Source organism: Salminus brasiliensis, chromosome 1, assembly GCF_030463535.1.
Source record: "Salminus brasiliensis chromosome 1, fSalBra1.hap2, whole genome shotgun sequence".
Lineage (NCBI taxonomy): Eukaryota > Metazoa > Chordata > Actinopteri > Characiformes > Bryconidae > Salminus > Salminus brasiliensis.
This window is the reverse complement of record NC_132878.1, coordinates 94,994,110-95,066,198: the sequence shown is the minus strand read 5'-3', so window position 1 is coordinate 95,066,198 and position 72,089 is coordinate 94,994,110. Positions and strand designations below refer to the sequence as shown.

The 72,089-nt window shown below is 42.9% G+C and overlaps 1 protein-coding gene across 1 annotated transcript; it reads right to left on the bottom strand.

The window, feature by feature from the left end:
• Nucleotides 1–25,872: 25,872 nt before the first annotated feature.
• Nucleotides 25,873–53,603, bottom strand: LOC140537308 (uncharacterized protein C1orf232). The gene is made up of 5 exons (XM_072659670.1): nt 53,473–53,603; nt 33,920–34,019; nt 28,146–28,223; nt 27,296–27,405; nt 25,873–26,614 (listed from the first exon to the last, which is right to left on the bottom strand). Exons 2-5 carry the CDS (start codon nt 33,998–34,000, stop codon nt 26,254–26,256), a joined length of 630 nt encoding a protein of 209 aa, XP_072515771.1. The 5' UTR covers nt 34,001–34,019; nt 53,473–53,603; the 3' UTR covers nt 25,873–26,253.
• Nucleotides 53,604–72,089: the final 18,486 nt, after the last annotated feature.

Genomic DNA, 72,089 nt, shown 5'->3' with positions numbered 1-72,089 from the left:
AGGCCCGGAGAGCAGAGAGCTGCTGGATTTATCCTGTATTCTAAAAACGTTCGAGGACCGTCAGTATCCTGAGGTTGCCCGGCCTCCTCAAAGCTACATAGACATCCCCCTGCCCATAGCCACAAGAACACACAGGCTCTGATGCTATGACACTTCTAACCTATGTATCCAGTATCTGTGGAAATGGAAACCACGGTGCCCGTCAGCCCAGTCAGATCCAGTTCTGTGAGCACAGAACCTCCAGTAGAGCTAATCCAGCTCCAACACACGTCCAGCCCCTGTCCACAACAGGCTGCAGCTTGTCATAGACGCATGCTCGTATAGCCCAGCATGGAAAACCCTGTGTGTGGTGTGTAGATGCCAGGGTGTGTGTGTGTTTACGTGTGTGTGGGTGCATGTGTGTGTTTGTGTGTGCGTGCAGCAGAGGAAGGCACAGGCAGTCTGGCCGGGTTTGTGGAGTGTGGCAAATCTGGCCTAATTCTTCTGGGCCAGCAGCTCCAACATGCCAATGCCATCCATGCCTGAGAGGAGAGATATGCGTGAGTCAGAGAGCGAGAGCGAGAGTGTGCGCGAAAGAGAGCTGAGAGCTGAGAGCTGAGCCAGTAGAAGATCAACAGAGCACTTTTGACTGAATGTGAAAAATAAAATTCAGAATATAAAAATTATATAAATAATATTAAGAAATATGAGATGCTGCATTGAGCTGAATGTTCAAAACTCAGGAACTAGACTCATACACCCACAGCACTGTGTAACACTGTGTAACTCCACCCATCATTTACAGAGGCAGATTTACAGAACTCAGATAATTACAGGTTCATTGAACAGAAAATCACACAAAAGCATAAACACCTGAATATGACGTCAAAAAGCACCTCTTACCCAAACAACAGACTGACCCCCAGTGTAAAATCACTGTGTGGTCATCAGTCTAACAAAACTGCGCTCATTACAGTCCACTAAAGAAAATCGCTCACTGAGCAAAGCCTGTTCCCACCAGCTAGAGAATTGTTCAGTTTCTGCCAGCAGATAAATTCATCTTTTTATCTTTTTTTAAAAAAAGAATTATCATGAGTTACTGTCTTCAGATTTTGACATATTTATTTTTATTTATTTTTATTTTTGAGATTATTGCTTACATACAAACATATTTTCAAAAGTACTTACTTTGACTTACATTGTAAAAAATAACTTTTTTGATTTTATTTGATTTTGCTTTAATGTGTCAAAAATAACAATTTACACTTGTCACTTATTATACACTTATTTTGTCAGAAAAAAACATTTTCTTAAGATTCATAACTTAGTTTTGAATTATTTTGTCAGAAATAACTTACAATTGCTTATTTTGTCAAAACATATCCTTCTTTTTATGATTTTTACATATTTATTTTCTTGGGATTATTGCCTACATACACACATATTTTCATAAAATTCTTAAAACCAGTAAAAGAATAACTTCTTGATATTTTGACTTATTTTGTTAAAAAAAACATTTTTCTAAGATTTATAACTTAGTTAGAACTTATAATTGCTTTATTTAGCCAAATAACCTACTTTTTTATCATTTTGATTAAATTTGCTAAAAAAAATGTTTATAAAAATATGTATATAAATATATAATATGTATAAATTATGTATTACATTGAGATGTCAGCTTGCTTTTATTTAATACTCAATAACTGTTTATTTAACACATTTAACTTAAATTTTAATGTAATGTGTCAAAATAATAACTTCATATTTTTAGTTCTTTTCTTTATTTGGTCAAAAAAACTATTATCTTAAGACTGAGATATCTCAAGAACTTAGAGTTTAAGATAAGTAAAAAATAAGATTTGACTTTTTCAGAAAGAACTGCTATGAATGTTTATTTTGTCCAAAATAGGCCTTGAGATTTCACCTTACTTTGTCCAAACATAGCCAACTGTTTATTAAGCACATTTAACATATACATAATATATATCTTTTTTATTTCGACTTAATGTGTCAACATTATAACTTCATATTTACAAAGTTTTTGTTTATTTGGTCAACTATTATCTTAAGATTTCAGCTTACTTCAGCTTATAATTTCAATTTCATAACTTAGATTTGACTTATTGCATCACAATAAACTGCTATGACTGTTTATTTTGTCAAAAAAGAAAAATCTTTCATCTTTAAATCTTTAATCTTTAAATGTTGATTTATTTAATAAATAATATCTCAAAATTTCAGCTTATTTTGTCTAAAAATAACTTCATTTCATAACTTAAATTTGAATTATTGCATCACAAATAACTGCTATGACTGTCAAAAAACTGCTTTTTGTCAAAAAAGAAAACTCTTAAAATTTTGACTTATTTAATCAAAATAAGGAAAATGTTTGAGCTGGATTTTTCACCCCAATCAGAAAAAAAATTCTTATTGAGAATTAAAATTAGATTAAAATTAGCTAGATATTTAAAATATCAATCATATGTATTTGTGTTAATCAGCACGCGGCCTTCTGAACTGTCCAGATTTGACTAACTTTACTTTCAGTGATTCTTTGGTAGTAGTCTGCAGTGTGGCCTACAGTCCCAGCATGCACTGCAGCTTCACGGGCCAAAAGGAAACAGACGTACGGCGCGAGCTGTGATAGAAGGAGCAACATCACCTGTCTGAGAGGATGAGCCTCATTCATTCTCATTCTGCACCAGCATGAAGAACAGGGCGGGCGTATGTGTGTATGTGTGTGAGCCCGAGAGTGTGTGAGGGGGCGAGGAGGCAGCGCCATACAAGCATAGAATTAGAGCAGGAAGCGATACAGACGAGCACAGATGCACACCTGTGAGCAATCTTTCTTTTTTTGAGACAGTCTGAAAATAACAGCTTCATTCCTGCAGAGCCGCGCCGAGCCAAACATCCTCAGGAACTGTAGCTCACACTTAACCTCAGCTCCGAGCCAAACACCAGGCCCCGCGAGCTGGAGGGCCACGCTGATCCGCACCGGCACGTGTGTTGAAGTGACAATTTAGAAAGAAATATTTAGAATTAGCCATTATTCCCCTCCCACTTCCATACAGTAGAAGGTAAAGCTTGCTAACGGCACGCTGCGCTGAGAGGACACAGAGAGGGGACAGCGGCACTATCCCGTACGACTCGGACTGCGCTTAAAAACAATGCTGTAGTATGGTGCGCAATGCTAAGCTATGCTAAGCTATGCTAAGCTATGCTATGTAGCGTCTGTGAGCTGCATGGTGATGTAAACCAGCGTACAGTTTTTTATCCTGAGTCCTCCGTAACAAGGAAAATCAGCATGCCTCATTCTAAAGTAAAATAACAGGGTGGTAAAAATAACAGGGTGGTAAAAAATAACAGGGTGGTAAAAAAGCTTCTACTATCTGAGCATTTTCACCCCAACCAAGCACACACACATGCTATGTACACATCAAGCAACCATTTAAATACATTTGTTTTGCTCCCTTTCACAAAAACAAACGGACAAAAGTATTTGGACACTCATTCAGCTCACTTCTGAAATCATTCAGGGTATTACAGGGATCCTGCTTTTGTTGGAGTAATGGTCTCTACTGTGCAGGGAAGAAGAAGGCTACATTCTACTACATTTTGGAGGAACATTGCTGTGAGGATTTGATTGCATTCAACGACAAGAGCAAGAGTTAGTGAGGTCAGGATGTTGGATGATGATCACCACCCCACCTCATCATCCCCAGTTCCTCCTCAACTCATCCCAAAAGTACTGGATGGAGCTCCACCATCCATCACTACAGAGAAGCTCTGCAGCTCTTCCACAGCTCCTCAATGCTGGGGGGCTTTATGTATACCCCTCTGTCAAAAATCAGACCTGTTAGCTACATTAGCATTGTAGCTGTGGCTAAAACCCAGCTGAACTGCGGTCAGGCTAAGAGCACAAACAGTATAAATATAGTTCAGGTGAAGCATCGCGCTTTACCATTGACCTCTCCTCTGGACGTCAGTGAACTTTAGATATGTGACCCTCTTCAAGGGGGACTGATAGGGGGTCTTTTTCAGAGCTATCGAAACTAGCTGAAAATGGAAAGGGATCACTTCTCTCTCTCTCTCTCTCTCTCTCTCTCTCTCTCTCAGGGATCGGATGGCACCAAAAGGCCATAAATCAGAGACCAGGCCTTTTAATGTGCTCTCGCTCTTTCATGCATGACCTCACAGTCAGGGGTCATGGGGGGAATGGGGAGGGGTTCTCGTTCTCCTGTGAGGGAACCAGCCCTCTTTTTAACCTGCTTAGGTCCACCGTTGGTGTTTAGGCCGTGAACCCTCTCACAACTCATTGTGTTTAATGATCATTTCTTGCTGAAATTGCAGAATCTAAACCGTTCAGTCCAAGATTCGAGGGTTTTAATGTCATGTGCTCAGGAAACAGGAAGTTACAGTGTACAATAAAAGCTCCCTTTGCAAATCCTCCACCAACACACACGCCATTAAGACATTAGACTGACGGAATTACGTGAAAACTAACGTTATAAGTAGGTAAAAGAACATTTAATAAATATAATAATAAGTAAAATATATAATAAGTGAATAAATACAATATATATATATACACACATATATAGGGGCTTCTGTGTGTGTATATATATATATATATATAGTATTTATTCACTTATTATATATTTAATAATAATATTATTATTATTATATTTATTACATATATATTACATTTTATATATATATATATATATATATATATATATATATATATATATATATAGAAATTTACAGGCATAAATAGATGAGTAGTACTAGTACTGTTAACATGTACTGCGGTAGGTATTCTGCAATGAGCATTAGCATGAAGTGCACCGTGCCTCCAGACCACACATCAGTGTTTGTAAGAAGAAGGGAAGATTTTTGTAGGATTTAAAACCACTTAAAGGGCCAGAGGTCCGGCGGGCCGAACGTGTTGTTACATAGTTCTATGAAGCCCCTAAAGGTACTGAATAATACGCCTCAGAGTGTAATAAGCCCTGGAGTGTTAAGGGGTCAACCACTTAAATGGGCCTGTGGCCCGCCGGCGGGTCGAACGCTTATTGCATACTTCCAGTACCATGGGATAGCCCCACCAGGGTGCACAGAAGCCCCTATAGTTACTAAATAATACACCTTAATAGGCCTTTCTGCATTAAAGTGTTGAAATTGATGAAAAGTTACTGTTGTGTACATACATATATATACACACAAATATGTTGTACAAAAATATAAAATACATAATATATAAAATAGTTCATAATATTAACTATTTAATAATATATATAAAATTAAATTATATATTTTAAATAAAATACAGTACAATATGGCCAATATATATATATATATATATATATATATACATACATACAAATATGTTGTACATAAAATATAAAATAGTTCATAATATTAACTAATTAATACTATATATAATACAATTATACATTTTAAATAAAATATATAAAATAATGATATATGTACTACATATTTGTGTATGTAATATTATATATATAATTGGCATTGGAGCATAATGTAAGCATTGCAATTTGGTATTATTTGTGTTGTAAAGTATGTCCTGGTGTGGTTAGGTGGGTTGGTGCTTTTGGTGAGTTTTGAGTGGTCACCACAATGCGCAGCCCATTGCCCACCTGGGACCCACCTAGCCTACGTTCTTCCCACACGAGCCCCTCTGATTAGCACATCCTTCTACTGGACTTTATTGGGTGTTTATTAACACAGATATTAGAGTTAGGTGTCAACTGGGGTTAAAACACATGTTGTACAGCTTTGGTCCCCCAGTGTAACCAGAGTTAACCTCTGACACAGGCCTCAACCACACACACACACACTTACACACACACACAGACACATAGTTTGACCTCACACAAGTCAAAAATAAATGTCCCGTCTTTGAAAATGGTAAAATATCTGTTGGACATGAGGGAATTTCATAAATTCTTATATATTTCAAGCAGTGAAATCTACAAATTGACATATATCAGATTTCCATATGAGCAATCCTGTTGCCATGTAGATCAGCGTTCATGAGGCTACATGAGCCCACCATAAGCCTACATAGACATTTATAGACATAGACATATGTCTTCTAACAACTGATGCCTCTTGGACTGAGCCTCTGCAAATCTTTATGGAAATCAGACCTCTGGGTTTCTTTCTGATGGTAGATGCTGCACTTTGACATCAACTGTGGCCTTAAGCGCTACCTGCTACTGTAAAGCCAATTGCTGGAGACTTCTTTACCCATCCTGTGGTTCTGCTCCTGGCCTATATGTTGGTCAGCTGTTCCTCTTGTAAATGATTGAGCGGCTGATTTCTAACAGTTCTGAGATCTTCTTAAACCTCTTCTCAGACTCCTCTGCATCTCCACCCTTCTTTCTGAAGGCCTCAGAGAGCTCTCTGGCCATGGTGGTGATCTTCTTCATCACTCACTTCAACCTTCAATCAAGAGCAGACCAGACTAAACGTCTGAGGTTTAAATCTAGAATAATCCTCTGAATGTGAATCTCTCTGTTGTTTTTCTCATTGTATTGGAATTTCATTATGAATGGACCAATAGAAATGCTCCAAAAAGACTATGGATTATAGAATTTAATACTTTTAATATTTTTGGACTTCCATTGAAAGTTAAGGTTTTTGCCTTATCCTGGAACGGAGATCCTGTATTAGGAGATACAAGGTTTTTGACTAACAGCAAAAATGTAATTTATAACATTAGCTTCACTAAAAACTGAATGAATGCATCTGCTGACACAGCCAAGTATTGCCAATAGAATAGGACTCTCTGGAGCAGATAAACATCGTGACCCTATTGGCACCATGCTGCCTAATGCCAGGTGTGGGCTAGAGGGGTATAAAGCCCCCCAGCAGCAGCATTGAGGAGCTGTGGAGCAGAGGAAGAACAGTGTTCTCTGGAATGATGGATAGTGGAGCTCCATCCAGTACTTTCGGGATGAGCTGGGTGGAGTCCTGACCTCTCTAATGCTCTTGTTGCTGAATGCAATCAAATACTCACAGCAATGCTCCTCCAAAATCTAGTAGAAAGCCTTCTTCTTTTCTGGACAGTAGAGACCAGTAGAGAGAGTTACTCCTAACTATTTTTAATACCCTTGACTTCAGAAGAAACAAAGTAATAAGCAGGTGTCCCAATACTTTTGGCCATATAGTGTGTGTACATATATATATATATAAATAATGAAGTCTTTATGAGTAAAACTGGGGGTTCTGAGAGTTCAAGGTTCCTTAAGAAGCCTTGCCACCCTTTTTGCCACCTTGGTCCACTACATGGTGATGTCCTGCAAGTCAGGACGACCAGGTTTGGACAAAAGCAAAGGTCAGGGATTAGCGGCCTCCTGCCGACCGACCTCTGGAGTGTGTGATGCAGACACCCACAACACCGCCACTGTGCCCTAATGATGTTAACATATGTCCAGCCATAGAAAGAGCGTAAAATGAGCAGAGGTATGCTGGTGGATCCACTGTCCAGGCTGTTTTGGGTTGGGGCAGGCATGGTGGGGGGGCGGTGTGAATGGCACGTAGCGAGGCTCCCACCGTTTTGATGGTGGTGGAGGTAAATGGAGGCTGGGAGGTAACGTGATACCAGCTCTTGCAGAAGCTTATCCAGCTTCTTTAAGGTCCCCATATGCTCAGGCATGCTGACGCTAATGAGCCCAAATCTGTGCAGGGCCTCTCTGCTCAATATGTGAACAGTCTCACACGCCTCACAGAGTTCTGAGTCTGGTGGGCTTTGCTGCTCAGTGTGGTCAGGACCCTTCTAGTTTGACGGGACGGGGCTGTTTGACTGACAGACAGGACAACCAATCAGAGGGCACTGCTTAGGGAAAGACAGTGGTTAAACTGGTGCTAATGGAAAAACACTATGCTGCACTGCGTGTCCAAATGTTAGTGGACACCCCATCTCAAGGACACATTCAGACACTTTTAAGCTGTATCCACAGACACACACAGCTCGTCTAGTCCTTGTGTTGAGAAGTACTGCCAATAGAATAGGACTATAAACTTGATGAACCTGTTGGCACCATGCCACCTAATGTCAGGTGTGGGCTAAAGGGGTATAAAGCCCCCCAGCAACAGCATTGAGCTGTGGAGCAGTAGAAAACAGTGTTCTGTGGAATAATGGTGGTGGTGGTGCTCCATCCAGTACTTTTGGGATGAGTTGGGGAGTGGTAATGATGATGATTATGTGGGGTGCTGAATGCAATCAAATCCTCACAGCAATGCTTCTTCAAAATCCAGTAGAAGGCCGACTTCCCCAGACAGTGGGGACCTTCCCTGGACCTTTGATTTCAGAAGAAATAATGAATGAGCAGGTGTCCAAATACTTTTGTCAACTAACACAACGAACCATGAGTTTAGAAGTTGGAGTTTTTGTGGTTGCAGTGAAGGTCAGGGTGGGGTTAGGTGGAGCACGGCAGCATTTACACACTCTGCAGAATCCCAGTTAACCCCACTCTGATGAGCTTAATTAGAAAGCTCAGAGTGGAGACAGACAGACAGACAGACAGACGGATGGACGGACGGATTCTGGCTGATTTTCTGTGGTTTCTCTCATGCTCTCTGTAATTGCAGAGCCTTCATCTGCAAGCCATGGTCCACACAGCCATTCCCACAGTCTGAGCGGACAGGCCGGGTGTGTGTGTGTGTGTGTTGGTGGGGGGTTGGGGCTCTCTGTCCAGCCCTGGATCCCACCACAGGCCAACACTACAGTACCATCAAGTGAAGGTTCCTCAGACAGGTTCTTCTATGGCATCGTTCAAAACGGCCTATGGGAAAGAAGAGTAGTGTGTATCTGGGGGGCGGGGGGGGGGGGGGTGTTTGTTTTTAGCAGTTTGTGAGGACCAAATGTCTTCATGGTGATAGGAAAACATGAGATAAGGAGGACATGTTGTTCAGGCTCCCAAGAAAACATGCTCTTTTCAACACAAATGCAGCTGTGTGTGTGTGTGTGTGTGTGTGTGTGTGTGTGTGTGTGTGTGCGCCTCCTTCCCTGCTCTCCATGTGCATCTCCGACCCATCAAAGCTGATTTGAGGGTGTGTCCTTACCCAGAGTTGCGCCATTTTTAACCCAGAGCGTCTCCGTCAGGCCTGCCTTGAAAACCCCCCCATAATAACAGCTGAAGAACATCAGTGTCATCTGAAGGGTGGGCTCACGCTCACATGTGGACTCAAACGTCCAGATGTTCCACGTCAGTGCAGAAGGGGAGTGTTTTCTAGGAGTGTCACTGGTGCTCTTAAAGGTGTGAGATTATGGGAATTCTGTATTTCCTTGTGTTTTATTAATGAAAAAGGTGTCCTATAGACGCTCACCTGACATTTCATTGACCTTCAACTGAATCAACTGTATTAAATGCAACTAAACTCTAAGATAAACCCTGTACCTAACTCTAATCCTAATCCTAGCCCTAACCTAAATCTTTAGTCTAACCAAAATCTAACACTAAATCTAACCCTAATCCTAACCCTTACCCTAATCCTAACCTAAACATTTTGTCTAACCCTAAATCTAACACCAAATCTAACCCTAATCCTAACCCCAACCTAAATATTTAGTCTAATCCTAGCCCTAACCAAAAATCTAACAGTAAACCTAACCCTAATCCTAACCCTAACCTAAATATTAAATCTAACACTAAATCTTGCCTTAATCCTAATCCTAACCTAAATCTTTAGTCTAACCCTAATCCTAATCCTAGCCCTAACCAAAATCTTAATTCTAACACTAAATCCAACCCTAACCCTAAATCTAACCCTAATCCCAATCCCAACCTAAATCATTAGTCTAACCCTAGCCTTAACCCTAATCCTAACCCTATTCTAAAACTTTAGTCTAACCCTAAATCTAACCCTAATCCCAACCCCAACCTAAATCATTAGTCTAACCCTAGCCTTAACCCTAATCCTAACCCTATTCTAAAACTTTAGTCTAACCCTAAATCTAACCCTATCCCTGACCAACATCTCTTAAATCAACCCTAACCATAACCTGTACCTTAAATCTAAACCTAACCTAACCCTTAAATCAGCCCTAAACCCTAACCTTCATTTAAACCTTAAACCTAATCCTAAACCTAACCTTACCCCTACCTTTAAATCTAAACCTAACCCCAAACCTTACCCAAAACCTGACCTTATACCTCAGAGTAACCCTAATCCTAACCTTAACCTTATCCTTAAAACCAACCCTAAACTCAAACCTTTACCATAACTTTATCCCTAACCATAAATCTAAACCTAAACCTAACAAATCTAAACAGAACCATAACCCTAATCCTAATCCCAACCTGTACCTTAAATCTAAACCTAACCCTAACTTTAACCCTAACCGTATATCTAAACCTAAACGTAACCATAATCCTAATCCTAATCCTAACCTGTACCTTAAATCTAAACCTTAAATCTAACCCTAAACCTAACCCTAACTTTAACCCTAGCCTTAAATCTAACCCTAACCCTAACCCAAACTTTAACCCTAACCTTAAATCTAACCCTAAACCTAACCCTAACTTTAACCCTAACCGTAAATCTAAACCTAAACGTAACCATAATCCTAATCCTAACCTGTACCTTAAATCTAAACCTAAATCTAACCCTAAACCTAACCCTAACTTTAACCCTAACCCTAAATCTAACCCTAAACCTAACCTTAAATCTAACCCTAAACCTAACCCTAACTTTAACCCTAACCTTAAACCACAACCCTAAAACTAACCCTAACTTTAACCCTAACCTTAAACCACAACCCTAAACCTAATCCTAACTTTAAACCTAACCTTAAACCACAACCCTAAACCTAATCCTAACTTTAACCCTAAACTATAAACCTAACCCTGAGAGCCAGAATGCTAAAACTGGCTCTGATCCGTCCACATTTTCCTGCGTTCCTGAATGGGTCTAGTGCTCGGCTAGTCCAGCCCTGTAGAGAAGCACAGCCGTCGCAGTCGGACTCTCTGGCTCTCCCACGCCTGAGCGGAACTGTCTGTTAGAGAGCCGCTCACAACCGTCCTGTTTCAGACAGAGAATGAAAGCAACTGTAACTCAGTCCAGTATTTCATTCATTTATTAAAAGCTGTGCTTCCCCCAGCTGCCCAGTACTCTAATAAAGGTGGAGGTGTCCTGTAAGGTGGACCTGTCTGACATGGAGCCTGAAAGTAGGAGAAATCCATCCCCTCTCAGAGATGGAGTTACACACACTCTCTCATTACACCGCCCTCGCGGATCACAGCAAGCTTTCATTACGGCCTGGGCTAATTTCCTGATTAGTCTACAGCGTCCTAGATGGCCTGTGTGTGGGTGTGGTGTGTGTGGGGGTGTGTGATGGGGATGAAATGTGAAGAATGGCTCATAGGAAAACACGGTGGATCTACTATACAACGTTCTCCATCTATTGACTTCATCCACAGCGGCTCCTGACTGGATATATTAGGGTGAGCGGTCAGTTCTTGGTCACTTTGACAGGAACCAAACTGTGATGTTCTAGATAATGACCGGGTCAGAACATCTCCAAAACTCTACTAAACTGGCAACAGACAGGGTCATGGGCCCCTTAGGCTCATTAATGCTCATGGAGGCCCCACCTCACAACTTATCGGACTCGAAAGGATCTGCTGCTAACGCAGGATGCCTTCAGAGGTCTTGTGGAATCCATGGCTTGATGGGTCAGAGCCGTTTTGGAGGCACACAGGGCACCTGCGCAAATATTGGGCTGTGGTTTTAATGTTATGGCTAATTGGTGTAATTGAAGCTTTACAGTTGATACTGGATCAACGGATAATTGATATATAGAAATGCTGGGACGCAGTACGAGCAATGCTAATGCTAACGCCGCGCTAGCGAGCTGAATGAGCCAGGTAGCCATGTTGGACGAGCATGGTAGCCAGGCCATGCTAATGCCACAGTAGCTTTGTTGTACACGTCCAGTACCCAGGCCATGCAAACATCGAGAGCAGTAGCTGGGCCATGCTAATGCCATGCTAGCGATGTTGGACAAGCCAGGCAGCCATGTTGGATGATTACGGTAGCTGGGCCATGCTAATGCCACCCTAGCAATGTTGGACTAGCCAGGTAGCCATGTTGGACAAGTCCAATAGGCAGGCCATGCAAACATCGAGAGCGTTAGCTGGGCCATGCTAATGCCGTGCTAGCGATGTTGGACAAGCCAGGCAGCCATGTTGGACAATCACGGTAGCTGGGCCATGTTGGACTAGCCAGGTAGCCATGTTGGATGAGCACAGTAGTAGGGACATGCTAATGTCGTGCTAGCGATGTTGGACGAGCATGGTAGCTAGGCCATGCTAATGCCACAGTAGCTTTGTTGTACACGTCCAGTACCCAGGCCATGCAAACATCGAGAGCGGTAGCTGGGCCATGCTAATGCCGTGCTAGCCATGTTGGACGAGCATGGTAGCCATGTTGGACGATTGCGGTAGCTGGGCCATGCTAACGCCACAGTAGCTTTGTTGTGCAAGTCCAGTAGCCAGGCTGAGAGCGAGAGCGGTAGCTGGGTAGCTGGGCCCGGAAAGGGGATGCAAACATGGAGCCAATCACCATATCCCTACATCATTAAGCCCTCCCACTCAACTGCTCAGTGGCCCCAAGTATGGCTAGCTAACAGTGCTGAGGAAACCACAGGCTCGGCCCACCCTCGTTGGCAAGCGCTCGGTCCGTACCGCGTCCACCGGAATGGTTACCCTCCATGCTCAAGTCATAAGAATCACTGCAGACCGCGCTAAACCTCATCGTCGGCTACGCTCTCGTTTTTTCACGCCCACTGACCCACCGGGGTGGAGAAAACAGGCAAAATCAACACCACTTATGGGCTTAGAGGAAGATAAAAAGACCCAAATCCCTTCAGCTATCCACAAAGCCCCATTCCCTCAGTCTCAGCTATCTAGAACCACAACAACAGCCAGGCCTGAACTGGCCTGAACTGGCCTGGGGCTTTAATCGGCCTGCGGAGGAGTTTCCCCTCCTCTAACACAGCCAATACACTCCTAATTAACCCCTTAAACTACAGGCTTTTTATACTATCATTAAAGGCACATTCCTGTACGTTCAGCCTCTATTCCATCTGTCGCAGACGGTGATTACTGTCAGCGGTCATTTCAGGGCAGGTCTTTGTAAACTATATAGAAACGACCAGCAAAACCTTTTCAATTGGATCTCAGTTATAATAAGAGCCAATGAGGAGGTGCCTCAGCGGCTGCCCACCGGGGTCCCTTATATGTGGGTTTTTGGGCTTTAATTATAAGTCTGTGTAATGTGCCTACTTTACATACATATTATGGACAAAAGTATTGGGACAAGGCTATTTTTTTTTTAAGTCTATCCTGCTTTTGTTGGAGTAACTGTCTCTACTGTCCAGGTAGGAAGGATTTGATTGCATTACCCCATCCATTAGTATTGCAGAGATCACAGTTCCTCCACTGCTCCACAGCTCAATGCTGCTGCTGGGGGGCTTTATAGCCCTCTACTAGCCCACGCCTGGCATTAGCCAGCATTGGTACCAATAGGGTCATCATGTTTATCTGCTCCAGAGAGTCCTATTCTATTGGCAGTACTTCCTCTCTACAGGGACTAGATAAGCTGTGTGTATGTGTGCATTTGCACATCTGTGTCAGCAATGGGTGCAACTTAAAGTAGATGAATGGATTTAGCAGAAAGGTTGTCCACAAATATTTGGACACATAGCGTAGCAGTTCGTTCGAACGAAGGAAGTTACAGTCAACCAGTCTTCATGTCTTTAATAATAATAATAATAACAACAATAGTAATAATAATAATAATAATAATAATAATAATAATAATAATGAGGTCCAAAGTAGGTCCAAACAGACCTGAGACACCGAACCTGTCTCAACCACATTTGGGTAAAATGATTGGCCCAAAACGAACAGAAATCACAGCCTGATTCAATCCAATCCGCTGACCTCAGAAATTCAGAGCGGTAGCAAACTAGCTCCAGCTCCACACAAACACTAGCGCCTTCATCTGAAGGAAGTTCATGCAGGAGTCCAGAAACAGCTCTGAGAATCTGAGGCCAGGATTTTAATGGCATCTTGCTGACAGGTTGGATGGGGGAAAGCCTGGCCGAGAGCAGGAGGACAGGAAGGGTGAAAAAATAGAGGCACAGCGCTGAGATTCAGCTCCTGATAGGGGCCTTATCACAAGAAGGAATGGGTGCCCATTACCTGCCGATAGGGCTTTTTCCTTCCTGCAGGAGTTTCACAAACATGGTGCCATTGTTGTAAAGTGCCTGTCAGATCATATGCTGAATAGAGGCAATCACATTTACAGTCTAACAGTAACAGCGGTTTCTCTTCAACACTCCACATTACAGCCATTACAGTTCTCACTGCAGCTCTGAATCTGAGATTGTGAGATTGAATAATGTCCCGTACTCACAGTGGGAATAATAGAGAAAAAAGAAGGATAAAAGAGAAGAGAAGAAATGAGAATATAATTAAAGAATAGAGAATAGAGAAAACAGGAGAAGAAAGGAGAAGTGACAAGAAGAGAGACGGGATGAGAAGCGAGGAAAAGAGAAGAAAGGAGAAGAAGAAAGGAAAAGAGAAAAGAAGAGAGGAGAAGAGACATGAGAAGAGAGAAGAGGACAAAAGAAGAGGGGGGGAAGAAGGAAAGAAGAGAGGGGGAAAGAAGAGGGGAGAGGAGAAGAGAAGAGAGGAAATGCGAAGAATGAAGGAGAAGATAGGAGAGCAGAGATTAGAAGAGTAGAAAAGTGAGGAGAAAAAATAAAACAGGAGAGGAGAAGAAAAGTGAGGAGAGGAGAAGAAAGGAAAAGGAGAAGAGAGGAGAAGAGAAGAGAAGAGACAAGAAGATAAGAGAGAAGAAGAGAAAGGAAAGGAAAGAAGAGAGGAGAAAAAAGGGAGAAGAGAAAAGAGAACAAGAGAAGAGGGGGGAGAGGAGAGGAGAAGAGAGAAAAAGGTGAAGAAGAATGGAAAAGAGAAGACAGGAGAAGAGAAGACAAGAGAAGACAAGAGAAGAGAGGAGAAGACAAGAGAAGAGAAGACAGGAGAAGAGAGGAGAAGACAGGAGAAGACAGGAGAAGAGAAGACTGGAGAAGAGAAGAGAAGAGAAGAGAAGAGAAGAGAAGAGAAGAGAAGAGAAGGCAGGAGAAGAGAGGAGAAGACAGGAGAAGAGAAGACAGAAGAAGAGAAGAGAGGAGAGGAGAAGAGAAGAAAAGACAGGAGAAGAGAAGAGAAGACAGGAGAAGAGAGGAGAAGACAAGAGAAGAGAAGATAGGAGAAGAGAGTAGAAGACAGGAGAAGAGAAGAGAAGAGAAGAGAAGAGAAGAGAAGAGAAGACTGGAGAAGACAAGAGAAGACTGGAGAAGACTGGAGAAGAGAGGAGAGAAAACAGGAGAATAGAAGAGGGCAGAGAAGAGAGGAGAAGACAGGAAAAGAGAGGAGAAGACTGGAGAAGAGAGGAGAAGAGAAGACTGGAGAAAAGAGGAGAAGAGAGGAGAAGAGAAGAGAAGACTGGAGAAGAGAGGAGAAGACAGGAGAAGAGAGGAGAAGAGAGGAGAAGACTGGAGAAGAGAGGAGAAGAGAGAAGAAGACTGGAGAAGAGAAGACAGGAGAAGAGAGGAGAAGAGAGGAGAAGAGAAGAGAGGAGAAGAGAGGAAAAGACTGGAGAAGAGAGGAGAGAAGAGAAGACAGGAGAAGAGAGGAGAAGAGAGGAGAAGAGGAGTTAGGAGAAAATAAGAGAATAGAAGAGAGGAGAGGAAAAAGACGAGAAGAGAAGTTAAGAGAGGAGAAGAAGAGAGGAGAGGAGAGAAAAAGAAAGGAAAAGAAATGAGTAGGCAAAGGAACAATAGATAAAAAGAGAAGATACGAGAAAAGAGAGGGTAAGAGACGAGAAAGAGACGAGAAGGAGACTCTTAAGAGGCGTAACAGGAAAAAGTCAACATCTCCAACAGCTGTAGAAACAGTAATCGGACACTGACATAGACGTGGGGGGTTGGAGGGCCTGTCGAACCCCCCCGCAGCACCATGTCAGCCCAAAATACACCAACAAACATACAACTGACCTCATCACACACAGCACTGCACTCACACACTCATACCCCAGCTAGCTCAGCAATGAACAGAGACAGACAGTTGCTTGGAAAACAGGGATTATTAAGGTCTTCTCCTGGGATGATGGGGTCAGTAACCGCGCTCAGGGACCACTCGCCAATGATCCACATTGATTAGTGGAAAATGGCCTTAAGGGAGTCATTCGCTTAAACCAGCAAAGGCCTCTGAAGACAGCTTCCCTCACAGCTGAAATCACTGATAGTTATTGGCAAATCAGTGGGTTTTCAGAGACGTTCCCACGAGGACTGTGGATGGTAACGTGGATCGGGTTTCGTCCCGCGAGGAAAGGAAAGGCAGGAGGGGGATGGGCCAGATTGGGGGCAGATTGAGGTTTGAAGGTAGCAGGGGGGTTGAAGGTAGCTTAATGAGGTGATTATCCCTTTGGGGCAACGGCAGCACAGGGTGAATGTGTGAAAATCCACCCAGAAGATTATCATCTCAGATTGGGATTCAGATTATGGAAGTAAACACCTCAGCCTTAGAAGCTTCTGTAGGGATTTTTCGACCATCCACAGACAATAAACCATGAAACTCTCATTTTATTTGGGGAAAAAGAGCCAAAAAGTCAAGCAGAAATCAAATCTGACCTTTTTCTCACCTTCATTTACCTTCGATTAAATTCATTGTTTATATTAAAAGCATAATTCATCATATTACAGAATTTACAATGTAATATTGGTCTTTTCAATCTTCTAAATTATCTTCCGATTTTTCTTTTTTTATTTATTTTTACCTTAATTTGTCCAATTTTTCCCTTTTTTCTTTTTTTCCTATATCCAGATACAAGTGGGCGGGGCCTCAGTGTCAAGACTGATTGACAGTGCATCTGAAACCATCTTTCTCTGTCACTACTTAAGGGGGTCGTATTGTTCAGGACAGCGAGTGGACAGCAAGGTGAGGTCAAAGATCATCACCATCACCATTGGCAACATCTGCTCACCTGAGTGCTCAACTACAAGCCTGTGTGTGTGTGTGGCATTGTGGGGGAGCAGCACCTGGTCTGAGAACAGTCTGAGTGTTTTTGTTAGGAAAATCAGTGTGTGTGTGTGTGTGTGTGTGTGTGTGTGTGTGTAGTTCACACAGCTTTACTCCAGATGGACCTGCAGATGAGTCAGAGGCCCTCAGACGCCACTCCGTCAAACACAGGTGCTGGGGGGCATGTCTGTCTGCCGTGTGTGTGTGTGTCTAAAACCTGAGCTGAGTTTGTTTTTATTATGGTTGTCTCATAACTTCACCTAGGAAGACACGACATGATGGTGGGATTTCCTAACAGAGCAGAACAGACGAGACATAAACGAGCGAGAGTGAAGAAAGAGGGCAAGGGCAGGAAGAGCAACTATACTATAGTGAAAGTATGGTACTGTATCCCAATCTAACTCAATTTAACTCATTTAAAAGAGCTGAAACTGTACTATAGTGAAGGTATGGGTACTGTATCCCAATCTAACTCAATTACAGAGCTGAAACTGTACTATAGTGAAAGTATGGTACTGTATCCCAATCTAACTCAATTAAAGAGCTGAAACTGTACTATAGTGAAAGTATGGTACTGTATCCCAATCTAACTCAAAAGAGCTGAAACTGTACTATAGTGAAAGTATGGTACTGTATCCCAATCTAACTCAATTAAAAGAGCTGAAACTGTACTATAGTGAAAGTATGGTACTGTATCCCAATCTAACTCTATTAAAAGAGCTGAAACTGTACTATAGTGAAAGTATGGTACTGTATCCCAATCTAACTCAATTAAAAGAGCTGAAACTGTACTATAGTGAAAGTATGGTACTGTATCCCAATCTAACTCAATTAAAGAGCTGAAACTGTATTATAGTGAAAGTATGGTACTGTATCCCAATCTAACTCAATTAAAGAGCTGAAACTGTACTATAGTGAAAGTATGGTACTGTACCCCAATCTAACTCAATTAAAAGAGCAGAAACTGTACTATAGTGAAAGTATGGTACTGTATCCCCATCTAACTCAATTAAAAGAGCAGAAACTGTACTATAGTGAAAGTATGGTACTGTATCCCAATCTAACTCAATTAAAGAGCTGAAACTGTACTATAGTGAAAGTATGGTACTGTACCCCAATCTAACTCAATTAAAAGAGCAGAAACTGTACTATAGTGAAAGTATGGTACTGTATCCCCATCTAACTCAAAAGAGCTGAAACTGTACTATAGTGAAAGTATGGTACTGTATCCCAATCTAACTCAATTAAAGAGCTGAAACTGTACTATAGTGAAAGTATGGTACTGTATCCCAATCTAACTCAATTAAAGAGCTGAAACTGTACTATAGTGAAAGTATGGTACTGTACCCCAATCTAACTCAATTAAAAGAGCTTCTTCTGTACTATAGTGAAGGTATGGTACTGTATCCCAATCTAACTCAATTAAAGAGCAGAAACTGTACTATAGTGAAAGTATGGTACTGTATCCCAATCTAACTCAATTAAAGAGCTGAAACTGTACTATAGTAAAAGTATGGTACTGTATCCCAATCTAACTCAATTAAAAGAGCTGCAGCTGTACTATAGTGAAAGTATGGTACTGTATCCCAATCTAACTCAATTAAAGAGCTGAAACTGTACTATAGTGAAAGTATGGTACTGTATCCCAATCTAACTCAATTAAAAGAGCTGCAGCTGTACTATAGTGAAAGTATGGTACTGTATCCCAATCTAACTCAATTAAAAGAGCTGAAACTGTACTATAGTAAAAATATGGTACTGTATCCCAATCTAACTCAATTAAAAGAGCTAAAACTGTACTATAGTGAAAGTATGGTACTGTATCCCAATCTAACTCAATTAAAAGAGCTGCAGCTGTACTATAGTGAAAGTATGGTACTGTATCCCAATCTAACTCTATTAAAAGAGCTGAAACTGTACTATAGTAAAAGTATGGTACTGTATCCCAATCTAACTCAATTAAAGAGCTGAAACTGTACTATAGTGAAAGTATGGTACTGTATCCCAATCTAACTCAATTAAAAGAGCTGCAGCTGTACTATAGTGAAAGTATGGTACTGTATCCCAATCTAACTCAATTAAAAGAGCTGAAACTGTACTATAGTAAAAGTATGGTACTGTATCCCAATCTAACTCAATTAAAAGAGCTGAAACTGTACTATAGTGAAAGTATGGTACTGTATCCCAATCTAACTCAATTAAAAGAGCTGCAGCTGTACTATAGTGAAAGTATGGTACTGTATCCCAATCTAACTCAATTAAAAGAGCTGAAACTGTACTATAGTAAAAATATGGTACTGTATCCCAATCTAACTCAATTAAAAGAGCTAAAACTGTACTATAGTGAAAGTATGGTACTGTATCCCAATCTAACTCAAAAGAGCTGAAACTGTACTATAGTGAAAGTATGGTACTGTATCCCAATCTAACTCAATTAAAAGAGCTGAAACTGTATTATAGTGAAAGTATGGTACTGTATCCCAATCTAACTCAATTAAAAGAGCTGAAACTGTATTATAGTGAAAGTATGGTACTGTATCCCAATCTAACTCAATTAAAAGAGCTGAAACGGTATTATAGTGAAAGTATGGTACTGTATCCCAATCTAACTCAATTAAAAGAGCTGAAACTGTACTATAGTGAAAGTATGGTACTGTATCCCAATCTAACTCAATTAAAGAGCTGAAACTGTACTATAGTGAAAGTATGGTACTGTATCCCAATCTAACTCAATTAAAGAGCTGAAACTGTACTATAATGAAAGGATGGTACTGTATCCCAATCTAACTCAATTAAAGAGCTGAAACTGTACTATAGTGAAAGTATGGTACTGTATCCCAATCTAACTCAAAAGAGCTGAAACTGTACTATAGTGAAAGTATGGTACTGTATCCCAATCTAACTCAATTAAAGAGCTGAAACTGTACTATAATGAAAGGATGGTACTGTATCCCAATCTAACTCAATTAAAGAGCAGAAACTGTACTATAGTGAAAGTATGGTACTGTATCCCCATCTAACTCAATTAAAGAGCTGAAACTGTACTATAGTGAAAGTATGGTACTGTATCCCCATCTAACTCAAAAGAGCTGAAACTGTACTATAGTGAAAGTATGGTACTGTATCCCAATCTAACTCAATTAAAGAGCTGAAACTGTACTATAGTGAAAGTATGGTACTGTATCCCAATCTAACTCAAAAGAGCTGAAACTGTACTATAGTGAAAGTATGGTACTGTATCCCAATCTAACTCAAAAGAGCTGAAACTGTACTATAGTGAAAGTATGGTACTGTATCCCAATCTAACTCAATTAAAGAGCTGAAACTGTACTATAGTGAAAGTATGGTACTGTACCCCAATCTAACTCAATTAAAGAGCTGAAACTGTACTATAGTGAAAGTATGGTACTGTACCCCAATCTAACTCAATTAAAAGAGCTGAACTGTACTATAGTGAAGGTATGGATAATAATCTACATTGAAACACAATTAGATCAATTCTGAGAACGTTAAACAGTTATGAATGGATCCCATTAAATTATGAGGGTTTTTTTTTACAGGAATGCCAGGCAGGATTAGTCTAATCACACTTTGTGTAACCCAAACAGTCTAAACCCTTGCTGTGTGGTGCAGTGACTAATAGGTGACCCTAGTCCTTGCACCAAGTCGAATCAGCATAGCTGTCTCATTTTTACACTGATATGAATCTAAAAACTGTAGAAATGCTCTGGAAATGAGACCTGTCAGATGACTTTGAGATGTTTGAGAAGTAAGAATAATGCTGAAGTCAAGTTCAAATCTTTTGAAAGGACAGTTATTTAGTACTTCTCAAGTACTTCAGTGCTTTCTAGCCCTGTCCTCAATAAACTCCATTCAACCAGTAGTCTTGCTGTTTAGTGCATTCCATATCTCTGGCCTTCATTGAACCTGTAGTAGTAGTCAGTTATCAGTCATAAACAAGTCATGTGGAAGCACAGCAAGCTGAAGACTCCACTCTTACATCTCTGCAGCCTCACAGAGCTTCGGTGGGCATCCAAAGTCAACAAAACCAGAGCCCACAAGTTTGGAGTCAAGAGGTTGCTCTGGCCTAAAGAGCAAGAGATGCCTGCTTTTCCAGTAAGAGCAGCACTGCACAATGGCCTCTATGTCCAAATGTCTGTGGACACCCCTTCTAATGAAAGCAAGTTTAAGTTGCACCCATTGCTGACACAGATGTGCTCATCTAGTCCATGCAGAGAAGATTGAATAGGACTGCCAATAGAATAGGACTCTCTGGAGCAGATAAACATCAGGAACCTATTGGCACCATGCTGCCTAATAATGCCAGGTGTGGGGGATAGGTGAGGGGTATCAAGCCCCCCAGCATTGAGGTGTTGTGGAGCAGTGGAAGAACTGTGTTCTCTGAAATGATGGTAGTGGGATGAGTCAGGGGGTTGGGGATGATGAGGTGGGACGGTGATCATCCAACATCCTGGCCTCACTCTTGCTGCTGAATGCAATCAGATTCTCACAGCAATGCTCCAGAAAGCCTTCTTCTACCCTGGACAGTAGAGACAGTTATTCCAACAAAGCAGGATAAACTCTTTTTAGTAGCCTTGATTTCAGAAGAAACAATGAGCAGAGTGAGCAGGTGTCCCAATACTTTTGTCCATGTAGTGTATACCCATTTCTTTATGATATAAGTACACATATAGCCATATATCAGATTTCTGTATGAGTACCAAGTAACAATGCTAACAATGCTTACAAAGAACATGTGAATATCAGTGAATACGGACCCGGATGAGGCTCAGGTATCTACATGAGGTTAGCATGCTCCTTGTTAGCATCCCCACAGCTAACAAGACATGCAATACAATCAGTCCAAACCCACAGGCCTGAAGCAATGAGGAAGGCCATATGTGGTTTGGCTCTTGCAGGTGTCAGGTCTCCAGAACTGGGCGAAATGACTGGCTCTTCTCAGTGTGAGTTACAGATTTATGCCGGGACGCAGGACCCTAAGGTCAAGTTAACAATACACAGCCTGCGACCTGTGAGTCATGCTGTAAGTTACCCAGGAGCTCGCTCCATTGATACGCTATGCTGCAGTTTCACTGATGTCTACTCTCTTTAAGTATCCCACAAGCCACCTGTAGCTCAAAACTTCTCTCTGTCATTGGCTCACTTTGGATGTTTGTGCTATTTATCAAACGTCTGAAAGATGTCATAAAGCTTTAGAACCTGCAAAAAAGAAGCATTTTAAAATATAGAAAGTGTCACATCATGAGACAAAAAACCCTACCTATCTCCACTCACTGGCCATTTTATTAGAAACACCTCCCTAGTGCTTCCACTAGCTGGCCAATTTATTAGAAACACCTACCTTGTACTTCAACTCACTGGCCACTTTATTAGAAACACCTACCTTGTACTTCAACTAACTGGCCACTTTATTAGAAACACCTACCTTGTGCTTCCACTAGCTGGCCAATTTATTAGAAACACCTACCTTGAATTCCACTGACTGGCCACTTTATTAGAAACACCTACCTTGAATTCTAATAACTGGCCACTTTATTAGAAACACCTACCTTGAATTCCACTAACTGGCCACTTTATTAGAAACACCTACCTTGTACATCCTCTCACTGGACACTTTATTAGAAACACCTACCTTGTACATCCTCTCACTGGACACTTTATTAGAAACACCTACCTTGTGTTTCCACTTACTGGCCAATTTATTAGAAACACCTACCTTATGCTATCACTCACTGGCCACTTTATTAGAAACACCTACCTTATGCTATCACTCACTGGCCACTTTATTAGAAACACCTACCTTGAATTCCACTAACTGGCCACTTCATTAGAAACACCTACCTTGTACTTCCTCTCACTGGCCACTTTATTAGAAACACCTACCTTGAATTCCACTGACTGGCCACTTTATTAGAAACACCTACCTTGAATGCCATTAACGGGCCATTTTATTAGAAACCCCTACCTTGTGCTTTCACTCACAGGCCACTTTATCAGAAACACCTACATAGTATTCCACTCACTGGCCCAACCTTGTACCTCCACTAACTGGCCACTTTATTAGAAACACCTAAATAATGATTCCACACACTGGCCACTTTATTAGAAACACCTAAATAATGATTCCACACACTGGCCACTTTATTAGAAACACCTAAATAATGATTCCACACACTGGCCACTTTATTAGAAACATCTTGTACCTCCACATTTAGAACCACTTGGTGTGGAAACATTAACTACATCTATGGTTGGTCCTCGTTTTGTACGACACACCTGAGAGGGAAATGCAGTGACGCAGGTGTTTCCTGAGACAAATGAGACGTCCAGCGTTCCTTATCCACAAGTGTTTAATTCTGCCATCAAATAAAAGACACAAATACAGAACAAGCCATTCAGCGTGACGCTCAACACAGATAGCAATAAAGTGGAAGTGATGGTTGGTTTTGGTTGATCGGTCAGTTGGTCAATCATGGTTATGTCTGTTATTTCCTTTGGATTCTCGCGGATTGTCTCACTACTACACCCAGACAATTCAACCGAACCGAACTTCATAAAGCCAGAGGCGAAAAGAGGCCAGAGAGGAAACTGGGGTTCTTCACAATCCCTGTAAAACGTGAAATCACACGGCATGAAGTAACTGGGGCAGAGATTTATTCCCCCTGAAGAAAAAGACATTATCTTTGCCAGCTCTAACAGCTCTATCATTCATATTTCTACATCACATTACACACAAACGAATGCATGTGACCCTGCATAGCAACCTACCATATACATTAGATGATGGGGTTTAATCATTATGGGAACTATTAAAAAACAAAAAGGGTGGAAATTCAGGACATTTTTTTATGTCCACTCCAACCGCCCTGCAGAAAACTCCAGCTCAAGACCAGCTTCTGCTGGTAGCTGGTTTCAGATGGTCCAGAAGCTGGTTGACTAGCGTAGCCTATGTTATCAATTGACTTTGACCAAGTGAAGTTATGGTCAGGCTGGTCAAGCAGTTTGGTCATACTAGTAGACTAGCTTGGTCAGGGTGTTCACACTGGTAGACCAGCCAAACCTTCCAACATATCCTACGCTGGTCAAGAGCTAAGCTGGTCAACCCAGCCAGCCAGCATGCTCATGTGGGGCTCCTATGAGTGGAACATGGGCTTGGTGGGTTCCAGTTGGGTTCTGAGTGGGGTTGTACACTCGATGGGAAGCCCAGTAACAACCCCACCACCAAGCCCATGTTCCACTCATAGGAGCCCCACATGAGCATGCTGGCTGGCTGGGTGGACCAGCTTAGCTCTTGACCAGCGTAGGGTATGTTTGAAGGTCAGGCTGGTCATGCAGTTTGGTCATACTAGTAGAGAGACTAGCTTAGTCAGGGTGGTCACACTGGTAGACCAGCCAAACCTTCCAACATATCCTACGCTGGTCAAGAGCTAAGCTGGTCAACCCAGCCAGCCAGCATGCTCATGTGGGGCTCCTATGAGTGGAACATGGGCTTGGTGGGTTCCAGTTGGGTTCTGAATGGGGTTGTTACTGGGCTTCCCATCAATACAGCCCACCCCAATTGCACATGGGTCCCATCTAGTGTACAACCCAGATGGGGCCTATGTGTAACCCCTCCTGGTCCCATCACTGAGCCTGGTGGGCATTCATATGTGGGACCAATGCTGAACCCTCTGCTACCCAGTTGGGCTTCGCATGCAGGCCCCATATGGGCATGTTAGCATGAGCAGGGCAGGATGATTGGTTAAACTGTGCAAAGAGGCTGCATGATGTAGGATTCCCTGAAGAGTGTGTTATGCAGCTGGACGCCGAGGCCAGAGAGGAGATGACCACAGATAGAGCAGCCAGTCCAGATCCACAGAAGCCACAGAAGCCGTCTAAGCTAGCCCCCATGTTTCCCCCAGTACTGGATGGGGCACCAACCATCCATCCACTCCTGGGGGGCTTTATGCCCCTCTAGCCCACTACTGGCATTAGGCATCATGGTGCCAAGAGGGTCATATTTTTTATCTGCTCCAGAGAGTCCTATTGTATTGGCAACACTTCTCTACAGGGACTAGACAAGCTGTGTGCATTTGCACATCTGTGTCAGTTGAATGCGTTCATTAAAAGGAGTGTCCACAAACATTTGGACATGTAGTTTGTCTTGACTCCGGAATCATTTAGCGCCTACGCTGGTCTGTTTCTGAACTACTTCCCTCCACTCTAGACACCTTTTTTAATTGCAGACCGCCACCTAGTGGTGGTATTAACTATCCAACACTTTCTAAGTACACTATAAGGACAAAAGTATTGGGACACCTAAACAGTACACCTACAGGGGCTTTTCTGACCCCCCATTCTAAACCCATAGGCTGTATTAACATGGAGCTGGTCCTCCTTTGCTCTAAGCTCTAACAGCAGCAGCAGGTCTGGAGCTCTGCAGTTATTGAGACTTTCCAGGCACTATGCTCTGAGCTCAGCACTCGGTGGCTCCTATTACATACAGAACCACGCTGGAGTTCAGTGAGCTCTTTAGAACCTCCTACTCTTTCACTGATGTGAGTCTAGGGGCTTGATTTTCCACACCTGTGTTAATGAGACTGAATAAAACACCTGCATTCAGTGATGAAGAGGTGTCCCAATACTTTTGTCCACACAATGTATATGGTTACGAGGTGGGTTGGTCTATGTGGGGGTGGGTCTGGGATGCCAAGGCCTCACTGTTGAGGTGCCGTGGTCTTAATAGAGCTGAATTTAGCTTTAGTGGGTTTAAAGACCCATGTCTGGTGCCTACCTGGATACCTATATGAAGAGCTTTTGAGGTTGTAGGTGTCTAAGGATGGTGGAACATGGGTGAAGGGAGCTGGCTGGCCTACACGTGAAACCCCAATGATTAGGTGCTGGAGTTCTGTCTTCTTATCCTGTATATCATTTCATAATAGAGGGTGTAATTATAACAGGGTTGATGGAGGTATCTCCTCCCTACTGGAAGACCAGGAGACCAGTCCAGCTGGCGGCAGGGATTCCCTCAAGGCTAGTTGCAGAACTGCCTTGTCTGGCTTGTAGTTACTACTGTGGCTTCTGTGGACTGAGGTCTGGTGCTTCTGCTCTGGTGTTTCCATCTCTGCTGTCTTCCACCATCACCGGCGCTGGTCTAGTTGGTCTTGGGCACGCTTTTGCTCTTCAGCTCGGCCAGTTTGCTGGTCACAAAGTTCCATTTGAAGGAGGGTGCATCCTCGTTAGCCCCGCCCAGAGAGGCGTATTTAGAGAAGCTGTTGCCACGCCCTCCTCCTTCTGCCTCATTCTCCATCCCTGCCTGACTACCGTCTTCTTGGCTCCGTCCATCAGCCTCTGGCTCCACCTCTCCCTCGCCACCTGCCTCCATCCCTGAGGCGGCTGCTGCCTCGGCCTGCTTCATGGAGGCTGCCTGGTGCCACTTGGTGGCAAAGTTATCCCAGAATCCTGTGCTGCGCTTGTTTGGCCGTGGTGGCTCCTCGGGTTTCACTGCCAGCGGACTGCAGAGATAACGAAACACCAACAGCACCAAATCAGTCTACACCCATCCTCCACTTTATTACAAACCCCTACCTTGTGCTTCCACTCTCTGGCCACTTGATTAGAAACACCTACCTTGTGCTTTTACTCATTGGCCACTTTATTAGAAACACCTACCTTGTGCTTTTACTCATTGGCCACTTTATTAGAAACACCTACCTTGTGCTTCCGCTCACTGGCCACTTTATTAGAAACACCTACTTTGTGCTTTTACTCATTGGCCACTTTATTAGAAACACCTACCTTGTGCTTCCGCTCATTGGCCACTTTATTAGAAACACCTACCTTGTGCTTTCACTCATTGGTCACTTTATTAGAAACACCTACCTTGTGCTTTCACTCATTGGTCACTTTATTAGAAACACCTATCTTGTGCTTCCACTCTCTGGCCACTTTGACTTTATTAGAAACTGGCCACTTTATTAGAAACCCCTACATCATAAGTCCACTCTATAGGGGTAGCGATTATGAAAAACTACAGCATGGCAACAAACTTCATCAACACATGAGCTACAGACTCTGCACACATGCAAGGTGGAGCTTGAGAAGGTGGATGAGGGAGTTTCTAATAAAGTGGCCAGTTGCTGGTTATTATAATAATACAAGTGGTAAGATGTCAAAGATCTTTTCTGGTCACTCACTGGTCTGCTACAGGCTGGGTGTCCGACTCTGCCTCCAGAAGCTGGTGCTCATCGTCCTTGTTAAAGAGAGCGGTCACACTTTTCCACCCTTTAGCCCCAACTCCCTGCACCTGAAAGAGTGACCACACCACAAACCCACGGTTCAAGGAGCCAGGTTTACAATACAGGGGTCTGCTGAACACTGCTGGGTTTGCCATGTGCGTCTATATGTGGAGCTGTGCAGCAGTGGAACCGGCTTCTCTGATGTGATGGATGGATGGTGCTCACTAATACTCTAATCACTGAATGCAATGTGACAAAAGTATTGGGACACCTGCTCATTCATGGTTTCCTCTGAAATCAAGAGGATTAAAAAGAGTGTATCCTGCTTTTGTTGGAGTAACTGTCTCTACTGTCCAGAAAAGAAGGCTTTCTACTAGATTTAGTAGATTTAGCTGGAGCACTGCTGTGAGGATTTGATTGCACTCGGTGACAAGGGCATTAGTGAGGTCAGGATGTTGGATGATCACCACCCCAACTCATCCCAAAAGTATTGGCTGGGGCTCCATCCATCATTCCAGAGAGCACAGTTCTACCACTGCTCCACAGCTCAATGCTGCTGGTGGGGGGCTTTATACCCCCTTAACCCACACCTGGCATTAGGCAGCATGGTGCCAATAGGTTCATGTTTATCTATCCAGAGATGAGGGAGTCCTATTCTATTGGCAGTACTTTACTTGTGGCATTGATTTGCCATATAAATGACATTTCCCAAGTGAGGTAAGCTAATGTTGTAGCTAGGCTTTGTAGTATTAGGTTGGTGGGGTTCGGGTGTCCTGGCGGTGGGTGGGGGTTGTGTGTCCAGTCTTACTCTTTTAGCCAACTGAGTTACAGAACTTGGCCCTTCGTCCGGCTGGACTGGCGTCATCTCTTCTGCCGCCTCACACACCTGAAACAACAGACACAGTAACAGCAATGATTCATGGATTCGAGGAGAGAAGGACCTGTATTGCAGTAGATCAGACTTTGGAGCCTCCCCTGCTCCACATACACCTGATTCACATATACGTACTGTCCTGTACTGGTGGACCTCCTATGCTGGTCACCAAGCTTCCATGTGTCTAGTCATGAACTAGTCATGAGACTGTAAATGTCTCCATCTAGTGGTTCCACTACACTCCTAGACCCTTCTGAATGTAATGATGGTCTGGAATTTCTCATTAAATTTCTCATTAAAACAGACAGTTCTACCCTATACCCTACAAAGGTCAAATTATAAACAAGCAGTGTGTGACACACTTGGACATAAGACTATGCTTTATGGCCTGGAGACCACTGAGTGTGTCTATACTGCAGTTCTGCAAAGCAATACTGATAATTTCATATTCGTAGACTGAAGTAAATTTCAATTAAACACAATAAAAGTGGCAATTTTACTGAAAATCCTTCAGTAAAGAATCATTTACAATAACTAACTAGCTTTGGCTTCATATATATATATATATATATATATATATATATATATATATATATATATATATATATATATATATATATCAGTTCAATAGTTCAATAACAGGCCATTTCATCTCATATATACAAACTTTTAAACAATAATGACTAGTTTTACCTTATAAACATGTAATCTATACCTACAAACAAGTAATTTGACTTCATCTATAGAATTTATAACTAAAAAAGGATGACATTTACCTGTTGCACATAATTCTAAACTACAAATGACTCATTTTATCTTATATACACTCAAGTTTTAAAGCATAAATGACTTATTATAATCCATATACACAATTTTAAACTACAACTAGTAATTTTACTAGATATGAATGACTAATTTTGCTTAATTTGCACAGAATTCTAGAAAACTATAAACGACTAATTTTACCTCATACACACAAGTTAAAAATACACTGACTAAAGTGACTTTATATACAGGCAATATTAAACAGTGAAGGCTATTTTTACTTCATTTACACATAATTCTAAACTATAAACGACTAATTTTACCTCATATATACAAGTTCAAACTACAATGACTAATTTTACTATAAATATCTACAATTTTAAACAAAAAAATGACTAATTTTATCTTATATACACACCGATTATGAACTATGAATGACTAATTATACTCCATATACACACAATTTTAAACTACAACGACTGATTTTAATTCTTCAACACAATTTTAAAATATGAATGATACATTTTATCTTATTGACAATTTACAGACTACAGTGACTAAAGTACATTGGCTAAATCTCTGGAATTTACACACTACAGAACTACAGCGTAGTTGCATAGTGTTTACTGAGTGTTTCTCAATATAAACAATTAATCATTGTCAATTTTCATTGCTTTGCATTACTTTGATCACTTTGATAATAAACCTATTAATTACTAAATAATAAAACTGCTAATTCCACCAAATATTCAAAAGTAAAAAAACGTCAACAGTCACATAATATACACATAATATACATAACATAATATATATATATATATATATATATATATATATATATATATATATATATATATATAGGCAATTGTAAAATTTGAATGACTAATTTTACTTCATTTACACATAATTCTACTATAATTAATTATATAAACAATTCATTTTACCTCATATACGTAAGTTTAACATACATGACATACATAACATTACTAATTATACTCCATATACACACTACAATGACTAATTTTACTTCACAATTTTTAAATATGAATGACACATTTTATCTTATACACAATTTCAAACTACAGTGACTAATTTGACGTCATATACACAGAATTTTAAACTACAAACAATTATTTCACTTCATAGTCATGCAATTCTAAAATACTAATGACTAAGTTCACTTCATACAAATAATTATAAACAACTATTCATTTTTACCTCGTTTGCACACATGTTTAAACCACAAATAACTGTGGTAATAAATGTTACTTTATATACAAGCAATTTAAACTATAAACAACTAACTAAACGTCATATACACAACTAAGAAAGGACATGTTCTACCTGTAATACACAATTTGAAGCTACAAATTACAAATTTTTATCTCAGATACACACATTGTAAACTATAAATGACAAATAAATGACTCCATATACACATCATTTTAAACTAAAATGAGTTATTTTTCTTCTTATATACAATTTTCAGCTATAAATGACTACAATTTACAAACTGCAATTTACAATTTTACATTTACACAATAGTATTTACAATTCTAGACTAGTTTCACCTCATAGAAGTGAAGTTTTAAACTAGAGACATGCACGCCAACAGTCCTGCTGGTGTGGGTTTCCTCTTTTTCAGGAATGAACACAAAGGTGACTTTAGCGCTATAGCTTCCTACATTGCCTGCTGGAGCTGGCCTTATGCTGCGTTTACATGTTGCCATTGACAAAAACACCATTGCATGAATCACTGAGAATATTTCCATAAACATAAAGCAGTGTTAATAATCTTAAGACCTCTTGACACCTCTTGAGACCGCTTGAGACCCTGCATCCAATTTTATTTTTAACTTTGACCCTTTGACCTCATATGAGGACATATATACTTATATTTATACTTGTTAGGTCCTACTAATCCCAAATAGGAGAAATTAAAAATGCAGGCTCAGGCTCTCAGGATGTTCATTCTTGCATTTCATGGAATATGAACGCATGTGTTCAGTGCCCGTGTCTCCGAACATAGGATCCAGTAAGGGTCTATACATGGCTCCACAGTTTCTCACTCTCTTACTGTAACTACTGTGTATAATTATATAAGTGTTATGCAGTAGTTCCCAAATAATTCATACTAGTCAATGAATAATTCACAGTAATTATTGACTAATATGTCTTAAGATGAACAGCTGGATACTCAAGCTGCATGTTAAGGGGTTAGACATTATAATAACAAAATGATCCCTCATTACAGATGGAAATGAAAGCAGCCGGCACATTATTCCCTCATTCACTGTGTATTTCAACAGCTTATGGAAACTGTTCTCGGTGTCTGCAGACATGGCAGGACAAAGCAGGACGGCTATAGTGTCCAGGCAGTATGAACACACACCCCAGGCTTTACTGTTCGAATCATCCCTGCTAAATCTCTGGAATGGCATCCAGGATCCTGTTGGGGATCGAGTTTCCACAGGGCTTGGAGAACTAGGTCACTGTTCTCTATACGCTGCAACACATACCTGCAGCATTCTGACTGAGCCGGAAGCTCAGGATAGGCTGCATTTATCACCTGATCCCTCTCCAATGGACAGTTGAACAGTTTGTGTATGTATAGTGTGCAGAACGAATGCTGAATACAAATAGTTATGTGCATTATATGTTATATGATATTATATTATATGATATTATAATAATATATTATATGTAAACATAAGCTTACATATAATTATATTATTTGTATTATATATATAGTTATATATATGTAAACATACATACTAATAATATATGTAATTATATATATATATATCATTACATATATTGTTAGTAAGTAACCTCAAAAAAAACAAACAAACAAACAAAAAAAAATATATATATATATAGTCCATTTTCATTTAATCATGATTTTTTATATCACTGATATTAAATCTATTAATTACTAAATAACAATAATGCAATTTTAGGGCTATTTTCAACAAATATTCACATTTTCTATGTGTCATAATTTAATGGTTAACATGTAAACAGTCATATAATATAAATAACTACATACATATTTATATAGTTATATATATATATATATGTTTTTTTTGAAAATATACTTATATATAATTACATACATAATTAACCCCAATGTGCATCCACACATCAGTTCTTCACAAAATAAAATAAAAAAAATATTGTCCATTTTCATTGCTTTGCATCACTTTACTATTAAATCAGTTCATTACTAAATAATAAGACTGCAATTTTAAGGCTTCTTCCAACAGATATTCAGATTTTCTGCATAGTTCAGTATCAGAAACCCTCCATTCTAGATTTGTTCACAGTGGTGGAGAATGGAAGCACAGAACATTATTGGTTATGAATATGCTAACTGGTGTCTGAGACATTCTTTGATGACGGTTTAAAGAAAGTTTTGGCCTAAAATATATATTTAAAAATCTATTCATGGTGGAGGGATACGTATATGGCACTGTGTGGAAAAATGGTTCCCAAAGAATTTTTTTTTTGGGGGGGGGGGGATTTGCCAGTATTTTACCCTCAGGAACATTTCCTATAACACTCAGAAGATTCTCTGCAGCTTCACTGGTGGGTTTGGATAGTTCATACAATGGATACTTTTGTGCTGGTTCCATTCACCACCACTGTAAAGACATCAGACTGGACAGGTTTCTCTAGAACCGAGCGTTTCACACCAAGGCCAGTCTGAATGGCTTTGTTTGCATCTCGGCGGCTAATTTATGAAGAATTGTTTAAAAATGGGCGGAGTTCCACTTTAAGGCCTTAAATACACTGTACACTAGAGGTTAATAAAGGCTTTCAGCAGGCGGCGAAGGGGTGGTGTATGCAATATTCACAGAAAGCTCTGTGCAAATGTGCCCCACTGTTCTTATTACACTATGACCTAAATTACAGTGCAAACCTAATATGCATTTTAATTATTATGCAGATGTCCTGTTTGAGCAGGTCACTGAGACCTGGACTCTTGGACCTGGACCTGACTGAGGGCTTTGTGTCACAACTGGAGTGTGTTAGTCTGACCTTTAAGAGAAAATTGCATTGTGGCTTGTCCAAAAGGGCGCGTTACTGATTAGGCCTCTGATTAAGCGTTTACAGGTCTGCAGCACGTCCACATTTAAAAGGGCTGCATAGAAGCCATGTGCACTATATGGACACCGGCTCATTCACTGTTCCTTCTGAAATCCAGGGTGTTAAAAGAGCTGATCCTGCTTTTGCTGGAGTAACTGTCTCTACTGTCCAAAGAAGAAGAAGAGCTTTCTACAAGATTTTGGAGCAGCATTGCTGTGAGGATTTGATTGTATCGACGACAAGAGCGTTAGTTAGTGAGGTCAGGATGTTGGATGATGATCACCAGCCCTCCTCATGATCCCCAACTCATCCCAAAAGTACCGGCTGAAGCACCACCATCCATCATTCCAGAGAACACAGCAGTTCTCCCACTGCTCCACAGCAGCTCAATGTCGGGGGACTTTAGGGTCACCATGTTTATCTGCCCAGAGAATCCTATTCTATTGGCAGTGCCCCACCTCATCATCCACAACTGCCTAGCTTAGTATCCCAAAAGTACTGGATGGAGCTCCACCATCCATCATTCCAGAGAACACAGTTCTTCCACTGCTCCGCAGCTCAAAGTCGGGGGGCTTTATACCCCTCTAGCCCACGCCTGGCATTAAGAACAGGGCCAACAGGTTGCTGCTTATCTGCTCCAGAGTAGGTAAAAACCTTCTCACGTTACAAAAAGATGTAACTGTAAAGTCATTTTGGAGCATTTCTATTGGTCCATTCATCTAGAAATGTAAATTTGACATAAAATTAGGAACACCTGTGTCTGATTCACATTATGTCCAGAAGGACATATGCATTTATGGGGATGGACAGGTCTGGCAGATGGAGATTAGGTTTAATAGACTTAATAAGCTTACCTCTTCAGCAGGGTCTTCCTCAGCATCAGGATTAAGGGTTTTCATGACCTTGCTCTTGTACGCTTTAAACAGCGGATTCATGACGGCTCCTTCTCAAGGCCTAGAAGAGTGAAAAATGAGGAAAGAAAGAAAGTCCTGCCAGACAAAAAAAAAAGCCCCCTCAAGCCACCATCAATAGGATCCCGCTTAATTATGGGGGTTTTAGAGGTCCTCAGAAGCACCTATGGTCCATCTGCAGAAAGCTCCACGCATCACTAAAGCTGAATCTGGGCAAACAGTGGTCAGGAATGGTCAGAAAAGTCCACCTGCAGCTTAGAGGTCCTTCATGGTCAGGTATTTGTTGGGGAAATGCCGGCTTGCTTGCGGAAGCCCTGCTAACTGGTGTGAACAGGAGAACGAACGACAGAAACAGTTACAGGGCTGATGGCGTACACACACACACACACACACATACGCACACACACACTCTCTGTCATGGTTCAGGACCTCAGCATCGGTTACCTGGAAACAGGTGTGGGTTACCTCATGAATATTTAAGTGGCTGCTTTTGAGAGAGGAGCTGCCATTGTTGGTTGGATGCAGAAGAGCGACTCATGCAACTCAAACCTGAGCTGTGTTTCAGTGAAGATCTCTGTGGACACTCGCATCTGACCTTTAAGGTCAAGCCGACCACATTATTGGGAGCCTTTGCTTATATACGCTATCTGTCCAAATATTTGTGGACACCCCCTCTAATGAATGCATTCAGATAGCTGATACATACAGCCAGTGTAGTCTCTATAGAGCAGCACTGCCAATAGAATAGGATTCTCTGGGCAGATAAACATGGTGACCCTAATGCCAGGCGTGGGCTAGAGGGGTATAAAGCCCCCCCGACATTGAGCTGCTGTGGAGCAGTGGGAGAACTGCTGTGTTCTCTGGAATGATGGATGGTGGAGCTCCATCCAGCACTTTTGGGATGAGTTGGGGGTGATGAGGTGGGGTGGTGATCATCATCCAACATCCTGACCTCACTAACTCCTGCTCTTGTTGCTGAATGCAATCAAATCCTCACAGCAATGCTCCTCCAGAATCTATTAGAAAGCTCTTCTTCTTCCATGGACAGTAGAGACAGTTACTCCAACAAAAGCAGGATTGACTCTTTTAATACCCTTGATTTCAGAAGAAACAGTGAATGAGCCGGTGTCCCAATACTTTTGTCCATACAGAGTACACTATTTACTGTCTGTTAAAAAAATCCAGCTTTTGCTAGTATCTGGTTTAAGATGGTCTAAGCTGGTCCGTGGTGGTCCGTGATGTTTTCTTTGACTTTAATGGTTTAGCTGGTCTACCAGAATGACCAACATTGGTCAAACTGGTCTACTACCTTTGTATGGTACTGGTGTGCGGCCTTGGTCATGCCTGTCAACCACATTTGTTTGCAGTCCAAGCTGGTTGACCAGCCTGACCAAGGTGGTTGACCTGTATGATCAGCATGGCCAAGCTGGTCAACAGCCTTGGTCGTGCTGGTCAACCAGCTTGGACTGTTTAAGCTCCAGCATCAAGGACCAGGTTAGACCTGGTCTAGAACCAGCTCCAGTTTGTTGGTTTAGCAACAACCAGACCAGGCTAGTCCAAGCAGGTTGACTGGCATGACCGAGCTTCTCAACCAGCTTGATCAGTCTGGACATCCAGATCAACCACCTCGCATTGGTCATGCTGGTCTGACACTAGCCTGGGCAGGTCATGGTTGTTCACACACACTGGTAGACCAGCTAAACCATCAAACTGGAGCAGTGGAGGAGCTGTGTTCTCTGGAATGATGGATGTTTGGTGCTCCATCCAGTACTTTTGGGATGGGTTAGGATGAGTTGTGGATGATGAGGTGTTGGTTCTTCTGGTTTCAGAAGAATCAGTGAATGAGCAGGTGTCCAAATACTTTTGTCCCTCAGAAACACTGACGAGGAGGAGAAGCACTGCTTCAGTAATGGACTAATGGGCCAGAGGGAATGAAGTTGACTCTCAACTGGGATCGCTTCTGTCCGTCGTCATAAGTGCGGTATGGCGTCAAACAAAGACTCGCGGCCAATTAGCTGCGAATGTTTGTGATGAAATATCAGCCAACACATCGGCTTCCTGCAGCTCGTTTCGGAGCCACCTGATCTGGAATAGACAGTCCTCTGAAGATGGAAACAGGCGTCATTAAAAATGTAGAACCCTGAAGGTTTCGTTTACCTGTACGGGGTTTATGGTAACTACACTGATAAGCATGTTCCCTTGATTACCTTGTATATACTCTGTTGCCTATGGCTGGATAGTGACTGGTAATGACTGCTGCTCTGCTGCTAGCTGACGATTCACGTCCATTCATGCTCATTGGCTATTTTAGTCTTTTATAATTACCATTTTGCTAATTTCATTCACCCCGCCCCCTTAACTCTAATGTAGGCCTGTATGGAACTCCATCACTATTTCCTCACCCTTAAAACTGCATAACGTCCTCATTACTAGCAGCTTCCTAGCAGCGTCCAATAATAAGTCATAGTAGTTGCTTACTTAATTGTGAGGCTAAGGATGAATAATTCAACAGTAAGTCTAAGGGTTAATGAAGGCGGCCTCTCAGAGACCTTTTTAACCCCGCAGCTTTGTAAACACGCTGTTAGGATGTAAGTGTTGGAAAAGGCCCGGTTTGGAGGGACTGAGCGAACAACCTCGGGACACACTGACCAGTCATGCGTCCCTCTCTGATAGCAGGTAGTCGTGATGTGGAGCTTCAGGTTTCGTCCTGGTTTGAACACCACCTGCATTATTCAGAAGGCCCTGGCACGGCTATTCAGTCTTAGGGAATCTGACCCCGCTGCATATGTACGAAATCCATCAGTTACAACCCTCAATCCCACAGATTAGAGTCTATATGCTGTGGGAGACTGCATGGAGGATTTCCACCAATCAGAGCGCAGCTCCACCTGCATATTTTGCTGGTTTTCTAATCATTGTCAGTGTGAGAATTGAGAAGACCCTGCCCCTGCTCCTGGAAAGGCCCTCGACATACACCACTGGGCCACAGATATGTCTACCATCATTAAAAACAGTAATAATCCTAATCAGATTATCTGCAGGACTGAGGAAGATGCTGAGTTCACTAGGGTTGGCAGCCACTTATAAGGTCAGTGGCACTGGTGGTCATGGGGCAGTGGTGACTACAGGGGCATTGATGGTTATGGGACAGTGGTGGTGATGGGGGCAGTGGTGGCTATAGTTTCACTGGTGGTTATAGGGGCAGTGGTGGCTATAGGGCAGTGGTGGTTATAGGGGCAGTGGTGGTTATAGGGGCAGTGGTGGCTATGGGGCAGTGGTGGTTATAGGGGCAGTGGTGGCTATGGGGCAGTGGTGGTTATAGGGGCAGTGGTGGTTATAGGGGCAGTGGTGGCTATGGGGCAGTGGTGGTTATAGGGGCAGTGGTGGCTATAGGGGCAGTGGTGGTTATAGGGGCAGTGGTGGCTATGGGGCAGTGGTGGTTATGGGGCAGTGGTGGTTATAAAGACAGTGGTGGTTATAGGGGCAGTGGTAGCTATGGGGCAGTGGTGGTTATGGGGCAGTGGTGGTTATAAAGACAGTGGTGGTTATAGGGGCAGTGGTGGTTATAGGGGCAGTGGTGGCTATAGGGCAGTGGTGGTTATAGGGGCAGTGGTGGCTATAGGGGCAGTGGTGGTTATAGGGGCAGTGGTGGTTATAGGGGCAGTGGTGGCTATAGGCCAGTGGTGGTTATAGGGGCAGTGGTGGCTATAGGGGCAGTGGTGGTTATAGGGGCAGTGGTGGTTATAGGGTCAGTGGTGGTTACAATGTCAATGGTGGTTATAGGGGCAGTGGTGGTTATAGGGACACTGGTGGTTATAGGGGCAGTGGTGGTTATAGGGGCAGTGGGGGTTATAGGGGCAGTGGTAGCTATGGGGCAGTGGTGGTTATAGGGGCAGTGGTGGTTATAGGGGCAGTGGTGGTTACAATGTCAATGGTGGTTATGGGGCAGTGGTGGTTATAGGGCTGTGATGGTTATAAAGACAGTGGTGGTTATAGGGGCAGTAGTGGTTATAGGGGCAGTGGTGGCTATGGGGCAGTGGTGGTTATAGGGGCAGTGGTGGCTATAGGGGCAGTGGTGGTTATAGGGTCAGTGGTGGTTACAATGTCAATGGTGGTTATGGGGCAGTGGTGGTTATAGGGGCAGTGGTGGTTATAGGGGCAGTGGTGGTTACAATGTCAATGGTGGTTATGGGGCAGTGGTGGTTATAAAGACAGTGGTGGTTATAGGGGCAGTGGTGGTTATAGGGGCAGTGGTGGCTATGGGGCAGTGGTGGTTATAGGGGCAGTGGTGGCTATAGGGGCAGTGGTGGTTATAGGGGCAGTGGTTGTTACAATGTCAATGGTGGTTATGGGGCAGTGGTGGTTATAGGGGCAGTGGTGGTTATAGGGGCAGTGGTGGTTATAGGGGCAGTGGTTGTTACAATGTCAATGGTGGTTATGGGGCAGTGGTGGTTATAGGGGCAGTGGTGGTTATAGGGGCAGTGGTGGTTACAATGTCAATGGTGGTTATGGGGCAGTGGTGGTTATAGGGGCAGTGGTGGTTCAAGTCAAGTCAAGTCAAGTGGGTTTATTGTCATTTCAACTACATACAGAGTACACAGTGAAACGAAACAACGTTCCTCCCGGACCATGGTGCAACATAGACAGTGCATACAAGACACAAGTGCAACACAAACAAACAAGTGCGGACAGACAACACAGTACAGACAGAGGATAATAAATAGGGGCAGTGGTGGTTACAATGTCAATGGTGGTTATGGGGCAGTGGTGGTTATGGGGCAGTGGTGGTTATAAAGACAGTGGTGGTTATAGGGGCAGTGGTGGCTATGGGGCAGTGGGGGTTATAGGGGCAGTGGTAGCTATGGGGCAGTGGTGGTTATAGGGGCAGTGGTGGTTATAGGGACACTGGTGGTTATAGGGGCAGTGGTGGTTACAATGTCAATGGTGGTTATGGGGCAGTGGTGGTTATAGGGGCAGTGGTGGTTATAGGGGCAGTGGTGGTTATAGGGACACTGGTGGTTATGGAGGCAGTGGTGGTTTTAGGGGCATCAGTGATTATTGGGGAAGTGATGGTTACTGGGGCAGTGGTGGCTATAGTGGCAGTGGTGGCTATAGGGGCAGTGGTGGTTATAGGGGCATCAGTGATTATTGGGGAAGTGATGGTTACTGGGGTAGAGGTGGTTATAATGTCAATAGTGGTTATGGGGCAGTGGTGGTTATGGGGTACTGGTGGCTATGGGGCCGTGGTGGTTACAGGAAAAGTGGTGGCTATGGGGCATTGATGGTTATGGAGTGTTGGTGATTATGGGGCATTATAGAAGTGGTGGTTATAGAAGAAGTGGTATTTATGGGGCAGTGGTGGCTATAGTGGCAGCTCAGTGTTTAGAGCCTTGGGTTACTAGTGACAAGGTTGTGGGTTCGATACCTGGGTTTCACTAAGCTGACACTGTTAGTCTTTTGAGCCTCTTACCTGCTTAACCCTTCCTGCTCTCCGGGCACTGCAGCGAAAGGCAGCCCAACACTCCCAGTCCATCGGTGTCCAACACAAATGGTGACTGTAGTCGTCTCGTCTTTCTCTATATAATTATTCTCTCTTCCCACCACCAGATGGCACTGCCTATCCACTTTTCTACTGGTTCCAATTGTATATCTTCTTATTCTGCCAGTTTCTTGTTTTTCCTGCTCTAACACACTCTTAAATAATCCCACTGACGCATAATCCATTAATGAACCTTAATTAGACTTAATTAGACTTGCATCTGTGAGATTGGATGTGTGAGACTGGTGCTGTAGTTGTTATAGCTCAGAGGGTTGCTCCACAGCTCAATGCTGGGGGGCTTTATGCCCCTCTAGCCTACGCCTGGCATTAGGCAGCATGGTGCCAATAGGTTTGTGTTCATCTGCTCCAGAGAGTCCTAATCTATTGGCAGTACTTCTCTACAGGAACTAGACAAGCTGTGTGTATGTGTGTGTGCATTTGCACATTAGTGTCAGCGATAGGAGCAACTTAAACTTAAAGTTAAAAGCTGAATGCACTCATTAGAAGGGGTGTCCACAAACATTTGGACATGTAGTGTATAAACAAGGACAGAAGTGCATTGCTACATGAGTAAGGCTTTCCAATAATATGCTCCAGTCCGCTGTCCAGGCCTCCAGAACCACAATATAGGTCACAGACAACACCCAAGGCCTCACTGTGTATTTCTGGGCCAGGCATCACCACTAGATGGCAGTAGAGACGCTGGTGTAAAGTGGCACGTGCAGCCCTGTGCATGATGGTATGGGAACAAAATGTACAGAACATGGTGTTCCAGCTTCTCCAGAGGCCACTCCCCCTCCTCCGAGAACACATGTCTGATATGTGCATGTGTGTGTATGTGTGTGTGTATGCATACAGGTATGTGTGTGTGTGTGTGTTCTTCAGATGAGTGTGCTCCTGAAGGCACTCTGTTGCAGTGGCCGCTTCACAGTGTGTTTGCAAAGTCCCCTTCTATGTGTATTCCACTGGACACTACTCTGGACTTTCCACCTTTATATATTTCATTACTACGTTTATATGTTTTCTTTATTATATCGGCCATTTATACAGTTCAGATTACACAGCCTTCATTCATATACGTACTCTTGCTTTAAACATTCTTCAGTATTCTCTATTTATATGTTCATATTTGTATCTCTATAAATACATCCTTTATATGTATATAGGCTGTTGAATTTTCGTGGCTGTTGTATAACATGTAAACTACGTGAGGGGGGGTTTGAAACACAGGAGATGTTTATGGTTCAGTAGGTCACCTCTGGCTGGTGGGGAAGGCTGGGGTGTAGGCAGGAGGCCATTATAGCTTGTAAACAAGTTCAGCAACAGAAAGACAGAAGGACATCAATGGCTATGTGCTCAAAGAGGCTCCCGAGGGTTAGGACTCGCCCCACCATATGATCGTTCTGGACTGAGGGATTCCTGACCATGAAGCACTGTGGCATTGCTGGGATTCAACCTGCCGATGTCCAGTTTTCGAGAAGATCAGAACTGAAAAATGACTTTAGAGGTTTTTGACTAAACCGAGTTGAGTAAACTCAAGAAACGACGAGTAATCAGTTTTGAATCCTGGGTTATGCAGCCTGCCATTAGCAGCCGGAGCCTGAGTGAGCACAACTGGCTCGTCCTGCTGTGTCATCCCATGTTAGCGCCAGGCTCAGCACCTCAGTACATGCGTTTCTAGTGACTCTGATGGATAGACGTATATATCTATATATACATGCATGGCGAATCTCTGACAGCACACAGTGTTCCTCTCTCAAAATAGCCATACAGCAAATACAGTAGCCCAGAATCCCAACCCTGACCCCTTAGCCATCAGCGTCTCCATTTCACAAACAGAGGAGGACTGATCCGGATCACGGTCCTGTGCTGAGGCATTCAATATTAGGGTGACGAGACATGTTCTCTATTTGGGATCAGATCAGTGTCACAGTGTCAGGCTAGATTCACTGAAAGTACACTAAAAGTACCAGAAGTATCACTGGTTTGAATTCTGGGTTATGCTGCTTGCCATCAGCAGCTGGAGCCTGAGTGAGCACAACTGGCTGTGCCCTCTTGGGGTGGGTGGATGGCTTGCCCTCTCTCCTCACATCACTTCAGTGTAATGCCGGCTGGCATGGCTGTCTGCTAGTCGGGTACCGTCTAGCAGACGTACGGGTGGGTTGGTTTGGTTGCCTGGTGACATTACATCGGCGGCAGCTTTAAAGAAAAGGCAGTGGCAGGTAATGTCCACCGTCAGCCACCTCCAACGAACACCAACAGCCATCTCCAGCACCCGGGGAACAGAGAGAGGGTGAAGGGCCTTGCTCAAGGGCTCAACAGTGGCAGCTTGCCGAGCCCAGGGTATCGAACCCACAACCCTCTCATCAATAGCCTGGAGCTCTAACTGCTGAGCCACCACTACCCCAATAAGAAACCGCTCCCATACCGGGAGCCGAACCCGGGCCGCCTGGGTGAAAACCAGGTATTCTAACCGCTAGACCATACAGGATATGGGCTAAGATTCCTCAGGGATGCTGCCAGAAGCTGGTGTCTAGCTGTGCATCTCGTTGGTAGCCGAAGGGTGCTCCAATAAGTACTAAAGACTAAATCATGAAGGGTTTGGTAATTCTGAGAAATTGCTTATTCTATTAGTTGTGTTGAGATATTTAAATTGGTCTTGTTTGATTGGTTTATTGCAGTGGGGGTGAATCCTTCCCCTCACACCTGTGAATATCTATAGTGTTGCAACTTGATCAGCCATGAACCATCAGTTCCATCTCGCGCCGTCTTCCCTCAATGCATAGTCCGAGCCAAAACCCCTGCCGTCCTTCACACTTCATGACCTACGCTTCACTAGAATCCAAGTTAGGGTTCGATGATCACCCATAAATCTTCAGCCCCACTCTCTCATCACTCTGACCTTCTCTCTGAATGAAACCGATGCCCCTCATCCTGCGGTGTTAGCCCATGTTAGCACCAGGCTCTGCACCTCAGCACCTCAGTACATGCGTTTCTAATGACTCTGGATGCTGGATAGACGTATATATATATATCTATATATACATACAAAGTGGATCTCTGACAGCACACAGTGTTCCTCTCTCAAAATAGCCATGCAGCAAATGCAGTAGCCTATAATCCCAACCCCTCATGCCTTTGATACAGAGGAGGGCTGATGCATATATGAATATGTATATATTTTTGTACAGCAGCACAACACACGCTTGACCACAGCCTAAAAAAGTGGAACTGGGGCCCCGGGTGGTCTGTGCCCTCTTCGGGTGGGTAGATGGCTTGCCCTCTCTCCTCACATCACTTCAGTCTGATGCCGGCTGGCATGGCTGTCTGCAAGCCGGTTGCCTGGTGACATTACATCGGCGGCAGCTTTAAAGAAAAGGTGGTGACTGGTCATGTGGCACGAGTACCAACGACCGGGTTGGGTAAACCCAAGAATATCAGCGAACTGGTAGCCACTGCCCATGAGGAATGGTACCAGCGGACTAAGGCCATGCTAGCCATCGGCAGCATGGTCCCGAGAGACCCAACATCGCACTAGTGCGGCGGTAGCCGCCACTGACATCTGCTAGCCGGTGCGTCAGAGCCGGGTATACAGCGCTTACTCCCAGGCACCTGGTTGGTTGCCTGGTGACGTTGCATCAACGTCAGACACACCGGGAGGTTCACCCGGTTCATTAACACAGCTGCATAATTGTAGACCCACAATCACTGCCATGGTCCTACAACTTTGGCGTGCTTGAAGCCCCATGACCACAACATCCTTACCATCCTAGGCCTGAGGGCCCACAGTGTCCCCTTTTTTAAACACCCTAGTGTTGGTTCCGCTCCTGGACATCTGTGTGTAGCTCACCCCTCTTCCTTTAAAGCCTCAGTGTTTGAATTCCCACCAGAAAGAAAAGACCCCTAACCCCTAATCCTTAACCCCTAAGCCTAGTCTAGCACACTTCAGTTCCTGTGCTGATGGATGCTGGGTGGACTGGGAGGTAAATTCGCTCGTCTGCGTGAGTCACTGTGTTACTGTGCTTTTACATGAGCCTGGCTTTAGATACTCTTTGACTGACTCTGACTGAGTGCCACTGAGGCTGTGGATTTAAGAGGGTGAGGGGTATTCAGCACACTCCCATTCAGCCCACACTCAACCAGCTCCACTCAGAGGAAGAAAGACCCTGAGGAGAAAGGCGCTGAGAGACATGTACACATTCACAAATTCCAGCGTCCAGACACAGAATGTTCTTTGTCCTTCAGCGTCAGGGAGGCTACCCTAATTAAGACCATACTTTAGACATGGGCGTAAACACAGCCTGCCGTCTCATGTGACAAATACATATACAAAGATCTGAAAACTTTCGCTTACGGCTTCACACGAGTTACACAAGATAAACGGCAAAGACTTCACCAAATTCACCTTCACTGTGTACCGTGTCTCAGCGTCTCAACGTCTCAACACTAACAGCTGTATTGAAGTAAAAGCACAGTGAAGTAATTTGTCAGTATTCTTAATTTTTTATCTGTGGTCGATGCAGTAAACAGGGGTTCAAGATTGCCCCTTGATCAGACTTTCTCATGTGTAAATATCACGATCATAACATTTGCTCATTTATTTATAAATGTTTTAATTGTATACGTTAGGTGTGTAGTTTTGAGTAATATATTTTTTATTTGTTTGTCAAATATTTTCCTTTTTCTCACAATTTCTCAATTTGGCACTAGCACTCATGTCTCCTGTGATACGTATAAAACCATATAAAGCAATCTTGGAAATTATGTAACAATAGAGCTACTTAAGATTAAGTAACAATGGATCTACTTATACTTAGGCAACAATGGATTTACCTAACATTATGTAACAATGGATCTACTTAAATAATGTAACAATAGATCTACTTAAGATAATGTAACAATGGATATATTTAAAGATGATGTAACAATGGATCTACTTCATATTAGGCAACAATGGATTTACCTAACATGATGTAACAATGGATCTACTTAAACAATGTAACAATAGATCTACTTAAGATGATGTAACAATGGATATATTTAAAGATGATGTAACAGTGGATCTACTTAACATGATGTAACAATGGATCTACTTATAATTAGGCAACAATGGATCTACCTAACATGATGTAGCAATGGATCTACGTAAATAGTGTAACAATAGATCTACTTCAGATGATGTAACAATGGATCTATTTAAAGATGATGTAACAATGGATCTACCTAACATGATGTAACAATGGATCTACCTAAAAATGTAACTATAGATCTACTTGAGATGATGTAACAATGGATATATTTAAAAATTATGTAACAGTGGATCTACTAAAAATATGCAACAATGGATCTACTTAAAATTAAGTAACAATGGATTTACTAAAAATGATGTAACACTAGATCTACCTAACATGATGTAACAATGGATGACAGAAGGGGTGTCCGCAAACATTTGGGCATATAGTGTGTGTAGAATCAAAAGGCTTCCGCTATCGTTAGAGGCCCCTTTTCAGTTGTATACAGTATTTTACCCGTCTGAAGTGCTTGTAGAGGTCTGTAGGTGAACGTTTACATGCAGTTGTATAGTCGGACGTCCTTACTCCCTACAGTGACCTTCACCACAGTGACCTTTACCACAGTCACCATTACACTCAAGCTTGCAGGAATTACAGTTTCAGTTCGTTTCAGCAGTATTTTCTCTGAACCGCTGGAGAACGTATGGGCAGCCTCATGCATGCTTGTATACACACACAAACACGCGCACACACACACACACACGCATACAAACTCTCACTACAGCTTTGGCCTTTCTCCACAAGCTTACACACCTTTTCCAAGAATGTTCCGCTGGCAGTGTCACTTTTGGCAAACATGGTAAACCCCTCTGGCTCTGCCACGGCCTGACCACATTTAAGTGTTATACAATAACACTTTATTGGCATTACACACACACACACACACACACACTTTCTTACACAATCTCACCCTTACATACGCATGTGTGCTCACAACTAATTGTTTTTGTGACTTTTGATGGTCTCCTGCACAGATAATCTGCCTTACATTGGATATAACAGCAGTCACCCAGATATAACCAGAAATAACACATGATTAACATGACAATACATGACAACAACCCCCCCCCCCCTCCCCCAACATACCTCCTCTCGCTTCGATCCATAAATCCCCATTGCAGGGGTCAGGCTGATATCTATAAACATGGCTGCATTTAGTCTGGAGTGACAGGTCTTGTCACTCAGGCCAGCGGTGAGATGTTTAATGTGTATTCTGATCTGAGGGACTTCAGCCAGGTTGAGTAACACCACTGCATGATTTGAGCTGAGAGCCAACCTACTGACAGAAAGCACACCACCACGCCACGCCGCGCTTTCTCTGAAAGATTAGTCACAACAACATTAAAGGTCAAGCTAACCCAAGCAAACCCACAACACTTATAGGTATTGGTGGAAATACCCAAATGTAAAGGCCGAAAAGCCTCTAATACCAGAGGCTGAGTATCCGACTGACTACTGGTTCATCAGAAAATCATCGGACAAAGTAAAAGAAATGGAAAGTCCCTTAAAATCACTTGTAAAAACCAGCACTTGTCATTTTATACACACTAATCTCAGCTAATCCACATCGTGGTGTTACGTTATCTAGTCATACTCAAAAACCACCTAGCATCACTAATTAGTACGCCATCAGGACGCCCCATTAGCCCCATTAAAGCCACATTGATCCTCATAGCTCCAATGCAAAACTAAGGACTCAACCTTCAGACCACAGACGTGTCCTGGCCGATCAATCAGAGCTAAGATTTTTTCTCAAACCCTTCGTAAAGACGAGTAAACAGCCCAACTTCCATTCAAACCACTACGGTGTAGGCTGCCTTTAAGGCATTAACTCCATTCAAAAGTCTGAGTAAACAGCAGGACGACCCATAAACACAGCACTTCCTCCTTCTGAGCTTTTCTTCTTTTTATGTAATCACTTTCGGACCCTTCACCTCAGCTGGGGGTAGAGATATCTGATTTCTGTAGGTCAAAGGCCACAGCCCTAGGCCCCATCATGGTCATGTGGTATGCAGGGACCTCCCTCACATCCTATAGAGAAGCACATTACTGGAATGTCTCACCAGATCGTCTTTAGCAACAACGTCCAGGACAGTTACATAACCGCGCCTGTAAGGATAGTCTATGTTATTTATATGTGACGTAAAGACCCGAACAGTGTGTCTTTAAGGTCGAACTAGCCTGAGTCCTTACGTTAAAGTCTCTATAGATTCACCAACCAAACCTAGTGTTGCTCTCGATTCCAAAAGACTGTTTAGAAATGGATCAATATGAAAAGAGCCAATCAGTTTAATCAATCAATTTTTTTATAAGTACAGGCTACACATCAACTGTTCATTCTTTCTTTTCTATACTGTGTATATATATAGAATCCCAGAATATATATATATATATATATATATATATATATATATATATATATATATATATATATATGTATATTCTGGGATGAATTATGATGATTAATCACAAACTAAAATGCTAGCTAGCACGTCATTGAATGTGTGTGCCTAATGGTGTGCCTAATAAACTGTCCAGAGGATTCCAGTTTTTTTTCTTATAATATCTCAGTGTAGTTTAGAGAACTTTAGCCTCGAACACGACGAAGCTCGGACTCGGAAGAAGCTTTAATAGAGAAAAAGCTTCACAGACTTTTTCAGAGATAAATGGACGATCAGTCATTGGTCTGGATTAAGCTAAGAGCTAAGAGAGGCGCTGCTGTGTGTGTGTGTGTGTGTGTGTGTAAGATAATAACTGTTAGTTATGAGATTTAATCCATATTTCAATGTAAATAAAGTCTAAAAATAAAGTAAATAAAGTGGTTGGTGTGGCGCAACAGATAACACCACTACCTGCCAGTGTGCTACCTCACCACGTGGGAGGCTGGGGTTCGATTCTTAATTCTCTGGGTGACCAAGCTGCGCTACACCAATAAGAGTCCTTGGGCAAGACTCCTAACACTACACTGACCCTCCTCTGTAATACGAGGAACCTTGTAAGTCGCTCTGGATAAGAGCGTCTGCTAAATGCCATAAATGTAAATGTAAATGTCTAATCTACCCTTTGAGGTCAACAGTAGCGACCCTGTGTTTACAGCGCTAGCGTTAATGCGTCACTAGGCCCTGTGAAGAGAAAGACCTATGACCTATATGGTAAAATGATTAATTCATATATATATATATATATATATATATATATATATATATATATATATATATATATATCTTTGTGTTTCTATGATAGATATGTGTGCTCTGATTGATTCTGTGGAAAATAAAGGCCTACCAGATGGTCCAAGCCAACCCCAGTACCCCCGCCCATGACATTCCTAGCCATGGTGTCCCCAGTGTCCTCTTTTCTGAAAACCCAAATATAGTCATGCTACTGAAGTTTGGCCTGCTGCTGTGCAGTGTATATAGCTGGAAGCGTTTACTCCATTTATACACTGCATGGCTAAATCCTCACACAGTGGAGGTGGAGGTGTGTGGAGGTGTTCAGTAATCTCTAATAGATGCTTTATGGCTGTATTTAGCTATGCTAACATGCTACAGTTCATGTTTATAGACAGCAGTGAGTCACACAGTCAAGTTTGCTGACCAATCCTGCGCAAAACCTTGGCTGTGCATTTCCTCAATCAACAGGATTCAGAGGTGTTCAGAGTATGGTAGTGAGGTAGTGAGGGCTAAGCCCACCCTGAGGAAACTCTGCAGAGAGTTAGCCTTGTTGCATGACCCCTCCTTTGGCCATTGCCGCTGTTGCTAACTGGTTCAGACTGGCTGAGGAGCTGTTACTCAGCAGGTTTCCCTGCATGCCTGGAGTCCCTTCCCTTCATCGTCGGCAACTCTTTACCCCCCTTCCCACGCATAGATAAACACACTGCACAGTCCTACACACTCCGCACACACACAAGCCGCCTATGTGGTACAGTGTGTGCCATACCACGGCTCAACGTGAACCCGTGTGTCAGTTCAATATAGAAACCTGCATGCTAGCATACGTGCAGACGACGTGCTATGCAGGGACCCCCCCCACACACATAACCTATAGACTAGCACATTACTCAAATGTCTTGCCAGCTCTTCTTTAGCAGTAAAACCCAGTACAGTTACATAACCACACCAGTAAAAAAAGAAACCAGTGTGTCGATCAATATAGAAACATAGAGGCTAGTCTGGAAGCTGTGCAGGCAATAGGTGGACCAGTAACAGCAGACTATGATGAGTGCTTATAACATGACTATAGTGACTAAAGTGGTAAAGGAAATGACAATGGTACAGTCATGTCAAAACCTTAGTCTTAGAAATGGTAACTTCAAAGAGAGAGTAAAAGGAGAAGCTGCTTCGCCATCAGCAGTCGGAGCCTGGGGGAGCACAGTTGGCCAGGCTCTCTCCTGGTGTGTATGAAGGGGATGTTGCGCTAGGGTAGCCAACCATCCCGTAAAATACAGAATCGTCCTTTATGTGGTACTTCAATGTTGCGTCCCTTATTGAACCAATTTTGTATTTCCATAAATATCCAATAATTTTAAATTGGGCATGGTTTATTCTTTAAAAATTAAAAAATAAATTCTATGGAAACTATTTGGCTGCACAGTGCCATAAACATATCCCTGCACCATGAAAGATTTTCAATAGATATTTTAGGCCAAAACTTTCTCAGAACTGCCATAAAAGTTATGTTGAACATCAAATAAGCCATCAAAGCTAGTCTGGTATCTAGTACTGTTTCACCCCTTTGCCCCCTTTATAGACATTATAAGCCTTGTTTTTAAACCACCAGCTCTCTATGGGCCTTTCAGTGTCTCCTATAATGCTGAAGACCTCATTATGTCCCTCGGCCTCACAGGAAAAGCACAGAGCCAGCATTGTTCCCACAAATAACCAGCACATGCTCCTGCTACTAGAGAACACTTCTGAGCTACCACTCACCACCTGCATTACTTCACGGAGTGCGGTTAGTCCAAAACTGCAGCAAGTCGAAGGAAGCTCATACACTGTGTTGCCATTTTAATGGAAACACCTGCGTATGCCACTGTTTAAAAGCATCGATCAGCCCAAACATTACTATTGCATTACTGCTAATGTTAAATACGTAGGTCTCTCTTGTGCCACCACGACAGAGCCTACCAATCATGGCATGGACTCCACAAGACCTCACAAGACCTCTGAAGGTGTCATGCTGTGGTATGTGGTGCCAAGACGTTAGCGTTAGCAGCAGATCCTGTAAGTCCTGTAAGTTGTGAGGTGGGGCCTCCATGAGCATCAGTGGGCTTTAGGTGGGCCCATGTCTTTCCATGGAGCAGTTTTGGTAGGTATTGACCACTGCACACTGGGCCTGCAAGGCCTGCATGATGTTCTGGAGATGTTCTGATCCAGTCGTCTAGAACATCACAGTTTGGTTCTGGTCAAAGTGTCTCAGATTCTGACGCTTGCCCATTTTTTTTTTTTTTTGCTCCAGTTGATAATGTGAGAGATATTTGGAGCAGGGGTGCCCAAACTTTTGCCTGCTACTCAGCCAACAATATTACTCAACACTAACACAACCTGCGCATCAACAGTCGAGCTACGAGAGGGGGGTTTCTGATAAAGTGGCCGCCATCATGTGTATACTTGCTCATTGTGTGTGATGGTCTAAATACAGACAACATGACAAAGCACAGATTCCTCATCAGTACCCGTTAACGGTCAGCTTCCTGGACCACTAAATGGACCACTTATCCCATGGGTGTAAATCTCTGCTGGCCCGGCTCCTCACAGCACTGCGCGTGGTTAGTTAGTAGCGGTCACTTTTGGCACATTGTCCGGCTCTAACACACTCTGGCTCTGTGTCCGAAATTCCAGGCCTATATGTTTTCACCTAAAGCATTCAGAGGTCTTGCAGCAGCTGTCCGGTCCCATGTGCTGCCCTAAATAAGTCAGCGGTCACACATCAATCACTACGGGATGGAAGGGAAGCGTTTGGGTTGCCGTTTCATCTCGGACACCTTTCAAGCCTACTATCTAATAATGTCAGTGATTAGCGGGCCTGCTTTTAGCCGCTGCCTCCAGGGACAGGCTTATTTTTAGTCTTGGGTTAAACTGAGGCGTTACTAGGGCTTCATATTAATGCAATTATGCTCCGTAGGGTCTTTTATGACTGTAGATACAGTTCACGGCCCATGATCGTTCCACTCTATGAACATCTCATGCAGGGCTGGTACAAGCCTGTATAGGGCCCTAAGTAGATTTTCAATTGGGGCCCCATATACCACCACCAGCACTAGACACTTAATCATTTCATAGGCTGTGTGTGTAACATACCCACTATCATTAGCATTATCTGTAATTAGCTAAGATCATACTGGTGTCATTCTGGCTATTGTTTTTGAGTCTTACAGTGGAAGCAAACTCTAATTTTATTTAATTAAATTACTTTTCACTTTCTTTTATCCAGAGCGACTTCACTGTTTACTCAGCTAGTCTGAATAGACTACAAATTCAGAGTTAGACTCTACTAAACACAAGTCAACATGGAGACCATAGTACTCTTCTCTTCGCCTGAGTACTCTCAGAAGAGGAGGGTCTTCAGACTGGGTTTGAAGACAGCAAGCGTTGGACTCTGCTGTTCGGACACCCAGGGGAAGTTCGTTCCACCACTTTGGTGCAGGACAGCCTGGACTCTTGTTGACAAGTTAACCAGTTTAATTTCTTTCTATTCTTACAATAAGCAGTTGTCAGGAAAAACAAAATTAATTAATTAATTAAATAAATAAATAAATACTTAAATAATGGCACAAAATGAACAGAGAACATCAACAACATTAAAAAAAAAGCAGTTGTTGACTATGTACAAAGATAAAAATATGACCCCTAAAATAAACCACTGATGTTCAGACATTTTCCTGAGCAAAGGACTCTGCCCCTACTTTATCCAAACCACTTCAATATTTGACCAAACATCCTGCCTCTGCCTTAGCCCTCTCTGACACAACATTCAGAATCTTTTTTGGAGACATTTTTGACATCATTTTAATTTTCTTAGAGCGATTTTTGCGGAGAGAGAGATACTCTGATATCTCGTAATACTCTGAAGCGCTCAGGCCTTTATCGACCACCCAAGCGGTGCGTATATCTGCATTTGCCCAACAGCGGCAGCAGCAGCCAACAGCAGAAATTGATTAACCTATTATTTGTGTGCCAGCTATGAAAGTAAATTAATATTATTTGTTTTTATTTGATTTTATTTGTGTAATATCATTTTGTTTTATTATTAAATGTCATTTTTATAAATATATATTTTTTTATCATGACATCTTGGTGCAATTGGGGGCCGCCTGGTGGTGCTGGTGCCCTAAGCGGCCACGTAATTCAAGTATCGATCAATAGAAATGGTGCAGAATTACAAAACCCTGTCACAGTCATATACGCCCCGGGTCAAACAGCACGTTATTCTCAACTCCTGCAGATTTTAACAAGCTATTAATATTAATTTACTGAATTTAACATATTTGGAAACTATAGAGCATAAGAAATGCTCTATCTTTACCTCTTTAACCGGTAGGAGGCATAATTGAAGGTTTTCACCCAATTAAGTTCTAAGACGATTAATGTAATTAATCGTCTTGTCTGGTATGAGGAGGTCATGTAGGTTATATGACTTGGTCCAGGTCACTTGGTTGAGCTGTATTACACATTGGCCATTAATTCACCACAATCTAACATCTTAACAAATACGTCGTTGTCAAGAAAGTAGAGGATAGTGTATCTTCGGGAGGGCGTTGTGAGAACCGACGTATAATAATTCTGGAAAACAGGTCGGGACGGTCGATCTTGCCTGCACTCATTTTCCTAAACTCATACGCTTGGCCTCGCATTCAAATGACTACTTCATGCTAATGCTAATGCTGCTAATAATGCTAGAGGTGGGGCTAAGCACATAAGGGCATGCTACTTGTGCCGTGCTAGCTTTCCTTTGTTTTAAGCCACATTAGCTTTTAGCACTCCTTTAAGACAATAGCTTCAGGGGATGATTCAGGTACAGGTGCAGCACGCACCCTTCCAGGTGACTGAACCCTCGTCATCCTCATTTGAGTTGAAAGCTGATGAGAAACTGAAGTGAAGACTTGTGAAAACATGTGCAAAACATCCGAACCCGTTTACCCCCTCTGCGCTCCAGGCTGTTGCTTGGTTCTTTCAATGGCTTTTTGAAACGGTTGCCAAGTTGGGGCATTATTTGACACATCTCTGAGGTCTATTAACAGCTTCAGGACAAAAATAAGCGCTTGGAAATAATGAATCTGCAACCGAGCAAGAAGGAAAGAGGAAGGGGTGGGGTTTAGAAACCCTGTTGGATAAGTCCCTGGTCTGTTTTGGGAAAAAAAGGCCCTGAACTGTCACATTCACATCCTTCATCTGGGCTTCAGCACACCCAACCATCATAAGCATAAGGCGCCGTAAAGTATTGTGTACACTTATGGGAAAAATTAAAGGATCCCTTCATAAATTTTGAACTTCATTGATTAATAATTAAAAACATGGTCTGGTCATTATCTCAGTCACAATTATACACAAACAATCAAGCCAATACCGCTCTAACAGTAGTACTGTCAATGCCTTTCATACAGTATATTGCATAAACATCCACAGTGCAGGCTAGAAAAAGTAAGTGATGACTTCCCCTAGAGCTAACAGGCAAACTTCTCTAAGAGCTAATTTTGCCCATTAACTCATATACAAGTCATGAACACAGTGATTCACTTACTTTTTCTAGCCTGCTCTGTGGATGTTTACTCAATTAGCTTAGTTAAAGACAAGAACAGCACAACTGTGGGATTGTGGATCACGATCAGACTACATTTTATTAGCGATCGACGAAAAAATGCAGTGAATTCTGAAGGGTTCACTTACTTTTTCCTGCAACTGTAAGTTGTCAACAGCGATAAGCAGAAAACCCTGTTGGATAAGTCCCGGGTTTGTTTTGGAGAAAAAAGGCCCTGAACACATCCTTCATCTGGGCTTCAGCACACCCAACCATCAACATTTCGCTGTAGACAGAAGCATAAGGCACTGTAACTGACCTGAACAGGCAAGTATTGTGTACAGTTATTGGAAAAATTAAAGGATCCCTTCGTAAATTTTGCTAAACTTCAGTAATTAATAATTAAAAATATGGTCTGGTCATTATCTCAGTCACAATTATACACAAACAATCATGTATATAAGCCAATACCGCTCTAACAGTAGTACTGTCCATGCCTTTCATACAGCATATTGCATAAACATCCACAGTGCAGGCTAGAAAAAGTAAGTGATGACTTCCCCTAGAGCTAACAGGCAAAATTTGCTCCAATTAAGGAGGTGACTTCTCCAAGAGCTAATTTTGCCCATTAACTCATATACATATACATACATATATTACTTTTTCTAGCCTGCTCTGTGGATGTTTACTCAATTAGCTTAGTTAAAGACATGAACAGCACAACTGTGGGATTGTGGATCACGATCAGACCACATTTTATTAGCGATGCAAAGAAATGCAGTGAATTCTGAAGGGCTTACTTACTTTTCCCTGCAACTCTAAGGCCTTGTCCTTGTTTATCTCCTTTCTGGTTTATTTTAAAGATCATCATTTTCAGACCGCTCGCTCTACTGGGAGTGAGTTATAATAAGCACTCCCAAACCACATTCCCCAAAACGATCTGCTCGCCAAAGAGCAGTTCCCTATGGCACAATCTTCCAGAGCGTTGGAGGTAAACAGGGCAAGACTGCAGTCGTCAGTTGGAAAGGACTCAAAAGTAAAAGAACAGACGGTTTTCTTTTAAAGAGTTAATTGTTCAAAGTTCTATAGATAGATAGTTAACACATAGCGCTTAGAAAAGAGGTGGTGCGGTGAGGTAGTCGAATTTGCCGAAGCGGGCCGGTTTCCATCACCTTTGATGTCCACATGCTAATAACGCTGGTTTTCAGAGCCCCCTGTGGTGAGGCTGGTGTGAAGTTGATAGACCCCCATTGTTTCCGGATAACGAAGTCATTCCATTTGTCTGCTCCTTTTCCCCAGACAGCTCCATATGTAACAGCAAATGAAATGAATATATAAATGAAAATAATCTATACATACAATACTGACATTCATGAAAAATTCCCCCACATTGGAATCATGGGACGAGCTAGTGGGTGGAATTTACTAAAGAACTTTTACAATTTCAGCTCACTATAGTAGCTTTAAGTTGGAATTGACTGCCGGGCTGCACAACCTATCATTTGTTCATTTGTTGTCACAGTATTATTTTTAGCCTTAGCATTACCAGTATAGCGGTGCAGTGGGCCAGTGTCGCAGTGCTATAGGCATTCAATAGTCAATTCTGAGTAGAGGTAATGAGTGTAAGGTGCATAGATATTATGGGTATGACGGGTAGGTATTGGTAATAGAGAAGGTCCAATTAGAGAAAATTGCCTGAAGGTCTGGAGCATCATAATTTCTAACTTATGGGCATAAAATGTGCATCTTAAAATAAAGAGCTTAATTAGAGAGTCCAATCTTTCCTCTTTTTAGAGTTAACTTTCCTCTGACTAGCTCACCAATCAACCCTCCCACTCACTAGGACTCCCACTATCACTTGCAGTGCGCCTGACGCTAGGAGAAGTACCGCCAACGCAGCATCACAAGGCAGCCGACGCGCTCTGAGGATGGCGCCGGATCCCCAGCTCTGACGCCTGTGCCGGCCAGCTTCACACCGGGCGGTGTGGAGGAGAGAGAGCGGCGTCTACCCACCCAGAGAGAGCATGGCTGTCCATTGTGCTCTCTCAGGCTCCGGCTGCTGATGGCGAAGCAACATGACCCGAACTGAAGACCTCAGGCCTTTGTGTATTCCCTGTATGTGGGTCCCTCACTTAAGTCATCACCATGCACAGATCTGATTGGCTGAGTGGTGTCATGTGTGATATTGACAGCGCATGTGACTGGTCAGTGAGTTTACTGGGCCGTTAAAACTGTACCGTAAACACTAGAATATCATTAATTTGCCTCTGTGGTCTGGATAGGACAGCGTATGGGTCAGGAGCCGGACCGTGGCCTTCACTGCTACTGTACAATCTGAATGTGTGTAATATTAAATGTGAGCTCATATGGCAGCATATGAGGTCATGCAACTTGCAGATGAGACAATGTGGTCACTACTGCTCTGTTAGCCAGATTAGCATTTCTGTCAGCAGGTCATTCACTCAGCCATGAACATGTTGTTAGCATTAGCTCATACTCTGTAAGAAGATTAGGCACATTGTAGGCTGCCAGTCCAGTTTATGGTCAGCTACTGTAGGCTAAGCCCGGGCTAACACTGAAGGAAATACAGTGTCAGACCTTCTGTCATATTATTATTATCATATTAGCCATATTAACATTATGCAGTTTACAGAAGCGATTCGCTCCTGCCCACTTTAACTGCTGTCCTTCTTAATACACTCTCATCAGACAGGTTCCTATGTAGCACTTAAAGGGTTCTTTGACAGGTACCAATAGTAGAACCTCTGTAGTGCTACACAGGACCTTTTCTTCCACACAATAACCTTGAATCTACAAAATAGTTGCTATGGTTGTGCTAGGTGGTATCTAGATGGTTTCTAAGCAGTTGATAGGTGGTTGCTATGGTGTTGCTAAGTAATTGCTATGGTACCCAGTTGCTTAGTGGTCAGAAAAGTGCTGCTAGGTGGTTGTAATGGAGTTGCTTAGTGGTTACTATGGTGTTGGTAGGTGGTTTCTAAACAGTCTCTGTGGTGTTGCTAGGATCCTGTTGGTATCCATGGTATCCTAGGTGGTTGCTATAGTGTTGCTATATAGTTGTTAAACAGGTGATGTAGTGTTGCTAGGTGGTTGTTATGGCGTAGCTATAAGGTTGATATGAGGTTGCTAAGTGGATGCTATCATATAGCTAGGTAGTTTGAATCAATTTGCTTAATGGTTACTACAGTGTTGGTAGGTGGTTTCTAGACAGTCTCTGTGGTGGTGCTAGGTGCTTGTTATGGTATCCCAGGTGGTTTCTATAGTTTTTCTACATAGTTGTTAGGCGGGTGCTTTAGTGTTGCTAGGTGCTAGCAATGTTATTCCAGGTGGTTGCTATAGTTTTGCCACATAGTTGTTTGGCGGGTGCTTTAGTGTTGCTAGGTGCTTGCAGTGGTATCCCAGGTGGTTGCTATAGTTGTGCTACGTAGTTGTAAGGGGTGCTGTAGCATTGCTAGGTGGTTGTTATAGCCTTACTATGCGGTTGCTATGATGTTGCTTAATGGATACTAATATGTTGCTTGGTAGTTGTAATGGTGTTGCTTAGTGGTTACTACAGTGTTGGTAGGTGGTTGATATGAGGTTGCTAAGTGGATGCTATCATATAGCTAGGTAGTTTGAATCAATTTGCTTAATGGTTACTACAGTGTTGGTAGGTGGTTTCTAGACAGTCTCTGTGGTGGTGCTAGGTGCTTGCTATGGTATCCCAGGTGGTCTCTTTAGTTTTGCTACATAGTTGTTAGGCGGGTGCTTTAGTGTTGCTAGGTGCTAGCAATACTATTCCAGGTGGTTGCTATAGTTTTGCTACACAGTTGTTAGGTGGGTGCTTTAGTGTTGCTAGGTGCTTGCAATGGTATCCCAGGTGGTTGCTATAGTTGTGCTATGTAGTTGTAAGGGGTGCTGTAGCATTGCTATGATGTTGCTTAATGGATACTAATATGTTGCTAGGTAGTTGTAATGGTGTTGATAGTTAGACACTACAGTGTTGGTAGGTAGTTTCTAGACAGTCTCTGTGATGGTGCTAGGTGCTTGCTATGGTATCCCAGGTGGTTGCTATAGTTTTGCTACACGGTTGTTAGGCAGGTGCTTTAGTGTTGCTAGGTGCTTGCTATGGTATCCCAGGTGGTTGCTATAGTTGTACTTCATAGGTGTTTGATGAGTGCTTTATGGTGTGCTAGGTGGTCGTTAAGGCATTGCTTTATGGTTGCAATGACATTGGTAGGTGGATGTTAATATGTTGCTAGGTAGTTTTAATAGAGTTGCTCAGTGGTTACTATGGTGTTGGTAGGTGGTTTCTAGTCAGTCTCTGTGATATTGCTAGGTGCTTGGTATGGTATTCCAGGTGGTTGCTATAGTGTTGCTACACAGTTGTTAGGCGGGTGCTTTAGTGTTGCTAGGTGCTTGCAATGGTATTCCAGGTGGGTGCTGGTAGTGGGTAGTTTTGCTATATAGTTGTTAGGGTGCTTTAGGGTTGTTATGGCATTACTTTATGGTTGATATGATGTTGCTAAGTGGATGCTAATATGTTGCAAACCTAAAGAAGCCCCTTGTTAAAGAGTGCTGATATCTTGAGACTGAACATTCCCCGTGTCTGACCAACAGTAACAGACCCTCAAAAACAGGACATTTTCATTAACAACCTGCAGAAACATCTTCAAAACACTGTGGTGTCACAAACAGAGCGCAGCATGGTCAGCAACCTTTGGATCTGGTGATAAGCAGCTTTCAGAAAATCCGGACAAAAAAAAAAAAATAGAGAGAGAGAAACACAGACAGCAGATTAGTGCAAGAACATGGCGGCCGGCCTACTTCAGCGAGGGCTGTGTTGATGGGCAGGGTGGGGCTGATACGGGGTTTGGGAGAGGATGTCCGAGCCTTGTGGTTCTTTGTGCTATAGGGAAACCTTCTTATCTTCAGAATATTCAGAACTTCACAGCAGTTAATGGAAAGCGTGTCTACCGGTCCGCTCCAAGAGGATTATTTTATTGCCTAAAAGCTGCTCTTTGGTGCCTTAGGGGGTGGAGTGGTGAATTTCCCCGGAGACGTAGCGCTGGAAAGTGCATTTTCTCAAGAAAACACAATGTAATTGGTTCCAACTGTGAGATAGTTGCTAGGCTGTTGCTATGTGGTATATCAGGTAGTTCCTATGGTGTCGCTAAGTGGTTGCTAGGTGGTTTCTAAGCAGTTGCTAAGTCTTTGCTATGATATCCCAGGTGGGTATTATGGAGTTGCTTAGTGGTTGGTAAAATGTTGCTAGGTGGTTTCTAGACAGTCTCTGTTATGTTGCTAGGGGATTGCTATGATATCCCAGGTGGTTGCTGTAGTGTTGCAATGTAAATGTCAGATGGGTGCTTTAATGTTGCTACGTAGTTGATATGGCATTACTATATGGTTGCTATGATGTTGATAAGTGGATGCTGTTATGTTGCTAGGTAGTTGTAATGGAGTTGAGTGACTTAGTGATTACTACAGTAGGGGATTGCTAGGTGGTTGCTAGCGTTGCTAGGTCGTTGTTATGGCATTACCATATGGTTGCTATGGTGTTGCTTAATGGACGTTATCAGGTTGCTAGGTAGTTGTAATGGAGTTGCTTAATAGTTTGGAAAGTGTTGGTAGGTGGTTTCTAGACACTCTGTGATGTTGCTAGGTGTTTTCTATGGTATCCCAGGTGGTTGCTATAGTGTTGCTATGTAGTTGTTAGATAAGTGCTTTGGTGTAGTTAGGTGGTTGTTATGGCATTAATATATGGTTGCTATGGTCTCTAAGTGAATACTATTATGTTGCTAGGTAGTTGTAATAGAGTTGCTTAGTGATTACTACAGTGGGGGGCTGCTGTGGTATGCTTTGTGGTCAGTAAAGTGTTGGTAGGTGATTGCTATGGTATCTCAGGTGGTTACAGAGTTGCTATGGTGTTGTTGAGTTGTCATAGGGTTGCTAAGTGGTTACTGAAGTATTAGTAGGAGCTTTCTAGGCAATTTAATTATTTATTATGATTATGGTGCTATTAGGTGGGTCTCCGATAGGAGCTATGGTCTTGCTAGGTGGTTGCTATGGTGTTGCATGGTGGTTGCTAAGACGTTGCATGGCAGCTGCTATGGTTTTAAGGTGTCTCAGGTGGTTGCTTGGATGTTTCCAAGTGGTTGCTGTGGTACCATGTTGGTTGCTATCTGAGCAGAGAAGCATGTCTCCTTTGTCTTTCCATCTGTACCTCACTGTCAGCTTCAGTGTGTGTGTGTGTGTGTCTGTATTTGTGTGTGTGTGAGTGTGTGTTGGTCCGGGGTGACACAGTGGGTCTCAGTGTGTTCCAGACAGAGCTCCAGACATGTCACAATGCTGCAGGCCAGGGGCAGTCTCCCACACATCAGCACGGCAGTGCAGGGGGGACGGGCACGTGCTGCTGAAGTCTGCTGGCCCTGCTGTCCTCTGCCGCTGACCCGATGCTGACCGACTGAGACGGATCAACAGCAGTTCTCACAATTTAATTAATTCCTTTAGTATTATTCAGAAAATAGTTTCATGCAGGGTGAAATTCAATCATTTTGGGGAATTTTATTTTGTTGGTTTTAAGATTTACTTTAGCCATTTAGCCATTTAGCCAAGTTACATCAAATTAAATTAATTATTTTACCAAATACTAAAATTCACAAATTTAATAGCAGTTAAATCTAATAATAATCTGGAAATTGTATGATATCAGTTAAACAACAGTTATTGCCATCCTCACCATCTGATAAAGGTAAAGTCCTCACCTTTACTCCATCAATCATCATCCGATCATCCTTCTCAGATCTGCTCTGAGCTCTTTGGACCTTCCCATTGTACTGTGTGATGGCCAATCCAATAATTGCTGTTGAACAGACCCTTTTTATATGGGTACATAGAAGATGTACCAGCTGTAGTCCATCATGATCACTAGCAGGACGTTGAGAGGTCTTGGTCTTGGCAAGTTTAAAGACAATTCAGGGCTTTTAAGCACCACTGAATTGATCATCTAAGTAGATGTATGTCTATTTTTGACCATTTATGATTTTGATAGTTTTTTGTCTAACCCAGATCAGAGAAATCACAGAAAGTCCAATATTGCTATGAGATGAATCAGGCTGGTCATTTATAGGTTCATTCTCTACCAGAGGTGTCGAGTATCTCAGTATAATTACTTTGATACTTTACTTCAGTAGAAATGTTGTTTATCTAAACTTTACTGCAGTAATTATTCATTTTTCAGACTTTTTACTTCTACTTCTTACATTTTCACCCAATTATCTGAACTTTCTCCTCCTTACATTCTAAAATCAGCCTCGTTCCTCCTCTTTCATTCCCTTTTGTTTATTTATTTATTTATCCAGATCAATCTCTCCATCCGGAAAGTGTGAGTCTGATCCTGATTGGATGAGAAGTATAAACAGACTCCATTCTGACTCCCTATTGGTTTATAAGAGATCATCACACCTGCACACGTCCCGTCACTCTCCAGCGAGCTCACAGCAGACGTCTGTAGTCTAGTATGAAGACTGTGTCCGTGGCAGAGACTCAAGAGAGCTGCAGTGAAACGTCCCGACTGAGCCCCACATTTACATTCCAATAAAGCTTACTGATCACATTTACATTCCAATAAAGCTTATTGATCACACGCCTCTGAAGTCTGACTTTCTGCAGCTTTACAAGTTTTCGGCCTTTGTTTTCCTTCCATTACTTTTACTTTTCTACCTGAAGTCGTTCTGAAACCAGTACTTTTACACTTTTACTGGAGTAAAAAGCTTAAGTTGATACTTCAGCTTCTATAGAAGTCAATTCTCTCACCACTAAATGCTGGACACCAACAGAACTCAAGGCCTCTACTGTCTGCATATTGCCGGCTATTTTTCTAGGGGAGCTTTACTTCTTTTTTTTTAGTCGTCATCAGTGTCATCAGCCCACTCCGCCAATGTGTGATCCCCTTCCTTTAGTCTCCATGGCTCAAAACAGACACAACATCCTGACGCATCACCAGGCCAGCCAATAGGAGCCCGGCTCTCAGGTTCATGTTCTAAGCCTGCCTCTCTGAGCCACCCCGGCGGAATTTTTTTTTTTCGCTCATTTTTGACCAAATTGCCCAGTGATGCGGGAGGGCAGAGAGGAAGGGGGAGGAGTCACGGCAAAGAGGGAATTTACAGAAGTACACGTGACCCAAAGAAGTCGGAAAAGTGTGGCACGGAGGGGGCGGGAGGGCGTGCTGTGACATCACCAGCCTCGCCGCAGTGTGCGCAGTAGAAACATGCATGGCCTTTTCCAATCACCCAGCATGCAGAAACAGTCAGAACCCATTGGTATGATGTCTAGACAGTTCAGCCCCCCGGCCCATGGCAGGCCAAGAGGAAACTGAGAGGAAATTAAGGAGAGAGGACGACTGTGGGGCCGCAGGGGAGGCCACTGCTGTTTCGTCTCTGCTCCCTCTCCATGCATACTGTACTGAATACCTTCAGAGGGATTTAGCAATTTGGAGAGTGAAGACATATTGAGTAATTTTCCAGTTAGGGAGATTTTTTAATGTCTCCAGGTCATAAATAATTAATTACAAAATAAAATAGCTGAGGTATTACATACATTAAAAAGATATGCCCCAAAATCTATATTTTGGGACTATTTTGGCCTCATCCCCAACCCAGACTAACTGTTTTGCTCTAATAATTAATAAAAAATAAATAAATAAAAAAGTGATCAAATCATTAAGAAATAAAATGTGTGTGACATGAACACATACCAACATGATCACACACAAAACCAGACAAAGGAAGGCTGAGACAAAGCGGTAGTTATACACAGACTAACAAGGGACATACAACAAAGACCTGGGACTAACAAGGGGGCGTGGCTAGAGAGGAGACACAGGTGGGAACACTAATGACAGGAGGGGCTTGAACTGACAAGACACAAACAGAGCCACGTGCTTGGGAGCACATGGTGACACAAAACAGAGGCAGACATGACAGATCAGGGGCAGGCACGACACACCTGAAACCATGGAAACAAAGAGTGACTGGGGGGCACATGTCAGCCATGCGAGAAAGTGTGTAAAAGTGAATAATTTCATCAGAGACAAACGCTCAACAGAACGTTCACATTATTCCATACACGTATTTCTGAAGAACGTATACTAGCTGTGGGGTAATGCCAGGAAATCCATGGCCTACACTGTTAAACAGAGAAGATCCTTGAGGAACTTTTGGAGCTTCTTCAGTTCCTCAAAGCATCTTAAGTGGTTCCTTCACAGTTTCAAACTGAAGAACCTCCAAAGGTTCCTCAAGGATCTTCTGTTTTTAACAGTGTAGGGCCATTAAAAAAGTTCAGATTGGTCAGATCGTTGTTGTGATGGTAATGACAGCTGGTGACGGTAATGACCATCAGCATCTGATTAGAGAAGATTAGTCCCTAGAACTAATCTTCAGTCAGTAAAACAAAGACCCATATTAACTATTAGTGCTGGACACAAATTATTAAGCTCTTTATTTTAACACACGTAAACACTTTCTTCACATAATTACAAAAAAAAACTTAGTTACTTTCATTTTTCAAAAGTTAAGAAGATAAAAAAGAGCCTCATTGTAGCAGAACTCATTGTGTTTGATCTTCCAGCACACAGCTTCCTCCTGAACAGGGTTTCTGAATAAGGCTGGATCATTTCAAAGGCTTGTTTCCTACATTTGTCTGTATTCTGACATTTGCACGAGTGCTTCTACCAAAAACATTCACTACTTACTTCTACACCACCACTGTCCAACCTCTTCACACCAGCCGCAGTAATTCTGGGATACAAATGTTCAATTTTCATGAACAATGCATTTTAGAAAGTAGCTGCTATGTGTTATTAAAGCATTAGTAATCATGGTATCATCACTCATTAACTATTTCAACTGCCTTCCCTGATTATTAGACAGCACTAACGAACAGCACCAGGAACCAGCAAAAACCTTTGATGTGTCTTTGATGTCTAGCTGTGTCAGCAACAGGTGCAACCTAGAATAGCTCAATCCAATCATTAGACAAGCGTCCACAAACATTTGGAAATATAGTGCATCATGTTTTTCAGCATAAAGACCATCTCAGAAGAGATTTTCTCCGTATCTAAAGAACCATTTGACCAAGCGTGGCTTTATATAGAATCGTTGCCTGTGTGTCCACAAACATTTGGACATGTAGTGATCTTGTTCAAATTCACAGCTTTATTTGTTCATTATTTTAAAAAAATTGCATCATACATTCATTCATTCCTATAAAAATATAGTATATAATATATAGTATATATAGTATATAATTTTACATCATCCAAAATTTCACACTATGCGTTCGAGAGCATTTAGAAAGGTCACAGTGAACAGCTACTGGGTTTTGCAGAATCACAGTCATTAATAAAAAGAGTGAGGACTACGGAAAAGGTGGCTGTTATGTAGTATTAAAGCATTCGTAATCATGGTACCATCAGTAAAGTGTGTAATTTAATCCACTGGTATTACCGTTTTTCACAGTTCCTTAAAAATAAAGTAGGTCAAACCTGACTGAAACTAAAATCCTCAAATATCATGAGATGCTAAATTGTTCTGGTGAATAAACTGGACTTACCAACGTACCTTTCTTTACAGATGTTCAGGAATTAGGTCACTGAGAGTTATGTAATGTTATCACAGTGTTTTTTATTTAAAAACCAGGGAGTCTTCTTATGCACTAACACCAGTTAGAGAGCTCCAGCCGATCCCAGTTTTTAATATTTATTTAATAATTTTCATATGGTGTATTATATTTTATTAGTCATGCTTTAAATGGTAATGGTGTTTTTTAAATGTGGTGACAAGCACCTGATTATATACACCTGTTTCAATGGCACTGCATGAAACATCTGTATTTAGTGATAAATGAGGAGGTGTCTCAATACTTTTGTCCATATAGTGTACTTAGTGCAACGTATTGCATTTGGTCATCTTGGTCCAGGGTTGGCTTTTGTCAGCAGCAGTAGACCAAAAGTAGAGCAAAGGAAGTGCCGGGACATGTGCTAGCGCACACTTGCTAGCCTGGGTCCTCACGCTAGCTTACACTTCCTGGTGTATCTCTCACGCTAGCTGAGCTAACCAGCCATGTGCCCCAGACACGGACTCAAAAAACAACAGCAGATTCTCACCCATTCATTTAATCTGGAGGTCTCTACATCTCCCACTAAACCCAGTCACAGCTGTTTTTGCTGCCTGCGTCTTTTACTGGCTGATAATGTGACTGATAACATGCACAAGACCCCGGAGGGGGCGTAGAACACACCAGACCGAACCACATGGTTAGGTTTTAAACCTGCGCTAGGCCGCAGACCACCCTCCGGTGTGGTTATGTGTTTTAGCCTGCTGGTTTTATAGGGGAACACTCAGAACTTGCCTAATAATATCATTCATTAATAATAATATTATTATACTGATACTGATAATATATTAATAATGCTATATGACTAGTTATTATTAGTAGTAGTAGTATAAAACTGCATGTGAAACTGCATTACCAGCTTCCATAAATAAAGCCTATGCTAAGGTAGCTGCTAGCTAACTGATGCCTTTGCTTCAGTGCTCTAATCTGTATGTTGATAAGCTATACAGTTATAAGAGGCCTTAACCAACGCATACAGCTATTAGCTGTATCATTAGCTTGTCTGTAGTGTGGTTGATGTCATTTGAAACCCCTATTAATGTGCATTATTTAGTGCAAGGGGAAATTAAAAAAGCATTAGCTGCTGGGGCATTATGGGAAATGTAGTGCCTGGTGGATTTGCATGTGGTGTTCTGTAGTTCTGCTCAGTAATCCAAGGTACAATTGACTTCATGATGACATTGTTAATTAGCTCAAGAGTTGGATTAGGTGTGTTGAGAGCAGGGAGAAGACATGAAGAGATACTTCAGGACCTCTGCTGTTGTTAAACACTGCCATAACATTAATACCACCTGGCAAATATTGAGTAGGTACCCCTTAAGCCACCACAAAAGATCTGTCCATTCGAGATGTCCCTAAAGATGTCCTGTGATATCTGGCTTGGTCCTTAAGTGTACTGACCACTGCATACCAGGAACATCCCACAAGGCCTGCCTGGTGTTTTGCAGATGTTCTGACCCAGTCATCTAGCCGTCACATTGGTTCTAGGGCAGTGGTGGTTCAGCGGTTAGAGCGCCGGGCTATTGATAACAGGGTTGTGGGTTCAATTCCCGGGCTCGGCAAGCTGCCACTGTTGGGCCCTTGAGCAAGGCCCTTTACCCTCTCTGCTCCCCGGGCGCTGGAGTTGGCTGCCCACCGCTCTGGGTGTGTGTGTGTACTCACTGCCCCTAACACGTGTGTGTGTGTGAGTGTGTGTTCACTACCAGATGGGTTAAATGCGGAGGACACATTTTGCTGTACAGTGACAAATACGTTTACCTTTCTTGTCAAAGTGTCTCAGATTCTTTTCCTGCTTCGGAACTGATCGTTCGCTTGCTGCCTAATATGTAGATCCCACCGTAGAAGAAGATAATCAGTGTTTTTTACATCACCATGTAGTGGTACTAATGTTATGGCTAATCAGTGTATACTCTCCACAGGAAAGCATTGAACTACAGAACTAAATGCCAGCGGTTACCAGGCCTAGCCTTGTTCTCAACACGCTTGAGCCCATCTTGTGCTTACCTGGGTGAAGCAGGAGCATGGTTGGCAACCAGGGGATAGGATGGGTTGGACTGGTGTTTGTGTTCCAACATCTAGTGTAGAGGTCAACACTACAGCAGATATGGACGAACCCCCTATTAATACTCTTGAGAACCAGGTCTCTACAATGGTTTGGTATGAGGGCATTAGTGGCTTAGTGGGCTACTGATCACTGGGTGGGCGGTTCAAAACCCAGGTCTGCCTAGTCACAGTTGGGCCTATGAGCAAGGCCCTTAACCCATATAGATGCCATGTACCTGAACATTCAGGGTCTGCTTAGAGCTGCGTGAGCTTAGAGAGGAAGCTGCTGTCTGTGGTTCGAACCACTTCCTGTTTGGTCCAGATGGCACGCTCCTGTGGACAGCTGGCTGGCTGTGATACAGGAAATGATTTCGCTGAGCCAGAGATGATGCCATTCAAACCCTGCAGAGGTATGCTGAGCTGTTAAGATGTTACGATCAGGGCACCAGATTCCGCAGAAGATTAAAACCTCCTGGTTGTTGTTTGGTGTATAAATAGTAAGTCTTTGTAAGACTTTACAATAGTAAGACTTTGTTTGGGGCGAAAAAAATGCTCAAATGTGGATTAAAAAACATTTTTACCACCCTGTTACTTTACCTCAGAAAGAAAATACACGAGTTCGGCTCCGGTTGGCTGGCTTACAGCACCGTGACGACTCACAGGAGCGACGTAGCATAGCATAGCCTAGTTTAGCACTGTAGCCTTTCGTCTTAACGGATAGCGCCAACTGTTAGCTAGCTGTAGAAATTGTAGCCAGTCATCTGGGGGAGCTTTTAGCCTAGCACCCACCTGCCACTCCCTGTGGCAGACTGTGTTCCCCAGATCCCCACATGTGGATATCTTCAGCAGTGCTTCCTCTAATCAGCCTAGCAATGATTTTTTTAAATGCTGACGTAGCTGTTGTGTTTAGCCTTGAAAATCTTTCTCTAGTGGGCGGGGTTTATGTCCATTTTGGGGCGTCAATACAACGAGTCAAGACTCTGATGTAATAGTTTAGTTTTTTTGGAATCAACCTGTTTTCCAGCTCAGTTTCGGTTCTGCTGGATGTTCCTTTAAATGAGGAACAGCAGGGTTGGAGGTTCACGGTTTGACACTTCCATTAGTCAACTATTTCAGCAGCCTTCCCTGATTATTAGAGCTTTATTTGTTCATTTGTTTTTTAAAAAGAAAATGCATCATACATTCATTCATTCCCATAAAAGTAACATTAGTAATTAGTAACATCACAGTTTTACATAATCCATAATTTCACACTCATGCTCTCGAGACGTTTAGAAAGGTCACAGTGAACAGCTACTGGGTTTTGCAGAATCACAGTCATTAAGAAAAAGAGTAAGAAAAAAAACGGTTCCAGTAAAGTAGGAAAGGAGTCCAAAACCTAGACCTACAGGCTAACGCTGCTATTCCTGATCCTACAGTAAAAGTGAGAACAGCTAACAGATATTTCAGATATTTGTGTAATAGCTGGTACCATGTTTACAGGTCTTACAGTACGAGCTCTCAGGGCGCTACGGCACCTTGTCTGCATTTAGACAGCCTTAAAGAACCAACCCTCCACACTTCCCTCATTCTATCCCATCCTGCTGTCGATAGTTGCTCGGTACAGGAAACTCCCATTAAAACGGCACTATTTCACAGGGCTCACACATACAGGAGCTCAGGTGGTACAAAGGTGGTGGTGCATGTACATCATGGCAACCATCGACAATCAGGCCGCACCGGGTTAAAGTTTCCTCTGACCTTAATAAATACCCCCATCGCTCAAACGCCAACTTCGTCGTCCATTCCCCTCCAATTCGCGGCTATGCTAAGCTGCAGTCAGAGGAACCTTCAGCAACAGCCCTGAACTCTCGGCTCATGGTGAACGGTGTTGATCCAGTGTCTCAGGCTCACGGTGATTGTGTTAGTGTAATAAAAGTGCCGGACAAAGTCAGTGATCTCAGTTTCGGTCTCTTTCTCTCCACCTCTCCATCTCTCCAATCTCAGATTTGGCTTTTTTTGGTTTCTTCGGCTCCGGGATACAAACAGACCGGAGTTCAGGGACGCTTCAGGGCCCAGGGACGCGCTGGACTTTTTCCATCATCTGCTTGGCGCTGTAGTAGGACAGGCTGAGGCCCATAATGGCCAGCATCATTGCGATCTGGTTGAGGGCGCGGTCCTGCGGCTGCGTCTGAACCTCGCCGGCCACCTGCCTCTGGACAGACAGACAGACAGAAATAAAATATTAGCACAGTTTTGAACCACAAATGACTCCTTTTTTGGACAATGTCCAAAATGTAGCTCACCTGTGATTGGTCCTAAACACCGCTTTCCTTGTTCTGAGACCTCCCCCTCGAATGCAGACCTCCCCCTGACCTTCCACCAATTCTGATTGGTTCTAATGACCACTGTCCTTTTTTTCAGAGACCTCCTCCCCCAACTGGTGATTGGTCCCAAACAGTCTCTTTGAGACCTCCCCCTAACTGTGATTGGTCCTAAACACCTGACCTCTTGACCTCCCACTAATTGTAATTGGTTATAATGACCACTTTCTTTGTTCTGAGACCTCCCCCTAACTGTGATTGGTCCTAAACACCTAAACTACCGACCTCCCACCAATTGTGATTGGCTCTAATGTTCCGAGACCTCCCCCAACGGTGACCGGTTATAATCAGGTGTTTCTGAGACCTCCCCCTGACTGCAATTGGTCCCAATTACTGTGATGTTTGATCTGTGACCTTCCCCACACTGTGATTGGTCCTAAACACTTGAATGTTTATTCTGAGAAGTTTAGGCTCCTCCTTACAAAATAATAAAGCCATAATAAAGCATTCATTTGAGAAATCCTTACATTTTGCACAACCTGCTGCTGCCAGAAACAGATAGAGGGGGAAATGTACACCATTTTTTAAACTTTGATCTACAAGAAATGGGCTTCTATAGCTGCGTCATAACCCTGACATAGCTTTTCAGGCCCTGTTGCCCAATTTCCAAAGCTTTTAACCCGTAGATAAGACACGCGCCACATTTTCCATCTAACCTCCAAACTGCTGCTGGCGAAATGGCCCTCGTGTGAATAAGGTGAGCTGGTTTCTCGCTTCTGGTTTAATCTACCACGGCTAAACAGCCCGATTAAAAGTGAAAAAGGCGGACGTCCGCTTATCCTGAGCATTAGTGCCTTCCTGACACTTCATAAAGACGCTGTAATGGAAGCTTTTATACGGGCGAGTGGTCGGGCCAGAGTTATTAAACATTTAAAGGAGGCGGTGCGATTTTGGAAAGAACAGGGTGGAGCAGAGCGTTTACAGAAAGCCGCTCTGACAGCTAGACGGAGCGCAACGACAAGGGAACTACAAAAGCAGCGTAAAAGAAACGGCAACTTTACAGGACAAGAAAAAAACCTTCTTAGATTTCAATGGAAGTCAATGTAGAAACATTTTATTCCAAGTCATTTTGGAGCATTTCTATTGGTCCGTTCATCCGGAAATTCGGACACGGTGTAAGGAACAACTACCTGATTCATATTATGTCAAAAAGTGAAAAACATCAAAAATGTCGATATGGCGAATAATCCAGGTTAGTGTCTGCTGCAATTAGATCTGTAGCTTGGGTTCATAAAGCGAGTGGTGGGCCTCAGCGGGTGTCCACATAAGCCCTGGCTCTCCATGTCCAATGCGCTTTCACACACAAAAAAAAAATAAATAAAGCCAACTGCCCCACAGAGCGTCAACTCGAGCGGAAAACTGATCTTGATTGTGAGCGACAAGGTGGCGCCGCTAATCAGGTTTTAACAAGCCTCCAGCTAGAACCATTAAAACAGACAGATTAGAACTGGGCTTAATGAGGACTAAGAATAGACAGATGTTAAAGGAGATTAAGATTAGTAAAACTTTAGCAAATTTCTTCATTACTTTAGACACTTTAGAGCAACACGATCAGCGTCAAACTGCACGGTTTCGAGCGGCCGATGCTAAAAATCCAGTTACGCTACTTCTCACGCTACTTTTGCCTTCCAGAGCAAGTGCATCTCAACCGAAAACACACACACAAACACAAAGACACACACACACACACACACACACACACACACACACACACACACACACACCGGATATGTCCGAGCTGGTATTTCCAAAGTTAACACGGCCTTAATTCAGCTCACCAGCTCCATTGTCCAGAGGCCAACAGTAAGCCAGTGCAGGATTAACCTTTCACAGTTAACCGAAGCCCGTACTGGGCCAAGACCGTACACATTTGATGATGCCGTCATCCCCGTAGACTCGGGCACGTCCTCATCCCGAGATCATTTATTATTCATTCGAAATCCATTACAAATCAACATCCTAGCAAGATCAAGACGTTCCCAGCAATCCCAACTCTTGTTGACCCCATTGGTTCAATTTCACCAACGAACAGAAATCCCTCAATCCCTCAATACCAGTACACCCAGCGTCTCCCTGAGAACGGCACTCAGACACGTACCTGCAGGAGACGGAAGTATCCAGGAGTCAAGCGTCCCAGTCTGATGATCATACTTGCAGATTTTAAAGAGTACGCTGCTGGGATGGACCAACAGACGACGATGGATGGACCTGGAGAGGAGAGAAGAGAGGAGAGACAGAGTGAAGACCTCCGTGAAGGGTCACAGGAACAGCACAGGGTTGTTAAACCGGATCTCCATCTGCTTCAACTGTAGAACCTAGTCCTAGTTAGCAAGCACAGTCATTTTGAGGAGTTTTCTTGTACGGACTAGATAGAAGCCTAAGCTTGGGCACTAAAGCAACCTAGCAAGGTTCTCAGGGGGGTGGGCTTATGCTTGAGAAAGTACCCTGAGAATTTTACGGAATGCACACTGAATGCAATGGTCAATCCCAAATCAGTCCAGCTGGATCCGCACTTTCCGATCAATCCATTTCTACACCCAAGATCACACCAATAAGATCACTTTCCCTGTGAATGAGCGACGAACAGTGAAACTTTGAGGCTCGCAAGTCTGCTCTACTCAGCGTTTCTGTGGTCGTGTCAAAACCGGTCTGCACCAGACCAGCCGGGAACACCTCTAGCCCTGGGCCACGGCGTCAAACCTAACAAAGCCCAGCTGATCCAGACCTCAGACCCCTGCAGAGAGGCACATCCACACACATTGCAGTCCGACACTTTCTGCGGCTTGGGTTGAAGGTTGACCTACTTGGCCCCTGCTGAGGCACCAAAAGTGAGGGAATGCAAGACTTACATAAGCATGCATGTTTGAGCTGGACCTGACCAGCCATAGAAGCACCATCACCATCATCATCATCATCCCTGCTTCAGACGACTGACCGCAGCGGCATCAAAGGGGCGAACTAGGCAGAAAGCAAATTCAGCATAGCGAGCCACGCCAATCCCTTCATAATTACAGACAGCGCTTCAGGAATTTGCACAAATCTGCAGCAACAGTGGCTCGAATAACAGCCCAATCAAAGCCAGAAGCTCCACGAGAGTTTAGTCTCGGGGACAAGGTTCGAGAGTTTCAGGGGTAGATGGGGAAGGAAAGGAGAGGAGAGGAGAGGCAACCAGTACGTTCTGGTAAACTACAGGGACCAGCACAGCAACCACAGCTGCACAAGGACTTCCTGCATCTCAAGGCAGTGCAGGACCTTCGACAGGTTCACCAACACGCAACACTCAAAGTGTGCAGGAAGGGAGCTTAGCCAGCAGGAAGAGGGCACATGAGGGGGAAAGCTACGCTGCCTGTCCAGGAGACGTCCGCCAACCGGGTAGCAGACTCGCAGAAGCGAGAGGAATCTAAGCGACGCTCCGTCAGAGGTTCTACAAGTTGCTCCGAGGCAGGAAGGAAAGTCCCAAATGGTAGGAAAGGATACCTGTGCAGCTCTTTGGCTCTGCAGAGCCCAGCAAAGCAAAACCCTCGTAGGCTGGAAACTGCAGGACGAGACAGCCGAGCACACCGGGACTTCTTTTCAACTGAGGACGCTCACGCTACAGCTTTTCCCTTTTGTAAAAGCCCATCCCACCCAATCAGATGGAGTCACTGCGAGTCTGCCTCTCTCGCTCTCTCTCTCTTTCTCTCTCG

What these genes read in the sequence shown, in the direction of transcription:
- LOC140537308 (XM_072659670.1), bottom strand. Translation starts at nt 34,000, where the DNA reads ATGAATCCGCTGTTTAAAGCGTACAAGAGCAAGGTCATGAAAACCCTT. An exon ending in TAACTCAGTTGGCTAAAAGA is followed by an intron (nt 27,406 to 28,145) that starts GTAAGACTGGAC and finishes TCACTCTTTCAG; the next exon opens with GTGCAGGGAGTTGGGGCTAA. An exon ending in ACCCAGCCTGTAGCAGACCA is followed by an intron (nt 26,615 to 27,295) that starts GTGAGTGACCAG and finishes TTATCTCTGCAG; the next exon opens with TCCGCTGGCAGTGAAACCCG.